We start from the raw sequence: 72089 nt of genomic DNA, 5'->3' as shown, positions 1-72089 counted from the left end.
CATGTGTGTACATGTATATATGTGTATACATATATATATATATATATATATATATATATATATATATATATATATATATATATATATATATACACATACAAACACACACACACACATTATATATATATATATATATATATATATATATATATATATATATATATATATATATATATATATACATATATACATATATATATATATATATATATATATATATATATATATATATATATATATATATACACACACAATCAGAAATGTCATTTTTCCCAACTTGGTGAGACGAATGACCCAAGGCAGTCACTAGTTAAGGCAGCTCCTTCCTTCCTTCCTTCCCTCACATCCTCTGCTTCATTACACGAATTTCCTGCTAATTAAGCCGCGTCATGAATGGTTGATTCCTCATAATGTTGGTCTCAGCATCGTCATTTCTCTGCAGTGAGGATTAATGAGGAATTCCTCGCTGTTGTGAGGATGGAGGAATCAAGGTGGAAGAAGAGTAAGGTGATTTCGTGAGAGAACGAGTTTTACGTTTTCCCGCCCAGTGACGTCACTTAGAACCCAGCTGAGTAAGTGGCAGGAGGTTCATTGACTCATACTGTTTTGGAGGGAATTCGCCGATCTTTTAACATTTCAATCAGTTGATAAGAGACAACAAAGATGGTGGTATGTGTTGTGTTTGGTTGCAATAATCATGATCGCCATCTCTAAGAAGAGGGCATTTCGTTTTACAGATTTCCAAAGGATCCATCTCTGCAAAACTTGGGTTAATCTGTGCAAAAGGAAAGATGATTTCAACGTGAAGAATGCAAGAATATGCTCCGTTCATTTTGTCCCTGGTGATTTTGGAGGAAGCCTTAGACATATTCTTTTAGACTATCTTCATAAAAATGCACACAAATTGAAAGATACTGCTGTGCCTACTCAACACATGTATACTAAGGATATAACTCCAGGTAAATATTGTTTATTTGCTATATCAATAGAAGAGTATTTTAGTTGGATTAGCCTATTTTGGAATTGGAATTATGTAAGAGAGAGAGAGAGAGAGAGAGAGAGAGAGAGAGAGAGAGAGAGAGAGAGAGAGAGTCCCAGTTCAATATTTCTCAAATGAAAATGGTTTGGTTTATTATCAGCTGACTTTGAATACAAGAATTTTGTTTAATCTATTTATAAGACATGTTTATAAAGCTTACAATTCAGATCTTTGTATGCCTTCTTTTTGTATAATTATTTTATTTTGTAAGCCTATATCTATGCAACACTTTTGCTTGATGATTGATATAATTTTCATGAAATTGATTTTGCTTAAGCCTATTGTCAACTCTCTCATATTGTTTGTTGCCTCTTTGTTGCTATTAGGCCCATTGCTATAAACTAAAATACCTAGGCTTACAGCATATAGGCGCATAGATCTAGTCTAAATCTTTTTATGGGACAAGGAAAATTTGTGACATGATTCTCTCTCTCTCTCTCTCTCTCTCTCTCTCTCTCTCTCTCTGTGTATTTTGTCAATTCGTGAGTTAATAGCACATTACTTAAGCTAGATTCCTCCTCCTGAAGAACTCGCTTAAAAGGCCTCCTGAACTTGGCTGCTAAAAGAAGGCTTTTTTTTATGTAGGCAATTATAGGAGTCCTTTTAGGGGAGCCCTTCAGGCAGATATATCTAGCTAAAGTGAATTAACTATAGTAAGTAGGCCTAATATTATGGCCAAAACCCTTCATGATTTTCAGGAGGCATATATAAAGTTATATATCGATATAGGCCTAGGTCTTTATTAGGTTAAGTAAAACTCACTATAGAATTCTCTCTCTCTCTCTCTCTCTCTCTCTCTCTCTCTCTCTCTCTCTCTCTCTCTCTATTCTTACTTCAAGTAATATATTATTTTATCCTGGTCGTATTTCATTTACAATAGGCTATATGTTAGGATCTTTGGTGGTTCTATGGGCGGTACAGTAGTTACCTGTTTGTTTATTTGGCTAATCCTCTCCCCTCCCCTCTTATTTTCACAGGATTGTTGACGTCTGTGGTGGCGTGGCGCCAACTTTTAGTCAGGTTCGGGCAGCAGTAGCGAACGGGTTGTTCTCTTGGGGATGAGAACTTTTGAGTACCAGCAGCAGTTTGACTTGAGGACGTTTTTGGGCAGCCGGTGTTTGGGCCCAGGCTGGAGCAGCACACCGACGAAGATGGTTGTTTGTTGGCCGCAGGTGGAGACCCTGTCGGCGGTTTTGGCTCGGGTGCAGTGGCCCCGTGTCCTTGGTATTTGGCGAGACGGCAGCAGGACGTCGTGATAATACGGCCTGTTGTCGTTAGTTGGTGGACTTCGCTGGAGATGGCTTTTTTTTTTATCGACTGCTGCTGGTACTTCTTTTTTTGGATATAAAGTAATATTGCTTTATTTTTGTGTTTCGTGGCCCGGACCTGGCTCATTTTGTTATGGCTTTCTTTTTGTTTAAGATTTTTATTAAGTTTAATATTAATAAATCTATTTTTATAACAATTTCCTGTATTTTTGTTATTCCTCCTTCTTTGTGTGTGCAAGCTGTCGATTAGCCAGAGCAGCCCCAATAGTTTTTCCATCTATAAAGATCCTGCGTTTTTTTTTTTTACGGGCCGAGCCACTCGGTTCATAACATTGGCGACCGTGACAGGATTGGCTCTGCTCTGGTTGTCGGAGTTTTCACCACATTGGAGGAGGAGGTTGGTTATTTTGGAAAAAAAAATTGTAATTTTTTTTTTTTCTGTCGGGGGAAGGTGTTAGATCTTTGGTGGTTCTATGGGCGGCACGGTAGTTACCTGTTTGTTTGTTTGGCTAATCCTCTCCCTCCCTCTTATTTTCACAGGATTGTTGACGTCTGTGGTGGCGTGGCGCCAACTTTTAGTCAGGTTCGGGCAGCAGTAGCGAACGGGTTGTTCTCTTGGGGATGAGAACTTTTGAGTACCAGCAGCAGTTTGACTTTGAGGACGTTTCTTGGGCAGCCGGTGTTTGGGCCCAGGCTGGAGCAGCACACCGACGAAGATGGTTGTTTGTTGGCCGCAGGTGGAGACCCTGTCGGCGGTTTTGGCTCGGGTGCAGTGGCCCCGTGTCCTTGGTATTTGGCGAGACGGCAGCAGGACGTCGTGATAATACGGCCTGTTGTCGTTAGTTGGTGGACTTCGCTGGAGATGGCTTTTTTTTGTATCGACTGCTGCTGGTACTTCTTTTTTTGGATATAAAGTAATATTGCTTTATTTTTGTGTTTCGTGGCCCGGACCTGGCTCATTTTGTTATGGCTTTCTTTTTTGTTTAAGATTTTTATTAAGTTTAATATTAATAAATCTATTTTTATAACAATTTCCGGTATTTTTGTTATTCCTCCTTCTTTGTGTGTGCGAGCTGTCGATTAGCCAGAGCAGCCCCAATAGTTTTTCCATCTATAAAGATCCTGCGTTTTTTTTTTTTTTACGGGCCGAGCCACTCGGTTCATAACACTATATGACAATATATTTTCTTCTGTAAAGGGAGATATCATTTTATCAGATTATAACTACTTAATAATGAACTAATTGAACTATAAAACAATGCAATAGTAGCCTATGGCTAGAAATGCATTGCAGTAATATTTGACCGTGAGTAGTTCTGGGCTCCGTTTGAGGTCGAGCTGCGCTTGATTCCACCTGTTCTTCTGGTTCTGCCTCTATTGCCCCTTGCCAGTAGACTACTCTGTCTTTTACAAGACACTGGTTTTTAATCTCGTAGGCTGAGAATACACATAGGGTGTTCACACAGAATACACATGTATGAATACACGTATACAAGATATACTCGTACACACGATTGCTTCGAAGCGAAACTGGCCGTATCTCATGATCGACACTTCCTGTCCAGAGCTACAAAAATCTTTTGTCAGCCTGGGGCAGCTGGGCACACATTAGATACAAAACGGCAGCACTTATTTGCTATTTTCCTATCTCTCTTTCTTAGGTTACGAATAAAATAAGCATAGGCAGAGTTAATAATGGCGGAATAAGCACACAGTAATAAATACATAACCGTTAACTCGCCGACTGGGTGACAGTTCTTCACGATAACAAAATGGATGCTTTTAGACCCAAAAGCACCTGAACAAACACAGAGAAGGGAGCTCTTTTCTCTCTCTCGGCAGACAGGATGTAGAGCCCTGATAAGCTTTTCAAAATACAATTTCAAAAGATTAAACAAAAGGGGAAAAATATCCCACAGAATCATAAGTTTACATAACACACAGCATATCTGTAAGAAAAGACATTTTAAAATCGTGTCTTCACAACAAATGACGAATCTTGTAAGCAAAAAATAAAAAAATTTCACAGAGACATTACAAACAATTACAAAATGGTTATAAAAATTATATCACCTTATGATAATATATATATATATATATATATATATATATATATATATATATATATATATATATATATATATATATATATATATATATATATATATATATATATATATATATATATATATATATATATATATATATATATTATTAAGAATAGCAAGAAGTCGCTAGAAAATTGCTCCTTTCTTTTTGCTTCTTGTCTGCCGATCGATATTTCTCATGGTCAGAATACAAGGGATTAAAACCAGTTGTAGATAATTTCTGATTTTCGAGGCAAAAGTGAATCTGTCTGGCTGTCCTTTACAGGCAAAACCCTTCTGCTGGCATCAGCTGAACATGACTCAACTCCCTATGTGCTGGACGTGTCCCCTGCCCCATAGGAGGAGATAAAAGCGACAAACAGACCAAGGCTCGCTCTCAGACACGCACTGGACAACATGGTGTAAGGACGACACCACAATCACCACCATGCCCTGGCCCAACGATGCCCTTAGCTCCTAACCATGTGGCCTTTAAAAGTATACTTTCCCTTTGTGCACTCCACCCGCCAGCCACGTGTTCCCTTTGATGCTGGCCTGGCCGAAGACCCACTCCATTTGCTTGGCGTTTCGTGAAGTTCCCATTGTCTTGCCCTTTACGCTGAAGCCCCCACGTGGAAGATCGCACTCGCACTAGGAAATCGCAAGTCATCCACGGACTGCCTTCTGCGCTGGAACCAAATCTGCCTTACGATAAAGTGCTCTGTAAAGACATCCATTCAGTCACGCTTTTCCTCATAACATTTACTTACTTTGAGTGCCAGTAATCACCGAATCTCTTGTCAAATGTCCGTGCTCCTCGAGTGTCGGCAGTGCTAAGCCATTATTAATTCATTGAAGCCCCTTGGCACCCTCAGTGCAGCTTCGAAATCATTATTCTTTTGTCTGTTTTCATTACTGGCGTATAATGTGCATATCTCTCATTTCAGAGGGACCCTATATCGTGGAATCTTCTTGGACTGTGTCTGGAATCCCCCCAGTTTCATTCATCTCGTAGGAATTCCCTTCAGGATCAATAACCTACTTGCATTCCCCTTTCCCGTACTAATGGTATTTATGTAAATACACTCCTGTAAGTTTGCCCACGTGTTTACGTAATATTTTCCTTCATTAGTAAGAGCCTTACGCTCATATGAAATTCCCCCTTTTTCATCTTGTTTTATGTTTTCCTGGACCACGAAGTCGGAATCACAAGGCTAAATTATCTGAAATTGTTGCTACCTGTCTCACAGAGAATATTTCAAACTAGATTGCCAGGAAAAACATAAATATTATATATATATATATATATATATATATATATATATACATATATATATACATATTTATATATATATATATATATATATATATATATAATATAATTATATATATAACATATATATATATATATATATATATATATATATTATATATATATAATATATATACATATACTGTATTTGTATGCATATATAATATGTGTATGAATATACATATATATACATATATGCATACAGATATATATAGATATATATACATACAGATATATATATATATATATATATATATATATATATATATATATATATATATATACACGAGAGTATATATATATATATATATATAATATATATATATATATATATATATATATATATATATATATATATATATATATATATATATATATATATAGATACAGATATACACACACACACATATATATATATATACATATATATCATATAGATATATATATAGATATATATATATATATATGTATATATATATGATAATAATATATATATATATACATATATATATATATATATATATATATATATATATATATATATATATATATATATATATAGTGTAAGGCTTAGTGCTTGTTTTGTTCCCTTGTTGAGAGTGCACTCCTTTTCCCGGTGGTGCTTATTTTTGTGTATGGTTGTGGGCTCTTTTGTCCTGCATACCCAGTTTTTTTTTGCCCCAGACATGGATTTTTGGTATATGTGACTTACAAGCCTTGTTTGACCTCTTTAGGATTTATAATGACCCTTAATTGTATGGTTTACTTATCCTGTATGTGTTAGGTTGTTCCGTCTCTTTGACTTTCTTGTCCTAAAACTTACTCCTCTATGAGAGTCCAAGCGTACTTTTAGTAGCCTTTTTGTACACCCCACGTAGGTTCCCCCTTCAACTAAATGTAGGGCTATTATATTTGTACACAACGTTGGATGTAAACATTGGACTAAGTTTGTCTTTGCATTTGAACAGAGAACCAATGGTGACCGTATTCTTAGGAATAAGTTTCAAGTGCAGGGCTGGTAGTTCCTTGAAATTGTAGAGAAGGAAAACTCGCGTACATTTTTGTTTGGGAACAGTGCTTGTGTGTGATGTCTCTGAAATGACTTAAGAGTGGCAAGTTCAGTGAAGTAAATCTCTGGCAGTACATAAGAATGAACGAGGAAAGTGTAAAATTAAAGTAATTGCGTCAGAGAGGTGTTTGTATGCGTGCGTCTGATGCAGTAGAAAACCCTGGAGATGTGAGGATGACACGCGCAAAAACTGGCTCAACCAGTCACTGGTGCTCACGAATCTCGCTCTCTCTCTCTCTCTCCGATCCCCTGCTGATGCGGGACCTCGTCTGCATTCCTTTGATCCAACACTCTGACTGAAGCGCAGCTGAGACCGAGTTCCGCTCACAAACCAGCGTTCGGTCATGAACCGGATGAGGAGGAAGGATAGGTGCGTTTTCTAAATCTGGTGCTTTTTCGTGACCTGAGCAATTATGTACAAGATCGTTAACAGCCCACTGTTGTGCGTAAATATACTCAGAACATAGTATCCAGAAATGCGAAAAATAATTTTGTATTTTCTGAGGATTGAATAGAAATGAAGAGATCACAAGTTATCTGTAAGTTTTCTGAATAAGGAACATTTAAATTTGTTTGATTGCCTAATGATCAAAACACTTTCGAAAGGGACACAGTAGCTTTATTTTGTTTCTATAGTGTACATTTTATGAGAGGGACCTGGGAATTGATAACAATATTACCCTTTAAGTAAAAATTTTCTATTGCAATTACCGGGACGTCGCGTCGTCCCGATATTGTGCCAAACCAATTGAAATTACCATGTTGGAGAAACCCGCTTTATATATATGTGTATATATATATACATATATATATATATATATATGTGTATATATGTATATGTGATATATGCATATGTATATATATGGATATATATGTGTGTATATATGCATATATGTGTGTGTGTGTATAACACATATATGTATAATATATGTATGTATATATACCACTCAGTCCACGTCGGAAGGCAGTGAAAACCATGACTTTGAACAAGTACTTTCGTGATTTTATTCTGTTATGTATGTATGTATATATATATATATATATATATATATATATATATATATATATATATATATATATATATATATATATATATATATATTGTAACATGAGAAACCATTTTGTAGGCAAACCCAGCTCCCCAGCTGATTATAAATTGAAAATTTTTCACACTGATAACTAACTGAGGAAGAGGGCGTGGCTCAGCCCTACTAACCTCTCCATATTCCCCTTTTTTGGTACATCTTTTAACCTTTCCTAGAACTGGTGGCTGTAAATGCTAACTTTCAGGCCAAAAGGTGAATGGAGACAGCCTGCCGAAATCCGCCGGGAAAGCTGAGTCCCCAGAAACTGGTGAACAAGACTCCCAGAGTCACCATAATTTGGAAGAGCTTGACGAAAAACGGAGTCGTAATTCAGCTGCAATCTTGGTACCCTCTGAGAACAGCAAATCTTTATCACAGGCTTAAATGTGTGCCAAGAGCAGAGCTCTCTCCCAGATTTACGGCGCCAGAACCAAAGCAAAAGGCCTATCCCCTTGCAAGAGCCTTCTTGAGCCGACCCATGTGGCCCCTTATGGCCATTCACAGTACCTTCAAGTGTAACCCATTGAACTTATCCGTCCATTATATTTATGTTTTTCCTGGCAATCTAGTTTGAAATATTCTCTGTGAGACAGGTAGCAACAATTTCAGATAATTTAGCCTTGTGATTCCGACTTCGTGGGTCCAGGAAAACATAAAACAAGATGAAAAGGGGGAATTTCATATGAGCGTAAGGCTCTTTACTAATGAAGGAAAATATTAAATGAAACACGTGGGCAAACTTACAGGAGTGTATTTACATAAATACCATTAGTACGGGAAAGGGGAATGCTAAGTAGGTTATTGATCCTGAAGGGAATTCCTACGAGATGAATGAAACTGGGGATTCCAGACACAGTCCAAGAAGATTCCACGATATAGGGTCCCTCTGAAATGAGAGATATGCACATTATACGCCAGTAATGAAAACAGACAAAGAATAATGATTTCGAAGCTGCACTGCGGGTGCCAAGGGGCTTCAATGAATTAATAATGGCTTAGCACTGCCGACACTCGAGGAGCACGGACATTTGACAAGAGATTCGGTGATTACTGGCACTCAAAGTAAGTAAATGTTATGAGGAAAAGCGTGACTGAATGGATGTCTTTACAGAGCACTTTATCGTAAAAGGCAGATTTGGTTCCAGCGCAGAAGGCAGTCCGTGGATGACGCGATTTCCTAGTGCGATCGCGATCTTCCACGTGGAGGCTTCAGCGTAAAGGGCAAGACAATGGGAACTTCACGAAACGCCAAGCAAATGGAGTGGGTCTTGGCCAGGCCAGCATCAAAAGGAACACGTGGCTGGCGGGTGGAGTGCACAAAGGGAAAGTTACTTTTAAAGGCACATGGTTAGGAGCTAAGGGCATTGTTGGGCCAGGGCATGGTGGTGATTGTGGTGTCGTCCTTACACCATGTTGTCCAGTGCGTGTCTGAGAGCGAGCCTTGGTCTGTTTGTCGCTTTTATCTCCTCCTATGGGGCAGGGACACGTCCAGCACATAGGAGTTGAGTCATGTTCAGCTGATGCCAGCAGAAGGGTTTTGCCTGTAAAGGACAGCCAGACAGATTCACTTTTGCCTCTGAAAATCAGAAATTATCTACAACTGGTTTTAATCCCTTGTATTCTGACCATGAGAAATATCGATCGGCAGACAAGAAGCAAAAGAAAAGGGAGCAATTTTCTAGCGACTTATTTGCTATTCTTAATAATATATATATATATATATATATATATATATATATATATATATATATATATATATATATTATCATAAGGTGATATAATTTTTATAACCATTTTGTAATTGTTTGTAATGTCTCTGTGAAAATTTTTGATTTTTGCTTACAAGATTCGTCATTTGTTGTGAAGACACGATTTTAAAATGTCTTTTCTTACAGATATGCTGTGTGTTATGTAAACTTATGATTCTGTGATATTTTTCCTTTTGTTTAATCTTTTGAAATTGTATTTTGAAAAGCTTATCAGGGCTCTACATCCTGTCTGCCGAGAGAGAGAAAGAGCTCCTTCTCTGTGTTTGTTCAGGTGCTTTTGGGTCTAAAAGCATCCATTTTGTTATCGTGAAGAACTGTCACCCAGTCATCGAGTTAACGGTTATGTATTTATTACTGTGTGCTTATTCCGCCATTATTAACTCTGCCTATGCTTATTTTATTCGTAACCTAAGAAAAGAGATAGGAAAATAGCAAAATAAGTGCTGTCGTTTTGTATCTAATGTGTGCCCAGCTGCCCCAGGCTGACAAAAAGATTTTTGTAGCTCTGGACAGGAAGTGTCGATCATGAGATAAGCCAGTTTCGCTTCGAAGCAATCGTGTGTACGAGTATATCTTGTATACGTGTATTCATACATGTGTATTCTGTGTGAACACCTATGTGTATTCTCAGCCTACGAGATTAAAAACCAGTGTCTTGTAAAGACAGAGTAGTCTACTGGCAAGGGGCAATAGAGGCAGAACCAGAAGAACAGGTGGAATCAAGCGCAGCTCGACCTCAAACTGAGCCCAGAACTACTCACGGTCAATATTACTGCAATGCATTTCTAGCCATAGGCTACGATTATTGCATTGTTTTATAGTTCAATTAGTTCATTATTAAGTAGTTATAATCTGATAAAATGATATCTCCTTTACAGAAGAAAATATATTGTCATATAGTGTTATGAACCGAAAGTGGCTCGGCCCGTAAGAAAAAAAACGCAGGATCTTTATAGATGGAAAAACTATTGGGGCTGCTCTGGCTAATCGACAGCTCGCACACACACAAAGAAGGAGGAATAACAAAATACCGGAAATTGTTATAAAAATAGATTTATTAATATTAAACTTAATAAAAATCCTAAACAAAAAGAAAGCCATAACAAAATGAGCCAGGTCCGGGCCACGAAACACAAAAATAAAGCAATATTACTTTATATCCAAAAAAGAAGTACCAGCAGCAGTCGATACAAAAAAAGCCATCTCCAGCGAAGTCCACCAACTAACGACAACAGGCCAGATTATCACGACGTCCTGCCGCCGTCTCGCCAAATACCAAGGACACGGGCCACTGCACCTGAGCCAAAACCGCCGACAGGGTCTCCACCTGCGGCCAACAAACAACCATCTTCGCCGGTGCGCTGCTCCAGCCTGGGCCCAAACACCGGCTGCCCAAGAAACGTCCTCAAAGTCAAACTGCTGCTGGTACTCAAAAGTTCTCATCCCCAAGAGAACAACCTGTTCGCTATCTGCTGCCCGAACCTGACTAAAGTTGGCGCCACGCCACCACAGACGTCAACAATCCTGTGAAAATAAGAGGGGAGGGGAGGATTAGCCAAACAAACAAACAGGTAACTACCGCATCGCCCATAGAACCACCAAAGATCCTAACACCTTCCCTGACAGAAAAAAAAAAAAATTTTTTTTTTTTTTTTCCAAAATAACCAATTTACTGTTGGTTCCTTGACAAATGACCTCAAAACAGCTGGCATTATTCCGGAAATGACATCATGGGCTTCAGTACTTCGACTCTTGCATTCTATGGGATTCAAGTATAAAACTTCCCAACGTAAGATGTGTGTAAGGAAGGAATCTCTGGAAATTGTATGCCGCCGGATAACTGCTCTCCGTGATCTACGACGCCAGCGGGAGGAGCGGAGAGTGGTCGTTTACGTAGATGAAACCTGGTTTACGACAAGGATGGCCCACAACAGGGAATGGGCAGACACTACGCAGGATGTCACCAGCCCCACTTACAGTCGTCAGGTTCCTCATGGAGAAGGTGAGCGTTTTGTGGTGGTGGCAGCTGGCATGAATGAGGGCTTTATAGATGGTTCATACCTGTGCTACCTGGCCAAGACCAATCAGGGAGACTACCGTGGCGAGATGAATGCAAAGTTGTTCAAACAGTGGCTAACGACACAACTTCTGCCATCCCTTCCCGAGCCATCTGTACTATAGCACACTGATCGAGGAGGAGAGTCGATGTCCCACATCAGCAACCAAAAAGGAAGATCTCGTCAGGTAATTATATATATATATATATATATATATATATATATATATATATATATATATATATATATATATACATATATATATATATATATATATATATATATATATATATATATATATATATATATATATATATATATATATATATATATATATATAAATATATATATATATATATATATATATATATATATATATATATATATATATATATATATATATATATATATATATATATATATATATATATATATATATATATATATATATATATATATATATATATATATATATATATATATATATATATATATATATATATATATATATATATATATATATATATAAATATATATATATATATATATATATATATATATATATATATATATATATATATATAAATATATATATATATATATATATATATATATATATATAAATATATATATATATATATAAATATATATATATATATATATATATATCACACATTACCACAGGTGAAAAATAAGAAACGGGGTGTAGGTCTGACCGGTTTTCGACTTTATTTCCAAGCCATTGACGAAGGACTGATACAGAGTGTGAGAAGTCACAAATATATATACTACAAGAACAGTACTAACGAACATACACAACCGTTAGAGGCTCCATATACCCACTCAGGCCGGTGTCGAGGTAGGAGTGGCCTTTAGAACTCATTTGGCTAAAAATCACAATAGACTCTCAGGGGACATTGCTGATAAACAGACCATACCCCACCTCAAATCCACACCTGACAGGTGTCATGGAGGCGGAGTTTGGAAACTCATTAACCTTACTACCCTCGTACTGTGTTTACAAATATGATAATCCTATTTTCATATATCTCTACTGCCTACCTTAAAGTTTAAACAATTTACAAATTTTTCTTTTGATATTAAAGGATCAAGTTTATACATCCTTGACTGATATTCATATTATGGTTGTAACTTTCTTTTATGAAGCTAGATTCAATGATGTTCCTTTCCAGTGCATTATTAGAATATACAATCCCTTTTGCCCCTTCCCAGTTGATAGCATGATTGTTCTCACTAACATGTACAAATATACCACTGTTCCTTGTGCATATCTCACACATTTCTTATGTTGTTCAATTCTTTTTTCCAGTGCTTTCCCGGTTTGGCCAATATAAAAGTTGTCACAAGACTTACACGGAATTTTATATACACACCCTTTAATATTGTCTGGGAGTTCTTGATAAGTACATTTTCATTGTTGTATTGTTCTTAAATGCGACATTAACACCAAAATTCTTAAGTAGATGAGGATATCTTTCATACTATTATTATAAAAGGCAGAACAAGCAAATTTTTGTGTTGTAAGGTTCTTTCTGGTTTTGATACAAAGTCTTTTTGCCGCTTCATATGCACTGTTTAATACACTATCAGGATATTTCAATTTTTGCCTGCATTCCTAATCTTATCTATTTCATCATCAATATATTCAGGCTACATACCCGTAATGCTCTTAAAAACATAGATGAAAACACTGACTTTAACCTTATTGCTTTGTCCAGAATAGAAATGCACATAGGAAGAAATGTTAGTGGGTTTTCTATACACACTATATTTAAACCCACTACTATTTCTTCGTATGAGGACATCCAGAAACGGTAAGCACCCATCATTTCCATTTCCATCGTGAATTTAATTGATGGTACTAATTGATTTAACTTAGCAAAAAAGTTTTTACATCTTGGTTCCTTGGCCATACATTACGTGGGATTATGTTGTTTAATATCTTCTTTTCAAAAAATTCCATATATAAGTTACTTAACACTGGGGATAGAGGGTTTCCATTGCCATACCAAAATTTTGTGAGTAAAATTTACCATTAAATTCAAATTTACAATCTTTTTACATAATTTAATCAGTTCAATTAAAGTACTTTTAGAAAATGGGATATCCAGCTGTGTGTTCTCTAACAATTCAGATAAAAACGCCATCAGATCATCTATTGGCACCTTTGTGAATAGTGATACAACATCAAAACTTACAAGCCTGGATTCACTATTAATCTCTACACTATTTAGTTTATTTATCAGGTCCACATTATTCTTGATATTTGCATTTGAGATGGTACCTACTAATGGGTTGAGAATATCTACTAAGTACTTCGCTAGCTTGTATGATGCGGAACCAACTGAACTGATAATTGGCCTGGCAGGAAAGTTTGCTTTGTGAGTTTTTATTGTACCATACATGTGTTAGAGAACACACAGCTGGATATCCCATTTTCTAAAAGTACTTTAATTGAACTGATTAAATTATGTGTAAAAGATTGTAAATTTGAATTTAATGGTAAATTTTACTCACAAAATTTTGGTATGGCAATGGGAAACCCTCTATCCCCAGTGTTAAGTAACTTATATATGGAATTTTTTGAAAAGAAGATATTAAACAACATAATCCCACGTAATGTAACATGGTTTAGGTATGTTGACGACATAATTTGTGTATGGCCAGGGAACCAAGATGTAAAAACTTTTTGCTAAGTTAAATCAATTAGTACCATCAATTAAATTCACGATGGAAATGGAAAATGATGGGTGCTTACTGTTTCTGGATGTCCTCATACGAAGAAATAGTAGTGGGTTTAAATATAGTGTGTATAGAAAACCCACTAACATTTCTTCCTATGTGCATTCTATTCTGGACAAAGCAATAAGGTTAAAAAAGTCAGTGTTTTCATCTATGTTTTTAAGAGCATTACGGGTATGTAGCCCTGAATATATTGATGATGAAATAGATAAGATTAGGAATGCAGGCAAAAATTGAAATATCCTGATAGTGTATTAAACAGTGCATATGAAGCGGCAAAAAGACTTTGTATCAAAACCAGAAAGAACCTTACAACACAAAAAAATTTGCTTGTTCTGCCTTATAATAATAGTATGAAAGATATCCCTCATCTACTTAAGAATTTTGGTGTTAATGTCGCATTTAAGAACAATACAACAATGAAAAAAATGTACTTATCAAGAACTCCCCAGACAATATTAAAGGTGTGTATATAAAATTCCGTGTAAGTCTTGTGACAACTTTTATATTGGCCAAACCGGGAAAGCACTGAAAAAAAAGAATTGAACAACATAAGAAATGTGTGAGATATGCACAAGGAACAGTGGTATATTTGTACATGTTAGTGAGAACAATCATGCTATCAACTGGGAAGGGGCAAAAAGGATTGTATATTCTAATAATGCACTGGAAAGGAACATCATTGAATCTAGCTTCATAAAAGAAAGTTACAACCATAATATGAATATCAGTCAAGGGATGTATAAACTTGATCCTTTAATATCAAAAAGAAATTTGTAAATTGTTTAAACTTTAAGGTAGGCAGTAGAGATATATGAAAATAGGATTATCATATTTGTAAACACAGTACGAGGGTAGTAAGGTTAATGAGTTTCCAAACTCGCCTCCATGACACCTGTCAGGTGTGGATTTGAGGTGGGGTATGGTCTGTTTATCAGCAATGTCCCCCCTGAGAGTCTATTGTGATTTTTAGCCAAATGAGTTCTAAAGGCCACTCCTACCTCGACACCGGCCTGAGTGGGTATATGGAGCCTCTAACGGTTTGTGTATGTTCGTTAGTACTGTTCTTGTAGTATATATATTTGTGACTTCTCACACTCTGTATCAGTCCTTCGTCAATGGCTTGAAATAAAGTCGAAACCGGTCAGGACCTACACCCCGTTTCTTATTTTTCACCTGTGGTAATGTGTGATAAATGAATCACGTACAAAAGTGATAATAATCATATATATATATATATATATATATATATATATATATATATATATATATATATATATATATATATATATATATATATATAAATATATATATATATATATGTATATATATATATATATATATATATATATATATATATATATATATATATATATATATATATATATATATATATTTTATAAATTTTTCGAAGAGTCAATTAACCTATTTTAATGGGAACTTTATCAATTGCACTTTATTGCTTGTGCTACATGTAACAATTTATGATCTATCATTAAGGTATTAATGTTCTATCATGTTCTCTCATCAGGTGGCTAGAACAGCGCAGGATATCGTTCCGACCTTCTACCACACGCTCGGAGCTGCTGCTTATTTTGCCATAAAAAAAGAATCGGCCGGAGCGAAGGTATGAGACTGACATCACCATCCGTGAATGGGGCCATGAGGTTGTGCGTTTGCACCCGCTCACCCCGAGCTCAATGCAATTGAACAGGTGTGGGGGGTCATGAATAGACAAGTACGTTCCTCCCTCCGTCGATTTACTTGATCCGACCTGCAGGACAGGTTGGAGGAAGCCAGGCTTTCTGTTACCCCGGAAGTGTGGGCAGGAGCAGTTCGACAATCCCGTCATTTCGAGGAGGAGTATTGGGAGTCGGACAATATCCCAGAGACAGTAGAACCAGTCATCATTAGCCTGGCCAGTGACGATGAGGACAGGGGAAGATAATCTTTTCCTCGAGTGATGATGACTGCATTTGGTAAATAAATCATGAATAGTTTTAGGAGTTTTATTTGTACATCTAATGGGAATTTATAGAAGTAAAGTGAACTTAATTCATTTATCCTTTAAAATAATTACAACATGTAGCAAAACAAATAGTAAAGATGATAATGCAATGAAGGAATGATACCATACTTTATCTTTAGCTTCAACATCGGCAATAACATACCCAGCTGCCATAATTTGTTAGCTTAATGAAATAACCTATCATCTAATGCTAAACCTAATTTCTGAGGAGGCCATGGTTTATTGCACAGTGAAAAAACATGACAACTTTATGAATGGCGGAACGATACACAGATGTGGGTGGGGTATCTGTGCTAGCGTAGTAATACTACTGTAGCAGTAGTGCCGCAACAGTAGTAATAGCAGTAATATACATGAATTAAACGTTCAGGCCAACTGCTGGGATCCTTGAGGATCATTTAGCACTTCTTACAACTACTCGAGAAATTAGTTTTTATTGCCAGAAGTTAAATTTTCTAATCCAACAACGTCCATGATAGCCTTCAGTGTTATCCTGAATTATAACGAGGCCAAAGTGGGTGGAGCCTCATGAAGTCATCATTCTGACGATAATTATTGGTGAAGGTTTAAAGCCAAAATACGGTACCGGCTATTTTTTTTTTTTTTTCAGTAAATAGGTAGATAGCCAATAAATAAAAATTGCTTGACATTGGATACAGCAGTTGTCAAATCAATATGTTTTTGAAAGTGACCAACTATTCCCTACATCTTGTCAATCTGATTGTGACCTACAAAGTAGACTGTAATTTCTTATTAAACTTATTTTGGGAGTTAGACTAATAATCGAAGTGTTTTTGTATTTATTAACATATCTTGTTGGTTTGTTCATTATGACAATTATCAGTGGAGAGGTTTCAGAGTCCATAAAGGTGTACTGCTTTGCTTGTATTTAAATTTTATGTCATTGTTGCCAGAGGTCTAGCCTTCGTTACGTATAGCCAATCATCCACCGAGAAAGAGGGAGGAAATGCTGTCATAAGTTACGTAACGAGTGCGTTCGAAACCTTTTCTCTGAGTATTTTGGCCCGTCTTCAAAAAAAGTCACTTTTACATTATAAGTACCAAATTTATTCAACCTACGTAATGCAGAATACAGTCAAAATTTGTGTAGACATAATGTGTATTCTGAATAAGCGTTATATTTATGAAATGCATGGATAGAAAGTTATTGCGAAAAAACCGTGTTACAGAGGCCCTGAATCTCATAGTAGGTTCCAGCTGCCTGTAACAGCCCCTGGCCCAATCAGAAACGTCCGAGATCCTCCTTTTCGGACAGTGAGGAGGAACCGACCATCTTATTGGCTAAGTAACAGAGGATTCTTTAGAGCTTGCGTTACGTTATTGTAAGAACGCTTGAACGATGAAAATGTGTAAAAAAATAAATAAATGCACTGGAGCTTTCACATACAAAGTGAATTAGTGGCTCAGTTCAGATGGGCAGAAGGATGTCCTATTTCCCGTTACCTTCTCTTACTTCTTCCTAATGAGACCCTCCTTGTTCTTTGGATGCTTGAATTTCAAGTCAGTGGCCCCTTTGTGGGCTTTCTGTTCCGTATGGATAGGTTCCATCTTTTGAATAATAATAATAACATCTCACCCATATGCAGGAAGTGCAGTATGAAAGACGAAACCATAAACCACACAGCAAGTGAAAGTCCAGCGCTTGCACAGAACCAGTACAAAAAGAGGCACGATTGAGTAGCAAAAGCCCCCCACTGGAGCCTGTGCAAGAAGCACCACCTAGCTTGCAGTGATAAGTGGTACGAACACCAACCTGAGGGAGTGACAGAAAACGATCAGGCAAAGATCCTCTGGGACTATGGTATCAGAACAGACACGGTGATACGTGCCAAAAGACCAGACGTGACGTTGATTGACAAAATCAAGAAGAAAGTATCACTCATTGATGTCGCAATACCATGGGACACCAGAGTAGATGAGAAAGAAAGAGAATAAATGGATAAGTATCAAGACCTGAAAATAGAAATAATAAGGATATGGAATATGCCAGCGGAAATTGTACCCATAATCATAGGAACACTAGGCACGATCCCAAGATCCCTGAGAAGGAATCTGGAAAAACTAGAAGCCGAAGTAGCTCCAGGACTCATGCAGAAGAGTGTGCTACTAGAAACAGCTCACATAGTGAGAAAAGTGATGGACTCCTAAGGAGGCAGGATGCAACCCGGAACCCCCACATTATAAATACCACACAGTCGAATAGGATGACTGTGATAGAAAAAAATACCAATAATAATAAAATAATAATAATAATAATCTTTAGAAGCTTGAATTTCAAGTCAATGGCCCCTTTGGTGGGCTTCCTGTTCCATACGGATAGGTTCCATCTTCTGAATAATAATAATAATAATAATAATAATAATAATAATAATAATAATAATAATAATAATAATAATAATAATAATAATAATCTTTGGAAGCTTGAATTTCAAGTCAATGGCCCCGTTTGTGGGCTTGTTCCTTGTGAACAGGGTTCATCTTTTGCATAATAATAATAATAATAATAATAATAATAATAATAATAATAATAATAATAATAATAATAATAATAATAATAATAATAATAATAATAATGCACCTTAAGCAAGGAACCAGTTCTTGTAACAGGAGAGGCCACCATACAGAGGCAACGGATTACCTCAACGTGTTATTCCCATGTACCCACAACTATTTTAAACACTATCTTACTAGGTCACACACACGATGAAATATACCAAAAAAAAAAAAAAAAAAAAAATTTTCAACTCCCTTGACCTGGGTTACCTGCTCTATCTGAACGGCCATAGGAACCACCACCCTTATTTTTAGAAAATCAAACTGAGATGGTCCATTTTCCACTCCTAGAGGGGAAGTCAGTTTGATATACACGCCATCAAAAGTCAAATCACATCAAATACAGTCTTAACGAGCAATAGATGCGCACTGAACTGCCTCTTAGGAAATAATACAGGTCAAACCACGAGAGTTTTCCTGCTGTCAATGACTGAACTCAATTCTGCATTAAAATCTCCTGACAAACGCTGGTCAAGAGTTCAGTGTCACTGAAACTTAATTTCAAATGACATTTCTCAGCCAATAGCATCTTTCAATTAACAAAGTTACACAGTGCGCACGCGCGCTATAATCCAGCTGCTTTTTCCATGATTATGTCTCTCTCTCTCTCTCTCTCTCTCTCTCTCTCTCTCTCTCTCTCTCAACAAACGCTGCTTCTCCTGAGAGTAATGTGCTGTTGAAATGAAAACACTTGGTATTTGAACTGAATAATCAATTACTATGTAAGTTATGCATAATGAGTATACCCAGAGAGGCAGTGTTAGCATTAAGGAACCCCATTCAAAGTAGATAAATCAGACTGCTCAAGGGGTAAGACCCAGAGCTCAGCACAAGGCCACCTAAATTGCCCAAAACAGAAGCCTTTCCGTCTCGGAACCCACCTTGTATCTTTAGGCTTAAGCCTGAATAAGACCAAAAGAGAGAAGCCATGAAAATGACCTCCAGTTCAGGATAACTTTTCTCTCAAGTGAAAAGCCTACAATAGGCCTACCATAGGTTACAGTGAACAAAACATGTAGCATGTACTGAAGAGGCCAGGCTACCATAGATGCTCTGATGGAGGGCACAGAGCCGAGGATGTCAGGCAGCCACTTCAGGAGACTTCTGAAGGAAAGAAGCTCCTGAAGAGGGCATGCGTTGGGCATCGTAAAGACACCTGACTTTATTGTGGCTGCAAAGAACAGAGCAACGTGAAGGGGTCTGATGTCAGTGACACAGGGACTCAAGAATTATGTCTTCATGGCCTGATAATACGCTGCTGGGATTATTCTGGGGCACATGTTTGTCTCTTTTCTTGTGTCGGCGATGCAGAGACATCCAAGTGAATTTGCCGAAATGAGAGAGAGAGAGAGAGAGAGAGAGAGAGAGAGAGAGAGAGAGAGAGAGAGAGAGAGAGAGAGAGAGAGGCCTCTTCTAACATCTCATGCCAGCGTATACGAGTATGTACAGGATTTTCGGTCTACAAAAACCTGGAGTTTTAGTCAGACCTTTGACACTGCACTCAACCAACTGTCAGCACAAAGACTGACACTGAAACATTGTTATTGAAAAATTTGCCGCAAAATCGTATATGTAGAATATTGTCCCAATCACTGATTGTACATCAGACTGCTACAAGGACAGTTTTAGATGTAAAAACGCCAAGTTTCGCTGAAACGTGCAAATAGCGATATGGTCATGATGCTGTTCAGAAGTCGAAAGAGGACACCATATCTACAAACTTATAAAAACAATTTTTAAAGCAAATATAAAGTGAAATAAGATCGGTAGCAGGCACTGGGCCATTGTAAATATTGTAATACCTTGAGTGGAAGGAATATTCATTCTTGAATTGGTTGTTGTTAACAGCAACCCGAAGGTGAAACCACGACTGGTTTCCAAGAGCAGCAGAAGAAGACTTCTAAAGCAGGAACGAACACTAGGCCTACAGCCCAAATCAGTTCCAGGGTTTGCACATGCACTGAAGTTGGGGAAATCTACACGGGTTCAATCTACACAGATAATATGTACATCAGTAGTGGAGCCACATGCTGCAGTTACGTGAATTAAAGGAGCCAAATTCCTTCAATATGTGCCACAGCCAGGTTTCCACATGCACGAGCCACCAACCAGGAGGCACGAATTGGCATTTATTCTTACATAAAAAACAGATTTAGAAAATGTTTTTAATTTGTTTTTAAAGATGTATAAAAACCCCAATTCATGCCTCCTAGGGACTCCACTACTGATTAGGTTAACCCACTGTTAAGAAATGCGTCAAAAACTATTTCATTGGAGACTAATCCTATGAACTGACAATGGTTTAGGACAAAAGGGTTTTCAACACTCACACACAATGAGACTTCAATCGAGCACTTACTTCTTTGTTCCAAGTGTCAAAGTGTCCTCAGTGGTTATGTTGAAATGGCGTTCTTATTGCAATTCCTCACGAACCTGCAAAGGAGAAAAAATAGATATAGAAAGAGCAACAGATGAAATCGGAAACGTTCATTAAAAAAAAAGGTCCACAAACAGCGAAGTTATTTATCAAATTACAGCTGAAGCCTCAAATGTTGAGCAGATTCTAGTGTGACACATGATTAAATTAGAATAAGTAATCCCCTCCCACTCATTTGTTCAATAAGTTTATAAATTCCTCTTATTCAAGGGAAAATCAATGTGAATAAAAACTCCAGGTAATCTTATTTTAGGACAAACTAACTGGGCCTTTGTAAAATTTTCTGTAAAACCTCTGGACCCAGTGGATGGAACTACAAAAAGTGAACAGGGGCACTCCTGTCCCGAGGTGAGATGCCCCATATTAATCACAAGTTTTTTTACAGAACACTCATCATCAAGATATTTGTTGACAAAGGCAATATTTCCAAGAGGTTGGCCAGTGCAACTGGCTGACTGCTCTGTTGCCCGTTTCAGGAAACAGAGACGATCCATCCTGAATTTGTCTTACAGAAGGGTAGGTAGGCAGTGTAGCATCTCCTCCACGAAACGCTTCTGAAAGCCAGCGTGTCCAGATTCAGCAGCGTTTATTCCAACTATTTCACGTAATGAAATGAAACTGCTGACAATACTTCGTTCTCAAATAACACACGTACGGTGATGATTAAACTTGCACCCAACCATTCTTTAACAATCTCCTGAGGCGTTTCCTTAGATGAACCACCAGTGCAGTGAGAAAAGCACGGTTTGAACGAAGATAGTTTCCCTCACTTCTGACCTCATCTCCCAAACTATGGCTGACTGGGAAACAGACGAACGGAAGACCACACAGACAAGGTGGGTGCCCGAGAGAGAGAGAGAGAGAGAGAGAGAGAGAGAGAGAGAGAGAGAGAGAGAGCTATTTTCCCTCACACTCACCACTTCCCCTGCCTATCAGTGACACACTCCATCCATCTACAGGAGCCTCATGATTCATGACACACGTGTATGATAGAGCTTTACAGGCAAAACTAGAATCATGCATGCAACAGTGTGCTTCATCTAGGCCTCTGTGAAAGCATTTCTCTGAAGAGTAATAATAAAAACTAGCGCCATTATATTCACAACTAAAAGGAATTAACTTATACAACAGATCAGTAAACCTAACAACAAAAGCTACGAAGCAGATCAGTCATTCTCTGTCTTTTGAAGCACATCGACATATTCAAATATCCTACATCACAGAAAATCTTTTAGTTGAGCCCACCACCTATGGAATAACTCCATCCTCATAGCGAAAGAAAATCTAGTGAAAATGAACCATTTTTCTTCTGTCCTCTACCCCCAAGTAACATTCCATCCTCGACCCCCACCCCTACCTCTCTCTTCAGATTAACTTGTAATACAAAATCATTAAGTTCGCCTAAAGCATTAATTTTCTTATATGCCGTCAACCTGAGCAATGTATAACCATGTATACTGACCTAATCCATGCCGAGGAGAATACGCAAATCCAAGTGACATTCACCGTTGCGTGTCACGAGTAGCCTTTAGAGTCAGTATCACGCCGCAATGCCTCCTTCTCAGATAGATACCCATTGTTCATGTGACTTTCAATCTCGCTATTTGAACACTTGACGCCAATTCTGCCAATACGAAATGAAATTCAAAGTTTTTTTTCTTTTAACGTTAGTTTAACCAGAATTCAAAGATAAAAGCCAAATACCTTTGCTAGTCGGAAGCACCGACGACCAGTTGAATAACACCAAATAAGAAGGATTTTTCCGAAAACTTCCAAGGCCTTAATTCGTTCATCAGCATTGACATCAATAACCGTCCACCTGGTCTCGACTTCCGGTTTACCTGTCACATCACTATGCAACTGCGGCGGCGAAGAACTTCGTTGGCAGGTGGACTTCTTACGTTAATGAAAACCAGATTTATTTTTTATAATGTATGGGTGGAATAAAATAAATTGATATTCACACAAGACCGTATACTGTCCCAAGACAGCGTTTGGACTCTTGACAACCGAAAATCGTCCTTTGAAAGTCTCGGAAGCGAGAGAGAGAGAGAGAGAGAGAGAGAGAGAGAGATAACGCAGCCTAAAAAATCCTAGCCTAAGCTCCTTTATCATAACGGAATCCCGAATTTTTCTCAAACGGCAGGTGAAAGACCGACTGGGAAGCTTTCCCTTCAGTTCTGATGAAAGTGCAGTATGAATGCAATAAAGCCTGTCTTTAACATGTGCTTGCTCGCGGCGTGCGTGTGTAAATTTCTCACCACCCATCACCTAACGTCCATGGATCCTACCCAACGAGAAATTGGTGCAAAATGGTATTTCTAAGTAATAGATATGTAAGAGGTGTCAAAGAAACGAGCAGGTAAAAGTTACTGCTACTTTATTACAGATCCAGGCAGTTTATATAGCTGTCCCGACTGACGCCGGACCGCGGAAGACAATGGTATTGACTGTGACCTGAGGTCGAAACAACTAACAATAATATGCAGTGAACGAGGACAATTTACAATACAAAACATACAGAATTTCAATATGGATACAGTCTTGATGCTGTGAATGAAAAAACATACGATACATAATGTGTGACACTTGTACAAATGATTATAAAGTAAAATGGTTAAAAATGCGTGACCTGGCACGTTTTAGGCGTGACTAATTGAGTGTGAAGAAAATGGGAAGTCACCAAAGAAAACATGCTCAGCAGAGACTTAATTAATGGCGCCTCCGAAACACTTCACTAGCGCCGATGTCAATGACTTTACAAATCTCCCCCAAAAGACGTGAGACGCCTCTGACTAATCTTTATATCTGCTGGGACACTGAAGGGTGCCGCGGCTTTATTGAAGACAACAGAGGATCTCGCCGGTTTCTGCACCATGTGGAGGGGGAGGCCCATGGACTGGAGGCTTTCCTGCAGATTCCCATCCGCTCCATCTCCGGGGGAATGCTTTTTCGCCTCCTGAAGGCGCTGAGGGGGAAGCCTCGGAACTTCGCATGTCGGGGCCCTTTAGTTGCTATATGGTGGTGTATGCCGTGCTTGGCTGGGGTCCCGGGGACTTGGCATTGGCTCGGGCTTGAATACCTCAGGGAACTCCAACAGCAGGTGTGCATATTGGTGGGGGCGACAGCGCTAATGGTGGGTCTGGGTCCGCTGTTAACGGGAGAGACCGGCAGGAGTTGGTATCGAAAGAGGCGCTTACGCCTCACGTCGACTAGCAGGCCGAAGTGCGCCAGGAAATCGGCCCCGAGGAGTGGGGTTTCCCTATGTCCGACGATGAAGTCCCAGGAGTAACTCTGGCCATGGATGGAGATCGACAGGGGCCTGGTGTCGTAGGAGAGGATGGGGATCCGTTGGCGGCCGTCAGGAAGGCGGCCGGGTCTGGTGTCTGGTTGCGGTCCTCTCTGGATGCTGGGAAGATCGATTTAAAGGCCCTGTGTCGACCAGCATCATCCTGCTGGAGACGGTGTCGCGGACGTAAAAACCTACTGTTTCTGAGTCCCTGGGTTTCAGTTGCCATGGCGGTTTGTCCTGCTGGCCGCCGCCACCCCCGTTTTTGAACGGGCGAACGAGCAGGGCGGCAGGCAGTTTCAGGCGCCTTTCCGAACCACTTTGGTAGCGACAGAAGCCGGGGACCTCCATCTGCTGTGGTTGGGTGGGCGTCTGTTGGCGACGGCGTTGACGGGCTGCTCACGTCCTCTTCCGGCTGGACGGAGCTGACCGACTGTGTGGCCGGTTTTAGCCGCTGTGAAGCCTTGACGGAGTCTGTAAGATGTTGCCCGTCTCTATGAGGTCCTCGATGGGCATGGTGTAGGGGGTGAGCAATTTGGTTGCGGACCTTCGGGAGGAGTTGGCGAAGGTAGATTTCCCGTGGCTGCTTATCTCCTGTCGCTTCTTTGTGCCATCAAAATCTGGCAGTGACAGGAGATCCATGACCATGCTCCATGCGTCTCTTGAGTTGAGGTCGTGGCGTGGGTTAATGGCAAGGTCGAAAGCACGGGCGGCCTGCTCGGCGATGGGCAGGAGCAAGCTTCGAGGAGGAACTTTTCCGTGGCGCTGTACGTGAGGGTGTGTTTCAGGTACTCGCAAGATGAGTTTTCTGTATCGTCCTCCGAAGGACGTTGAGCACTGTGTCGGCCTGCAAGATTTCGTCCGTCAGGTCCGCCACCCTGAAGTGGCTCTCCACCCTGCGCAGCCACATCGTTGGGTTCCCCTGTATAAAGGCTGTAGTTTGACGGTGAGGGCGGCCCGCGGTGTGTTGCCCAGCCATCGTGTGTTCGGGCGCTGGTGTGGGTGTGGAGGTGCGGAGGGCCTCGATGCGGGGAGGGCGCGGGTGCGATGGGAGGTAGGTAAACCTCCAAGTCCGCGAGGTCCGCGTTAACTGCATGAAGGAGGGGATACCCGCGTCCATGCTCGTTCCTTGATCTCTTACTGGAAAATTCTCGATCAGAACGCACTTTCGTGCACCGCGGTGGTTCCGCTAGTGACGCTGGTGGGTACGCCGACGAGTCAGCAGCTCAAACGCTGGTTACAGCGCCCGTGTTTAGGCTGCTAAGAGCGTTTTGGAGGACTCCTGGAGCCAAGACTAAGTCGCCGTGTCGGTCCTTTAATGGCCCGGGATACTCGGGGTCACCACTGTAAGAGGTGTCAAAGAAACGAGCAGGTAAAAAGTTACTGCTACTTTATTACAGATCCAGGCAGTTTATATAGCGCCGACTGGCGCCGGACCGCGGAAGACAATGGTATTGACTGTGACCTGAGGTCGAAACAATTAACAATAATATGCAGTGAACGAGGACAATTTACAATACAAAACATACAGAATTTCAATATGGATTAGTCTTGATGCCTGTGAATGAAGAAACATACGATACATAATGTGTGACACTTGTACAAATACGTATAAAGTAAAATGGTTAAAAATGCGTGACCTGGCACGTTTTTAGGCGTGACTAATTGAGTGTGAAGAAAATGGGAAGTCACCAAAGAAAACATGCTCAGCGGAGACTTAATTAATGGCGCCTCGAAACACTTCGGCTGGCGCCGATGTGGTGACTTTACAGATACCACGGCAGGTATTTAGAGAGAAATGGCAGTTTCTTACAGTATTTTGTTTTTATTTACAATTTAACGTTATTTTCGGGGTCGGCTGTAATAACTGTAATTAAGCCCTGCAGTCCATCCAACAAGGATTTCCATACATGATCTTAACAAGACAGAGCACGGCTACGTCTGTTTGAACGGTTCATGTCCCGTCCGCAAGTGCAATACCTTGGAAACTGGTTTTTCTACACTTTTAGGGCTTCTGACACTGGCAGTGCATTTGTTTGTTGTCGGCAAGTGGAATGTCCCTTTCGCTTTGTTCAATACTGGTGTCGGGGGGGGGGGTACCCATACGTCAACAAGTTACTGCACTTGCCGGACGGGATATGAACCATTCGAAACAGACGATATACTCCTCTGCTCTGTCTTGTGAAGATCGCGTATGGAAACCCCTTGTTGGATGGACTTCAGGGGTTAATTACAGGTTAATTACAGCCGACCCCCAAAAATAACGTTAAATTGTAAATAAGCAACAAAATATTATAAGCAACAGCCACTTCTCGCTAAACACCCGCCGTGTATCTATTACTTGAAATACCACCTTTTCGGAAAATACTCGTGGAGATTGTGAAGTCCCCAAGGTTGAATCCAGCCCTAAATGCGCACACCCGGACGGGAAGCCGAATGCACTTTTGCCAAAGGACAAAAATTGAACCCATGATGCCCAAAGGACATATAGCCGAATGGACACTAAGCGGACATACATAAACCGAACGAAAAAAAAAAAACTGAGTTCTTGATAAACTACCAACTCACCATTTAGTTATTATGAGATGATTCTCATACTAAACATTTTGAAACATATGCGAAAAACATTTTACCAATGGAATTCATTTAGCACAGCGCGTGGCAACAAAAAGCTCCTTCCTAATGGATACAATTATGTTGTTGATAAAAAAAGTTAAAGACACCCACATAGTGTAGTGTAGTGTAGGTGTGAGAAAGGAAAACAGTGAGTGCAAGAATCAGAACTATAAATGTTAGCGAACAAGGCAGTGCTTCAAATCATTCACATCCTCCGGTTGGTGCTCAAAATACTGTTTTAATAGCTTTGGGAACTTATGACAACTATAGTCAAACCAAACCTATTTATAGAAAAGTTCAGATGACAAACATCTTTTGAGCATTTAATCACACACACACACACACACGTGCTTGAGAGCCAACTATATTTACATCCGCTAATCTCACCTTCACCATAAAGGAGCCCAGCTTATAAGATTTGTCCATTCTTTGAGATTAACGAAGGGTTTATTGTTTTTAACTTACAGATACAGATTTCAATACTTGACCTGAGAATCGAGATTATGTATGCCACGTTTCTCAAATATGATATTGAAAAACTGTTTAGAATATTGATCATTAACAACTGAGCTTCGTGAGGGTTTTGTTGGGACGAATGTCATTTACGTGCGTTGCCAAACTTCCATTCTGAGGAAAATTTTATGGAATATAGGTCGTTCTTATATAGCAAAACTGAAGGGAATTACTCTGAAACATTTACTAAACACTGTTTTTATGTATACAGTTGTTAATGATCAATATTTTAAACAGCTTTTCAATATCATATTTGAGAAACGTGGCATACATGTGCCACATCTATAATCTCGATTCTCAGGTCAAGTATTGAAATCTGTATCTGTCAGTTAAGAAACAAGAAACCCTTCGTTAATCTCCTAAGAATGGACAAATCTTATAAGCTGCCGTCCTTTATGGTGAAGGTGAGGATTAGCGGATGTAAATATAGTTGGCTCTCAAACACGTTTGTGTGTGTGTGTGATTAAATGCTTAAAAGATGTTTGTTGTCTGAACTTTTCTATAAATAGAGAAATTTTATATGAAATTGTTTTTCCATCTTTGATGTTATTTTTTCGTATGTAGGTTGTTTCAGACAACAGTCAACTGAATATGGAAAAAAAGTTTTTCCGGTGATAAGATGAAAAATCTAAATACCGTGGGTGGTTAGATTGAAATTGGTAATGCGTTTGCCAAACATAAATCTATTACAATTTTTAATGAGGTATATAAGGGGAGCAGTTTAGTAACTGAAATTAATAAATTTGCTCCATAGATGATTGAATGTTGATTGTTGTACACAGATCCCGATGAATATTGTGTTAAACTAGTCAATAACATTAACCTTTTAAAGTGAAGAAACGTGGCTTTGTTATGAACTTCCTGACCTCGTGTCTCGGGCCAGGCACGGATATATTATGAGCTGCAGTTGTCACTCGTTATAGGACAAAACAGCCTTTTGTAGTCGTCATGGATGGTCAGAGTTCCTCACTGGTAGTCATTCAAGGGACAGGCAAGGAAAATTATTCATAATGAGTTAAGATACTTCACAATGGAGAAACAGAACAGGGGACCCATTACTCATGTTGCAAATGCAACTCTTCGTACAGCTGAGGCAACAAAGTCTGTAAAGCTACAGTTGAACGAATATGTAAAGAATTTAATGAGAGTCGCAAGAATTATTTGCGACCCAGTTTTCGAGATAAAGAAGAGGAAAGATCAAAACCTGTGACTGGTTTGGATGACTTTGACAAATGTTTGCTTCGTCGGATAATTCTCAAATTTTATGAGAGGAAAGAAATTCCAACCATTAGCAAAGTGTTGTTTGAAATGAGGGAAAGAACAGGATTCAAAGGTGGTAGAGAATCTTTAAGAAAAATTGTGAAAGAAATTGGTTTCCAGTACGCAAAACTCGGTGGATAGGGAATTTTTGATGATGGAACGATATGACGTGTAGTGCTTGCGAACAAGATTCCTAGAAAAAATGCAAAAAGTCAGAGAGAACGGACGAAATGTAATTTATCTGGATGAGACTTGGGTTAATCAAAATGACACGGTAGGAAAATGCTGGAAAGAATAAACCGAAAATGTACTGGAATTAAAGTGCCGTTGGAAAAGGTGGTTGACTTATAATTCTGCATGCAGGCTCTGCAGAAGGCTTTCATTCCAAACGCTGAGCTTAAATTCACTGCAAAAATTATGGTGATTATCACTTCAAAGGATTCACGAAGTGTTTGAAGAATGGCGTTGCCAGTTGCTCCTGAACATACCACCAACTTCAATCATTGTGATGGATAATGCTCCTTATTTTCAAGGAAAGTAGATCTTGCCAACGATGTCAAGCAAAAGGCAGTAATTACAGAATGGCTCATCTCTAAAGGTGCGAAACCAACAGAGAAAATGTTGAAAAGTCAACTTCTAGAGATGGTAAAGGAAGGAGTACTCCGTTAAAATGAAAGACATTTATGTCGTAGATAAAATTGCAGCAGAAAATGGAATGAAATTATTCGGGTTCCTCCTCCCTACCACTGCCAATACAACCCGATAAAACTAAAATAATTTGGGCCAAGTGAAAAGTTTCATAGCGTAACGAAACAATTGTAAGATGGTGCAAATCTATCGGAACTTACTAAAGAAGCTCTGGATACTGTGACGCCTGGAAATTGGCAGAAGGCTTGCAAGACATACCAGTGATTGCGAGTGGAAGATGCACCAAAAGATATTTTGATAGATATATAAATATATTGACTCATTCATTATAAGTCTTGGCTCTTCTGATGAGGAGTCCTCTTAAAGCAATTCTCTCTCTCTCTCTCTATATATATATATATTATATATATATATACATACTATAAACACTTTAAATTTACTATATACACACATATGCATTTGTATTATTATGTGCATGCATATATATATATATATATATATATATATATATATATATATATATATATATATATATATATATATATATATATACATATACACACACACACACACACATATATATATATATATATATATATATATATATATATATATATATATATATATTATATATATACTGTATATACATATATTTGTTTTTTCCTTCACGCTGTTCTGTATTGTTCTCTTTGTAAACCATTGTGGATGCATATGATCACGAGCTTAATTAACGTATCATTATCATTATTATTTATTAGATATACTGTATTTATTACTGAATGTTTCTAAAACTGAAGAAATTATTAATGGATGAAATTTGTTTATCATATCCGTGATTTCCCTTTAGTTTTGTCACTTTTGTAGATTGTTAATAAATAAGTTAATTGAAGAATAAAAGGATTTTTCATAACTCTGAAGTTTTAATGCCAATATACACTATATGATAAATATCAGAATAAATGAAAAATAAACTTATACCAGCGAACCCTTCTAAGACAATTGGAGTGAGTCTTCCCCCCTCACCAGACTCTGAAAGGAGGAGGATAATCTGTACAGGACATAAAAAGGTTTTGACTTTAGGGTAATGATTCCTTTGGGGGATTAGTAAGAAATACAGAGCTTTGACTTTGACCGCCTCCACAAAGAACTTGAAAATATGGCACCGTGCGTTTTCGTTTTTAGACACGCCCAAACCCTCACCACAGATTGGTACTACTATAGGGACTCAGGGCCGGATCCACAGCTGTGGGTCCACCGGGCGCGCATTTACAATCTGTATACACAGTCGTGAGCATACCCGCCAGCAGCCAATCAGATACCAGATCACATAGCCAATCAGATTCGAGCAATGACGTCATCGACCGTATATTTCAATTACCTATATTTTATCCTATATTAGACAACTGTGTGAGCAGCAATAACCCATATGAGAAATATTGTTCAAATATTAACCCTCTTATGTATTTGTGTCCATAAAGGAGACTAAAATTGTGCGCATTAAGTTAAATTAAGATATGGAGCGAACAGTGACGTCATCGACGAAGAAGAATGTAAACAACAGATTTCTAAACGCCTGCTAGAAAGAAAATTCCATTTCATAAAAATACGCCGTAACGCGTAATGGCGGAAAGTAGCCCATTATTCTGGTCCACAAAGCTTACACAAAAAAACCATCAACCGAGTTTTTATATTGCAAGCACTATTTATAACCAAATTACATTATAACCCAAGTTTTTATATTGCAAGCACTATTTATAACCAAATTACATTATAATAATCTTGTCTACTGGCACTGACTTAATCGCCATTATGTATTTGTCATAAAACTATCATAAGACATACCTTCACTACCATTGTCTATAATAGCTTCATTTTATCGTTGCCAGCTTGCCTTTTTCTTCTTAACTAAAATTTTAGTAATTTTCAATACCACTGGGTTCAATCTGATCTATTTCATCCTTATTGGCACCTTATTTTGCTAGCATATCAGCTAACTAATATTTTAAAGGAATACCACAATGTGAGCACGAAAACAAATTTGCCATTATGATTAATACAAATATTTTTTAAATCTTTCAATCTATTAGACTCAATACTGTGGGTTCACCATGGGAAAAACATTCTATCCATGAACTGGCATCGAAGGTAGTCGGCTACTTTTGTTACTCTACTGTATATGCTGTAGATACTGACCTGAGGTCAGTGTTCTATGCAGACATACAGTATTTGACTTACGCAGCCGTTAATTGTATAAATGTACATGAATTAAATACTCAACTATATTATCATACGCTTTAAAGGAATCAACAAATGAATGACAGGAGTTAACTTAATATATTTATTTCTCCACATTACTTTTTTTATTCTCTATAATCAGTATATACAGTATAACCATAATGGACTAACATAACCTAAGCTAACCGCAATAACTCAACATTTTAATATAAAATTACTGTAATATGATAAATAATGACTAATTACTGTTCATAAACATTGCATTTAATTCTTTTAATAATACAATGCAGCAAATTATTATTTATGATATATTCTGTTCTAACAAATCCGAAATATTCTGAAATAACATTTCAAAACTAGACATAAGCAGCCAAAACTTTCAAATAAAAATGACAGGATTTAGCATGAGAAGCAATACAAAATGAAAATCAAATAGGACAGCTAACTTGAAGTTTTCAGTAAGTTTTTAAAGACTGAGGATAATGTAACTGCCTAATTAATGGGAATTTTAGAACAATAATGAATTTACAGCGCATTTTAAGGGTATTTTGAACTAGTAGTCAGCAAACAATTCTCTGAAAATGTTACAGCAGGCAGTGATGACAAAAAAAGGGACCAATGATACAGTGCAGTACTGTATATGGTAAAATACCTGTACCACAAAATAAACCACACTTCTTAACAAAAATTATATAAATTTGTTACACGCACAACATAGGGTATGAACTACATGAAGCACAGATAATTTTATAGATATGTATGACTACACATTTGACTTCTGTTATCATTAGAAATAAAATTTATGTCAGTAAATTTGTTACAAAATATAGGACATTTACTGCATGAGGTACTAACAGAAAATCTTTTTAAACATGAATGACTCATAAGAAATCAAATAATTGAAAGTTAGAATTATCCCACACTTCAAATTATAAAATTCCAAAAGGCATTTGTAGTTTACTTGTAAATATATAAAGCACAGAGAATGATATAAGCAACATTCATGAAAGTTTTTTCAGTGTCACGCAAGTATGGCTTATGCATAGTGCTGGAGTTTAGAAATTAAGCATAAAAGATAAGTTAATTACAATATTTTGATCATTGCAACACTACCAGTAACACTTTAAATATGGCTGTGTAAAGGCAAGAAAGACATTTCCTAACTGAATGTTGTTAACTACTGTATTTGACCTCTTCGTGATACAAGAACCACAACAATGAAATACAACCAAAATTCATGGTTCTAATATACTGTACCAGAAAAAATAAAATAAATTTTAAAAGACGAAACTTTAAGAAACTGTAGTACTGTAGTATATAATTAAATCATTAGGGCAGTTTATCAGACGCAGCCAGCAAAAAGTACAATCTGTTGTGCCTTATGCACAATGCCCAACACTGCCTACAGAGTAAACTTATTTTGCATCATTTGCAATATAACTGATAAATGTAGGCACAGCCTTGCAACCCTCAAAAAGTGAATACAAGTAACCACACGGTTATACTTTGTTATTGGTAGTAAACCCATTATCCTGTTCACAAAGCTTATATCTCCCAAAATTTTATACTGCCAGCAATATTTATTAACAAATTTCAACATTATAATATATTGTGCTCCTATAAATTAAATCTAATGGTCACTACCATGACTCTTGGCATTCATTACATTTTGGGAAATGTTAAGGGAAAGATTACGCTGTCTTTTCAGTGTTTTGTGAATCAGGTTCCCTTTCCTCTTTCTGCCTTTTGTGATAGGCGCAGCTCCTCTTGGCATTCCTTGCTGGCGCCTAGCAATTGATGTTGGTTGGCAAGGTATTTTCCCCCTTCCTACGCATGGCAAAGCCGCCCCAGTGCATTGGAAAAGACTGTGTAGCTGATCTGAGGTACGAACATTACGAAACCTGTTAGTTAGCTTCTCTATATCTCCAACGGTCAGCTCATCCCCATACAGAGCAGCACTATGTTTTATTGTTTCTGTAAGAATGTCTAATTTTTCCATGATTTGTTTTGATCGCCTCTTGGGATTACTCGTCTTGCAGTCGTCATCATCACTATCGGTGCTTTTTTCAAACTTGTTTTTATTATTGCAGTGAACTGTGGAAGGCATCTGTGTGTCATCACTGTTTGTATTATTGTGCTGAAATGTAGTAGAAGGCATCTGCGTGCCATCGCTGTCTTCATTATGCCTATATGCAGTGGCTTGGGTATTTTTGTCACATTCTTTTACACAATCACTCTGAAACTGTTCTGAATTGTCATGTAATGTAGCAAAAAATTCCAGCGAAGGCACATTTTCATTTCCAAGTGCAATTCTCGCAAGCCACTGTCTTTTTTCAGGAGTACTGCTGAATATTTGAGGTAAAGCCAAGAGGAATTTTTCCGAGCATGCCACTTGATGCTTGCACACCTTTCCAGTGTTTCCCATAGTACAGTCACAAATGCCTAATCTAAGGTCTACTGTATAAGTAACAGTATCCTCAGATTGACTCTTTACAAACATTTTGTATTCATCATCGTTGCACCTAATTATATCTTGTGAAATGGAATTATACGCTGGTACCCGTGATTTTTTTCGGCCCAAAGCTACATCAAGGAGACGCTGCTTCATATATAGGTCAAACACCTCATTCATAAACATTAACAACTGGCTTGTGTTGAAAGCTTTGCACCTGAAAGTAAAAATATTTAACAATAATTAAGTGATCTAATGAAGCAAAGCATACATTTTATGAAATTTTCAACTAAAAATATGTATACTGTAAAGGCCATCTCATTTGTTTTAACAAAAATTTGCACTGGCGTTTTATTGTTTGATATGCTTTGTATACAGCTGTATTTATTGTCCCTTCTACACTGTAATCCGCCCTTAGCTGAAGTCTCTTATACCTACTAACCTGTTCAAGATAATGTCTTTAATGATGCACATGGTGGCCTCCGCATAATTGTTGGTCTGATTGCCTCGCAGCAGCCGTCCTGCCCTGTACAATATGCACCATTCTTCTTTGCGCTGGATCAGATTAGTCACATATCTGAAAACATCGTGAAATATACAAAAACGGCCTATGGGTATGAGGATAAAGGTTGGTGAAGGCAGTGGTATAACTTGCAATACCTGACTGATCCTGCGTCAAAAGGAATGATTTTTTATGGGAATAGATAAGAGTGTAGCCAACACATATCGTCATCCTCCAGATTGTGTAAGGCAAGGTTTCATATACTGTACAGTAAGTACTGAATTTTACGTATTTTAACAGTAATAAAACAATAATTAAACATCAAATGGTATCAATAAAATATTAAAATACAGTAATAAAATAATAAAACACAGTAATAATATAATAAAGCGGTGTTAACTCTAAGTAAGCAGCTATAGATGTTGCTAAGTAGAACCCAAGACCGTGGGGAAATAAAGAAATAAATCCAAGCATATGCTGAGTTGCTAAACCCAACGCCAACATGCCAATCAAAATCTATGAAAACTACAGACGTTTATGTCTAAGTTTTCCATCGCCAAAAACCATTGAGCTAGCTGTGAAAATAAATATTTAAACAAATTAAAATGATAGCAAAATAAATTTTCACCAAAGCTGCATGCATTTCACGCATAGAGGGAAAGAGCATTTGTACATTCACTTCAGACTAAACAGGTACTGTACCAGTAATCAATTACCCATCTGGTGAGCACTTCATAATGATGAATCTGAGAATAAAAATTATGAAATATAAATTACCTTAAGAGATTATATCGACAAAAGACTGTAGGCAATATTTTTTTTTTTACAAAACTTTACTATGGTGAGGTGAATATTATAACAAACAGTTAACATTTAACAATTAATTTTGTTTTATTAACCATTCCTCACAAAGTTTTCATAGTTTTTTGCCTCTTGGGTCTAAAGAACTGCATGCCAGTCCTCATTAAATTTCTGTTCAGTCTTGGCGTACAGTAAGTTCTTGACTACTTGCATGAGGAGTTGACGATGATCCTTCTTAACACCATGGGAACTATCACACAGCCATCTCCAAACCTGTTGTAGAATGTGAAATATGCACAGGTATCTTTCTGAATTGGGCCATACTTTTCTTAGTGCATTTCGTTCTGCATCACTATTATCTGTTATGAAGCATAGTGGATGCCCTTGCTGGTAAAAAGGCACTGTCCCCAACATCTGCTTCAGCATATCAAATCCTGCAAGATAAAAGGTATCATTAATCTTTTATATTGAAATGAGGTTAATTACAGATATTTTAGTATCGCTTGTAAATAAGGAAAATACCAAATGCGGTAACTGAAGTTAAAATATTATGTACTTTTAGAGTGTAGAAAAAAAATTATCAATAAAATAATAATGGATAATTTTTTCTTTTCCAAAAAAAGTTTCTAACTACTAATATGGAACTCATAATTAGCTGAAACAGAAGTTGCTACAGTACCTGCTGTATAGCTTGCTTCATCCTGCGAGGATGTAAAGATCACGCCAAGGGGTAGAGCTCCTGCAGGACCAGCACAGAGAAGAGGGTAACTGCTGTGTTCAGCTGATCAAAGTGACTTGTTGTGTCAACAAAAATAACTTCACCTGCCTCCTGAATTCTCTATGAACAGTTGACATGAAATCAGTAATGAGTACAAGAGTGAATCGCTCACCAGTGTGCTCATACTTTATCTTTGAAAGTGGGTTAGCATCGGCATATTTTTTTATTGCTGAGAACATATCTCCACCCCTAGTGTTCCATAATTGTTTTTAGCCATTTCTCTCTCATATAGTACACAGATCTGGACTTTGGATTTACAGCAGCATTTGCAAGATCTGAGAGGTTAAAGTTAAGTTTCTCCTGGTGAAACCTTATAGCCTGTGGCACAGTCATACCTGAAAAATAAATAAATAATAATAATACAGTAACAATAATATGCAGGCAAGGATATGGGTACAACACAAGAAACAAGATGACAATAAATGCTGTAGGCCTATTTACTTATTTAAACGGTTCTTAAATACAACAGTAAATTATTTATTGTTCTTAAAGTCTTACCCAAATCAAAGTATTTGAAGAAGGTGTCAGTTGTGGCTGTTGGAATCCTGAGTTCCTGTAGAGCACTTGCTGCTTCAGCGGGGTGGTTGTGGGTACCTTCAATTGTGATGATACATGGATGTGTCCTCACATCCTTATCAATTCTGATGGTATTTTTGGTGATTAATTTAATCTTGATATCCATCTTCACGCTGCACCTAGAAGTCATTGCAATGTTATATAGCATAAATGCATACAAGTCATGTAAATTAATATAACTACCAAACCACGCAAATTCGCGTGAAACTGAATGCATTTTTTTACAGTCTGTATACACAGTCGTCTGTGTACACAGTCGTGAACACCTTTTATCACTGACAACCTTGCAGCTTGGAACATGGATGACATTCCAGTTTTAAAATTGGTAGTAACAATATTTGTTTTGCAATGAAAACCTTAAAACCGCACCTAACCTTCCCAGAAGTATAGCACAGTGGCCTAACCTAACAAAAATTTCCTTAATGCAAGCAAGTCGGTCCAACTTAGGCAAAATTAGTCGAACCACCCACTATGGAAGTTAAACCATCAATGGTGCATACAGAGTCGCGAGCATACCCGCCAGTAGCCAATCACGCACTAGATCGCATAGCCAATCAGCGCGTAGACAAAGATCAGCTTCAAGACAAAGAGTGGAAACAGTGTAAATGCGAAAAAGATAACATTCCAGTTTTAAAATTGGTAGTAACAATATTTGTTTTGCAATGAAAACCTTAAAACCGCACCTAACCTTCCTAGAAGTATAGCACAGTGGCCTAACCTAACAAAATTTCCTTAATGCAAGCAAGTCGGCCCATCTTAGGCAAAATTAGTCGAACCACCCACTATGAAAGTTAAACCCAATGGTGGCCACACCTATTTCCTAAAAAGTTTGATGTCAACCAGCTTACTATGTATACAAAAGGAAGCATCTGATTTGTTGTAATTTGTGACGTCGCTTATTGCGTTTCCGAGCAAAAGCACCAATTTTGCAATAAAAATCCACATTACTACTCACACAAAAAGAATAAAAGGTGATTCTATATAATACACACACATTGTTTTACCAATTTTATAACTGGAATGTTTTCTTCATATTTGCACTATTTTAGACCACTTCTTATGTTGACGAAACCCCATTTGAGGAGTTTCTTCAAGGCAAATAGAGGAGGGCTTTTATTTGTACAGTTGGAACTACTTTGTGTGAATTTTAATGGCAAGAAGGCTCATTAACTCATTTGTGCATTACCACCTTGCGAGCAGGTATTACGTAAACAAATGAAGTCATTGGATTGTGGGCCTAATATTGCAAAGAACAAATTCACAGTGGCGTTAATATAAACAATTACCCTCTTATGTTCTCTCCCTAGCTGCTACTACGGCATGAAGCGAAATGACTTAGTCAAGGCATATGAAATAGCAATGGTTGCATCACAATTGGCCCTGTGTTTGGCAGCATAGCTATAGGCTATTAAACTTAACTTAAAAGCTTCAATTGGCTTAACTTACCCAGTATAAGTTTTTTTAACTCCTTTATGCCGATTGTCACCATGCAGGCAGATGAACTTTTCGTGAAAGCGGTATCTTACACCATGATATAATCTTGCAGCATTGTAAGTTGTACTATTGCGTGCAGTAAAAACCTCTTTCCATCTCAGCGCTTCATCATCATCAAATGCATTAGTTCTCAATTGTACAATATTCTTTTCATTTCGTATTACTATGTTAGAGAAACCTTCTTCAGTAAAATTTAGATTGGAGGACATTTTGAAGCAACGTGAAACGGCACCGATTGTAAATATGTACGCAGCGTGGCGGCGCCCAAAGAATATCAACAACGCGGTGGAATGAGGATTCTTCTTCTGCGGACTTTTAAGAAGACGATGACGTCACTCTTTGCGTGCATATTTTTTTATTTATTATTTGGGGCTTTTTAATGCATACAAATACACCAGTGGGCTAATTTTGAACAATATTTCTCAGATGGGTTATTGCTGCTCACACACAGTTGTCTAATATAGGATAAAATATAGGTAATTGAAATATACGGTCGATGACGTCATTGCTGGAATTTTCTAGCAGGCGTTTAGAAATCTGTTGTTTACACTCTTCTTCGTCGATGACGTCACTCTTTTCTCCATATCTTAATTTAACTTAATGCGCACAATTTTAGTCTCCTTTATGGACACAAATACATAAGAGGGTTAATATTTGAACAATATTTCTCATATGGGTTATTGCTGCTCACACACAGTTGTCTAATATAGGATAAAATATAGGTAATTGAAATATACAGTCGATGACGTCATTGCTCGAATCTGATTGGCTATGTGATCTGGCATCTGATTGGCTGCTGGCGGGTATGCTCACGACTGTGTATACAGATTGTAAATACGCCACCGGGGCAAATCATTTGTGGGGGCCCTATAACCAGCTGATTTATTTATTTTATTTTATTTTCTTCTTATTATTATTTTTTTAGTGAAGTGGAGGGGCGAGTACAGTGAGCATTTTCCACCTGGGCAATTCTGGGTTATACTGAGGACTATTATTGGCAAAAATGAAGAACTCTTAGTATTCAGATTAAGTAGGTAGTCTCCACATATAGGAAGTACCGTAGCTAAGAAAACACCAAGGAAGCTTCTACATTATTATCATTTAACTAATTTACAGGAACAGAGCAGGTTTACGTACTTTCTGACAGGCAAAGTTGTAATTATTGTCTGAAAATCTATTTCCCGAAGAATATCACTTTCAATACTCATTATAGCCAACCATGAAAGACGACTCTGGCTCATTGACGTTATCAGTCGATTTTTATTATTTTCATCTTGAAAATGACCTTTCACCACTACAAATGGACACCATTAATACTAAATAGATTCTCAACAAGATTTCAACACTACGAAAAGTTGCCTGTAAGCCATTGTCAAGGAAAATTTAGTAGAAGTGGAGTTCTTTGGAATTTTTTCATTGTCTTTTCTGTCGAGTTTTACCAATTCACCAAATGAACGAGTTCATCTTTGAGACTGGGCTCTAGGTCATCTTTGTGAAAACTCACAAGACTACTGCGGCTGAATTGATCTCATCAGCATCCATATCTTCTAGGCGATTGAGGAATCCAAAGCGCTCACATACAACATCATAAGTAGCTATTCTGTCACTCCAGAGACTGGACAATTTGGTCAATAAGTGGAAGGAAACTTTTGCACGAAAAAGCTTTACCTTGGGACTCATCTGGGCATCCTGTGCTTTACCATAATCAAGTGGATTAAGACGCACGTTCCTCACACAATGGCGAACTTCAGTACACTCTTCTGTTCCAGACAGTCTGATTCCAGCTGCTTCATATTCCTCATATTTTTTCTCTCTTTGTTTCAATAAATGTTTTCAAAGACTTGAGTGCTTTCACTGCAGTACTGAGAACCATTTTAGGATCTTGTAGAATATAGTTTGTTGCACTGAATCTTTCTAGGATGTCATTCCAAACTGTAGCATAAATGGCTATTTCTAATTTACCCATTTTTCATATAAATGACATGCTTCATTCCGAGCCACAGCCTTGTTTTCCTCATCAGTCATTATGTCATAAAGAGCCTCTCTCATCTCTCTGCAACCATGCACTATAGCCTTTGTTGCATCTGCTCTGCAAGACCAACGAGTTTCATTTAGTCGCTTGGTAACATACAACTGCTTGCCAGCTCTTGTTCATTTTCTTTGAGCGTAGCATAGCGTGCCGTGGATGCTGTGAAAAACAAATAAATTTGTAGAACAAAGTCAAAGTAGTGAATAGCTGCAGAGCATGTGTTAACTGCTGCCTTTCCCACTAAATGAAGGGAATGTCCAAAGCATGGCACAAACTCTGATAATGGCTTCTTGCCTTTGATGAGGGCTTGCATTCCTTTATAGTTCCCGCTCATATTAGCAGCATTATCATAGGACTGCCCTCTGCAATCTTTGAGATCAATATCGTGGTCCTCTAAAAACTGAAACAGGGCTTTGGCCATATCAGAACCATTGTGACCTCGACTGTCCATGAATGTCAGGAACCTTTCTTTTGGCAATGTGTCTTCCCTATAGCGTATGACTAAAGTCAGTTGGTCAATGTGACCCTCATCTGGGGTTGAGTCAAGAGAAATAGAATAATATTTTGGCTTCTTGATTCTTGATATTATTTCTTGCAGTATATGTTCGCCCCATTATTCCAATTACTTCTTCTTCACAAATTGTAGAGGAGAGATAATTTGTGTGACCTCGTCCTTTATTTGTATGCAGTTTGATGTGAGTTGCAAGAAATGGATCATACTCTGATAGGAGTTCAGTATACCAAGAAAATTCCCATTTGATGGCGAACCAGTCAGTTCATCTGTGCCTCTGAATGCTAGTCCTCGCTCAGCGATAAATTCACTTACAATACGTGTAAGAAGTTTACATCAGCATTCTTGCAATTGAGCTACTTGCTTTGATAATTCTTGATCTATTCTGCCATGTTCTTTCCCTAGTTTGGCTACAGTAATGATGGATTATAGATGGCACTTTGATTTCTCGTGATCAGCTATCCTGTCATTTCCGTGCTTCCAGTCACAAAATCCATCAGTGGCTAATTTGCCCTTTTCAGATCCTGAATTAAGAAGCTTACAGGGAAAACAATAAACTTTGCCAGTTGTTGGAGAGAAACAGAGCCATGAACGATTAATTATTTCATTATTCAGTGTTTTCCTCTGAAACAAACTTCGTGAACATTCACGTGTGTAATGAATTCCACTCTTCCCTTTCACCTGATCTTGGAACATTGAAGTTTTATCCAGTAACTGTTCATCACAATGTTGTAATTCACTTGATCCCTTCTTTGCCCAAAAGGTTATAATTTCTTCAGTAGATGACTCAGGCAATAAACCAATATCATTCTGAAAACCTTGATTTTCGTACTGATCTTTTCCATAGCAACATCTTCCTCATGTTCCTGCACGTCCTTATGTTCATGTTCACCCTGGAAATTTGTGTCGACTTCATACACTGGTGTAGCGCTACTTGAAGATATGTCCAGAGGCTCTGCCTTTTCTGAAGATGCTGTTTCAGTTTCTATACTTAATTTGCTTGTTGATGCCTCTTCTGACGGCTCTGAAGCATTTTCAACAGGCTGTTTTATGGCAGCAAGGTCGAAGTAGGTGCTTAATAGGGCTACTTTTGACATTGCTTCAAGATATTTTTATCACGTGCTTGAGACACTTTGCGTTTTCTTTGCACCACTTTCGTATATACGAAGAGTTTTATGTCGGGCACTCATCTTTTTCCAGAGGTCTTGACAGTCCGACAGACTCTTCCAGGCAATGCTCGTCAATTTTCTATAATTTACAGCCTCCTACAGGGGTCAGGAGCAGACCACCTGGCTAGGAAAAAATTAAGGAGTGTAAAGATCACAAAAGGTGGTTTGGGGTTGAAGCCCCCACTGATATAAGGGGGCATGGAGGATGAAGCCCCATCTAGAAACTAACCAATTCAGTGACAAGTTAGGAGGTTTGGTCAGTGTTCATGGTTAGGCTAGTGCACATAAAAATTGCTAAAGGGGTGTGGGGCGAAACTAGCCAATTCAGTGACAAAGTTAGGTTAGTTAATTTTTGGCTCACATCTCTTACATTTCATGTTTTTTTGCCCTTTCAGCGAGGGAGGGGAAAAAATTATATTCGCTTACTGTTGAATAAAGGACTGAATCTAGGAATTAGCGTCTTACCACCTACTACGTCATAAAGTCATACCTCCCCAATCAATGGCCCCCCACCTCCTTTTGCAATAATGTTGGTCAAATCCCCAACTACCTATTCATATAGTACTGGTAGTAGTAGTAGTAGTAGTACATCATATAATGAAGTTATAGCAACTTTTGGAACAGCTGAAGTTAAAGATATTGTGGACTGCTTATTATTGTGATCAGGTATCATTTCTATTTGCCTCCAGCAATAACTACTTTTAAAGTCTACTTGTTAATGATAAGATAAAACGAATTTCCGACACCTATAAATGCATATCAACAGGAAATCAATGGAAAAACAAGGGGAAAATTGGAAATATTAATCGAAATAGAGTAGGCTATGCTAAAGAATTCCAGTAGGCCTATTAGCCTACCATAATGTCACTGCAACCCCCCAAAAGACAGCCAAAGTAAGTTAATTAAACAAGTGAACTTCTATATAACTTACTTTGAAACACCGGAGTAAGCGTGGACACCAAACAGGACAAAGAACGTTATTGTTATTTGAAACAATTCCACAAAATACAATTCAACTTCACGCCTTTGTAATCACTGGATGCACGGCACCAAATGTCGGACTCGACTGACAACAAGAAATAACAATAAACAAAAGCACTACGCATAGCGTAAGCTGACAGTGTATTTCTTTACGAATTTTCAACTTTCATTAAAGAGACTACTTCTTACTCTCCTTCTGTTTTCTTAATTAGAATAGCAGTTACTCCTTTCAACTTATGTCATTTTAAACTTCTAAACAACTGTCAGTACAATAGTTCTATTAGCCTAACTAGTGGTCTAATAGAAGAATAGATAACATGAACAAAGTGATATATCTTTACCAATACGTTTCTTTTTTTATTTAAAGGAAAGAAAATACAATATAAAGTGAGGACAGAAATTAAAAGAGGGATTAAAAATGAAAAAATAACAGAAAACATAAGGTCACTAAGGTGGTAAAAGAAAATGAAAACCCAAAAAGTGAAAAAATGCATAATGGGTTATGAAATCACCTCTTTCTGTGGGGCCCCTTTTTGTGGGGCCCTGGGGCTATAGCCCCTATTGCCTCCCTTTAATCCGGCCCTGCTGTATGACGACGCTGCAAGCAATGGTTACTCAAATGGAAAATGATCCAGATTTCCTGTATGAACTGTGTAGGTAGCCTAATAAATTGTTTGTTCCCATATGGGTATATAATAAAGAGGTAATGTGAAACAAAGCCATGAGGTAGGAGTGGGTATTATTCATATTCAGGGCAGGGTCATGAATTACTTGGGGGTGATCCAGGGAGGGGGGTGGGCTTCGCCCACCCAGACATGGCGTCAAGGCTAGGTTAGGTAAAGGTAAGTCTGGTTAGGTTATATCCCCTCTGAAATGTCTACTACAAAAATGCTAAATCGGCCTAAAGGAGTCGTCTTCCTACTCTGCATCTGCTCCTGGGAGGTTTAAACCTCATCAGGATAAAAAATTGAAACGAAATTTAATTTGCAATCTCAGTAAATTTGTTTAAACATAAGGGTATTTTGTTTTTTCTGTTATCTTTATTTAAACGTAATTTGTTACTCAATCCACCTATCCTGTCTAAAGTACCTCTACACAGAGAACAGCAATATGAAATTTGGCCCAAAGGCCAAGCACTGGGACCTATGAAGCCATTCAGTGCTGAAAGGAAAAATGAGAGTAAAGGTGGTTTGAGAGGTTTAACAGGGGGAAAGCCTCGCAGTTGCAGTATGAAACGATTGTTTTAGAGGGTGGAAAGTCAGAAGAAAGAGAATATGAACGGAGGTACAGTAAAAGGAATGAAAGGGGTTGCAGTCAGGGTCCAAAGGGATTCTGCAAAGAACCTAAGTAATGCCTACAGTGCACCTTGTGAGATGCGCTGATGATGCTATCCCCTGAGGGACCTATACACAGAACACTTATTTTCAAAACCTTTCCCTTTCAAAAATTGTGCCCAAAACTGAAATGAAGAATACCATTAGAGAACCTTCACAGAAATGCAACATTGCTTGGCCAATCATGACTACCCTGTGCCCATTAACCTACCCAAAGTGGTCTGACTGGTCAGCATTTATGCAACTTCTGTTTAGTCTTTAAACAATATTGCACTTGTTTACTTGCCCATTACAATAAATTGGGACATGGTAAAATGACGAAGAGATCACCGTACGCAGTACATAGCGAAATCTTTGACTAAGAGGTAGGCTATCCTAAAACTTACCTGGCCAGTCTAGGCTACTCTGAAACGGCTGCACCAATGGCTGTTAAACCAACAAGTTATATGCTTTACTTCTGAATGTTCGAGCAACTTTGGCCTAACCTTCCCATCTGTAATAAAGCTAATAAAATATACAACTCTGTTTACCAATTATCCGGAGAAAGTTCACCGGCAAACCAGACAATGTAAAGCTACCCACCAAGGATGAGGAACACTGTCACGAAACGTCATGATCAGCGTTGCCAAAACTCGGCATAATTATGAAACCAGCATAGGAAATCGGCATACCTATAGAAAACGGTTTTCAGTGTTGAATCATGGGTAACTAAAGAAAATAAAACAAGTTACGAGCTGCACCCTTTTCTTATGAATCTAATCAAATACAATGATAAAAATAAATCTTAGAAATTATTGGATTTATTTTTATCATCGTTCACTCATATATCAATCATATAAAATACTTTTTTTTCTTTTACTGATATTCTACATGTTTATATATAAATGAATATATTATACAATCACAAAGCAATATTCTGTTCTATATAAATTTCAACTATTTACATATAAAGTATGCGAATTAACATATGTTCAAGATATATTACATAATCGAATTAATAGAGAAATAATCTCAGTGCCCATAAACCTAGACATACAGTATTAGGTAATATCCAATAATGGAAAAAATAATCTTTAGTTTCCATAGTCCTAGACATATTAGGTTATATCCAATAATAGAAGAATAATCTTTAGTGTCCATAATCCTAGACATACTGGGTTCTATCCAATAATAGAAAAATAATCTTTAGTGTCCATAAACCTGGACATATTAGGTTATATCCAATAATAGAAGAATAATCTTTAGTGTCCATAATCTAGACATATTAGGTTATATCCAATAATAGAAGAATAATCTTTAGTGTCCATAATCCTAGACATATTAGGTTATATCCAATAATAGAAAAATAATCTTTAGTGTCCATAATCCTAGACATATTAGGTTATATCCAATAATAGAAGAATAATCTTTAGTGTCCATAATCCTAGACATACTGGGTTCTATCCAATAATAGAAAAATAATCTTTAGTGTCCATAAACCTGGACATATTAGGTTATATCCAATAATAGAAGAATAATCTTTAGTGTCCATAATCCTAGACATATTAGGTTATATCCAATAATAGAAGAATAATCTTTAGTGTCCATAATCCTAGACATACTGGGTTCTATCAATAATAGAAAAATAATCTTTAGTGTCCATAATCCTAGACATATTAGGTTATATCCAATAATAGAAGAATAATCTTTAGTGTCCATAATCCCTAGACATACTGGGTTCTATCCAATAATAGAAAAATAATCTTTAGTGTCCATAAACCTGGACATATTAGGTTATATCCAATAATAGAAGAATAATCTTTAGTGTCCATAATCCTAGACATATTAGGTTATATCCAATAATAGAAGAATAATCTTTAGTGTCCATAATCCTAGACATATTAGGTTATATCCAATAATAGAAAAATAATCTTTAGTGTCCATAATCCTAGACATATTGGGTTCTGTCCAATAATAGAAAAATAATCTTCAGTGTCCATAATCCTAGAGATATTAGGTTATATCCAATAATAGAAAAATAACTTTTAGTGTCCATAAACCTGGACATATTAGGCTATATTCAACATAACTGACTAGACAGATTATATTCAACATAATTATTTACAATTGTATAAGCACTCGTTGGTATACAAGAAGAATATATATACATATAAATTTATATGGTGCACACACTAGTTCTATAAATTCTCCTCCTCGCCGTCATCGAATATTTTCTCTCGACTTCTGCACATGCTGACCTCAGTCAGAGGTTACGAAGCATCCTTTGGTCTTCACAGTCTCTGAGACTGAAGCTAAAGCTCTTGGGGTGGATGTCGAAATTTGGTTTCTCATTTTTGTTTTGATCGAATTTACCTTGGAAAATATTCTTTCTGCATCACCGTTTGACGTTGGTAATGATAAAATGCTCCAAGCAAAGGAAAGCAAAACCTTGAATTCCGGTTGTCCATTGTCGTCTCTCAATTTGGACAGATAAACAAATAGATCCTCGACATTTGTTGAAGCCTTCGAATGTTCAGGAAAGTCAATGTTGGGGAGATGTCGCCAATCTTCATCCAATTGCTGTAGATCCCCTGAATATATTCGTGGTACTTCTGCAGCTAAATTTGACAATGATGGCATAATTTGAAGCACATCATTTCTGGTGCAAACCTCTACACTTAAATTACTGCATAATTGAAGCAATTTTGAACCTAGAGGTAACCTTTCTTTCATTTGAACACACGCTGTAATCATAAATTGTCGACATCTTTTTGTGACATCGGCGATCAGTGTGCTCTGTTTGAAGCAATTTCTGGCTCTTGCAATATACCGAGAACTTGAGTGCCCATGTATACTTCATTTGAGGCATCAAGTAACGTCATCACTTGGATTGATCTGACATATTTGTGAATCAGTTGCTTTGCTAGACGAGTAATACATTCTCAGGAGGATATCAGAGTATATAAGATTTTATATGTGAGATGTGTAATGTAGGTTCCCTCCTTTGGAACAAAGTATTAAATTTATTAAAGTAAGAAAGAACAAAATCAAGAAATTGAAAATAAATACGGAAAGATGAATGATCTTGCAACATGTCAAAAATCATTTTAGATGTAATGAATCTATCTTCCAAACGCTTGCCAGAAAATGATAAGGTTAATGGTCGCCATTGCTCAAGTACTCGAGATAGAGCTGTTGCATGGAGGGACAGCCATCGCGTCTGTGAGGCAGCCGATTTTTTCTCGGCAGGAAAGCAGAGTTCTCGACGGCTTGTCGGCAGGAAGAATGCATTCACAACCCGTAGAGTTTTGTCTCGGCATAAATCCTAAAAATTCGGCATTTTGGCAACGCTGCAATACACACGATGTGCTATTCACCCCTTCTTAAGCAAACCTTGCAATGCACTCCATATCCTTCATATATATATAAACATTCTTTCTCACTCTACTCATATGAATAAACTGACTACACACGTACTGGGCCATGTTAACCTTTAATAAATCACTGTAAATAGTTTGCAAATACTTGAACATGGTTATATAATGAAACATTTCTGCTAAAGACTTCTTAATTTGTTTTCATTTATATCATCACTCTCTCTCCCTCCGCGCTGTAAGATTTAAATGGCGTGAATGAGTGATTTATACGCACACACACACACATACATACATACATATATATATATATATATATATATATATATATATATATATATATATATATATATATATATATATATATATAATATACTGTAGAAATCATCAACACACAATCACGTGTGGAACAGAAATAAATTTCTGACTCACGTCGGGATCGAACCAGGTCTCTCAGGTGGAAAGCAAGGGCGTTACCACTGGGCCATACAAGTCTAAAAAGAAGTTGGAACCTGAGAGCAACTGCCCAAGGAATTACCTGGGCAAGCTAACTGCTTGCATACCAGCGAGTTTTCCCCAACTTCCCTGACTCAGCAATGACCCAATAGACAACATTTCATTCGAATTATCCTTCTGAGTGAATAAGATAGAAATCATCAACACACAATCACGTGTGGAACAGAAATAAATTTCTGACTCACGTCAGGATCGAACCCAGGTCTCTCAGGTGGAAAGCAAGGGCGTTACCCACTGGGCCATACAAGTCTAAAAGAAGTTGGAACCTGAGAGCAACTGCACCCAAAGGAATTACTTGGGCAAGCTAACTGCTTGCATACCAGCGAGTTTTCCCAACTTCCCGACTCAGCAATGATCCAATAGACAACATTTCATTCGAATTATCCCTTCTGAGTGAATAAGATAGAAATCATCAACACACAATCACGTGTGGAACAGAAATAAATTTCTGACTCACGTCGGATCGAACCCAGGTCTCTCAGGTGGAAAGCAAGGGCGTTACCCACTGGGCCATACAAAGTCTAAGAAGTTGGAACCTGAGAGCAACTGCACCCAGGAATTACCTGGGCAAGTTAACTGCTTGCATACCAGCGAGATTTTCCCCAACTTCGATTCAGCAATGACCCAATAGACAACATTTCATTCGAATTATCCCTTCTGAGTGAATAAGATAGAAATCATCAACACACAATCACGTGTGGAACAGAAATAAATTTCTGACTCCACGTCGGGATCGAACCCAGGTCTCTCAGGTGGAAAGCAAGGGCGTTACCCACTGGGCCATACAAGTCTAAAAGAAGTTGGAACCTGAGAGCAACTGCACCCAAGGAATTACCTGGGCAAGCTAACTGCTTGCATACCAGCGAGTTTTCCCCAACTTCCCGATTCAGCAATGACCCAATAGACAACATTTCATTCGAATTATCCTTCTGGTGAATAAGATAGAAATCATCAACACACAATCACGTGTGGAACAGAAATAAATTTCTGACTCACATCGGGATCGAACCCAGGTCTCTCAGGTGGAAAGCAAGTTGCTCTCAGGTTCCAAGTGTTTAATAAACCCGTGCTAATCCCAGGCCTGGGATTAGCTTCGTCTTTGCCGGGTCTTGCAACTTGCCACAGAGGTTTGGTGCGAGTGGTAATGTATTTTGTGGAGGCCCCAGAGTCAAAGTAAGAGAAATTACACATAAATTATTGATCTCCGAATATTTCTTTCTATGCAAATCATTCACCAAAATACAGTTCTCTAAAGGTCTCACCCAGATTTTGATTTAATCTCAGAATGAAACAAAAACAAAACAAAAAACTTTACTAACAGACAAATTGACTTTCGCTACAAATTCTCAGCAAAATAAAAAAAACAGTCGCCTTTCTTTCTCGGCTACTCTACCTCCGTGTGAACTTTTACTCATCTGGTATTCATCGTTGATGCTGGTCACCATGCCACGTACTGACCAGACCCAATGTTCCTTGTGCTTTCCTCTCCTAATAACCAACATAACATTGAATATGTATCACCCTGTATTCATTATGGTTAATGGTCACCATGCCACAGACTGACCAACACCAATGTTCCTAAGGTGACTCCTTTATTAACTAACATAACACTAAATATATAACTGTATAATATAATCCAAAAAATTCCAACACTTTTTAACTCAAAAATGAAACCATAAGATCATCCAGAAGTCCCCAAAGACACCACATAAGAGGAAGATTCTTTCTCTAGTCCGTTATGAGCTCATCTAAATTGGGTCTCTCTGGTTCTCTCTCTCTCTCTCTCTCTCTCTCTCTCTCTCTCTCTCTCTCTCTCTCTCTGAATCTGATCTCTCAATATATATATATATATATATATATATATATATATATATATATATATATATATATATATATATATATATATATATATATATATATATATATATATTTCTTTTTTTTTTTTTTTCAACACCTGCAATATCAGCTCAAGTATAGAGTATGCTATTGTTCAGCGCTGAAAGGAAACAGATAGAGAGAGGCTTCAAAGGCATATCAGGAGGAAAACATTTTGCGTTGCACGATGAAACATATGTTAGTAAAGGGTTAATGAAAGTAAGATGGGAGGAAGAGAATATAAACGGAGGTACAGCAAAAGGAATGAAAGGGGTTGCTGCTAGGGGAAGAAGGGGCCCTGCAAAGAACCTTATTTAATGCCCACAGTGGAAGTAGGACGTGATATCGTCAACTGGGAACTTGTGGGCACCAGACGAGTAGTTGAAAGATCCGGGCCTACCAGGATGAGAACTTTGAGACGGGAGGGTGGAGAGAAGTTGAAGATTGGCGAAAGTGAAAGCACAGGAAAGACACAGAGGCCCCTTTGACTTCAAATAGCTTTTGTTAACTTTCAAAGGAATCAATATTTTAACTTCGAATTACAGTCATAACCGATAACTTCAATCAAGAGTTACATAAAGAAAATTAAGATAATAATGTTCTTTTAAAGATGAAAAATAGTCTATACAATATGCAGCCTTTCCTTAAAGTTATCGAACATAGCAGTTGAATAATAATAATAATAATAATAATAATAATAATAATAATAATAATAATAATAATAATGTCAAATCACAGATAACTGAAAGGTTTCATGTGCTGGCTATTTCTGACTGCCGAGAGAGAGAGAGAGAGAGAGAGAGAGAGAGAGAGAGAGAGAGAGAGAGAGAGAGAGAGAGAGAGAGAGAGAGAGAGAGAGAGAGAGTTTTAAACAAGTCCCAAAGTGTCAGGAGGAGGCCATAAATTAGGAATTATGATTTCGGTCTGATTTACTCTTCAAACACTTAATCTAAAAAGAAAGTATTTTTACACAAGCATGAAAAGGGAATCTAAAAAGAAAGTATTTTTACACAAGCATGAAAAGGGGTAAGTGTTTCCTCCAAGTGTTTTCTTTACGTATCTGCACTTGATTCTTAACATACAGCAGGTAATTAAAAGTGCCATATCTATTATTTAATGTCGCTGTATCTATACAAAAGGTCCATGAAATATAATATACAGGTAGGTTCACCCCCCAACTGTAACAGGATAAAAGACATTGTTGTCTTAACCATGAATGTGATCCCATTAAGTTCTCAAATAAAAATTTAATAAATAAACATTATTTAAGTAGATAACGTGAGATCTGCATTATTATTGTTGTTATTGTTGTTATTGTTGTTATTGTTGTTATTATTATTGTTATTATTATTATTATTATTGTTATTATTATTATTATTATTATTATTGTTGTTATTGTTGTTATTGTTGTTGTGCCGAAGATGAACTTTCATACAGAACAAGCCCATAGGGGATACTGACTTCAAATTCAAGCTTCCAAAGAATATCAAGATGTTAATTTGGAAGAAGGAACAGAAGATAACAGGAAATACACAAAGAAGAAATAAGTTATCATAAAAGAAGAAAAGATAAATAAATAAACGGATAAAAATACATATAAATTACTAAAATAGAGTTAAATTATTTTGGGGAACTTTTGAAGTTCCATTTACACGACATCCTCAGGAAGACTGTTCCACAATCCAACTCCTTTCTTTCTCTCGCTCTCTCTCCAACAGAGCCTTCAAACTAGCGTCAGCTGTCTGTCTCCCTTCCCCTCAGAATAGGTGAGGAAGAGGGGAGAGAAAGATTTTCTTGGCAGCGAAACTTTCATCTTTCTCTCCCCCTCCTTCCCAACTTCGTCATTTTCTCTCTCTCTCATTCGTTGGATTTCAAAATCCGAAGGAACTATAAGTAAAGTCTTAAAAAGTCTAAATGATGTTCAAGTCCTAAAAAGTCTAGATAATGTTCGATTCTTAAAAAATCTAAATGATGTACAAATCTTAATAAATCTCAATGATGTTCAAGACTTACGAAATCTAAATGATCTTCATATCTTAAACAGTCTCAATGATCTTCAAGTCATAAAAAGTCTAAATGATCTTCAAGTCTTGAAAACTCCAATGATGCTCAAGTCTTGAATAGTCTAAATGATGCTCAAGTCTTGAATAGTCTAAATGATCTTCAAGTCTTAAAAAGTCTTATTTCTATTAAAGTCTTACAAAGTCTGAATGATCTTCAAGTCTTAAAACATCTAAATGATGTTCAAGTTTGAAACAGTCTAAATATCAAATCTTCAAGTCGAAATGATGTTCAAGTCTTAAAAGTCTAAATGATGTTCAAATCTTGCAAAATCTAAATGATGTTCAGGTTATAAAAAGCCTATACAATGTTCAAGTCTTAAAAATCTGAACGATGCTTAAGTCCTAAAAATTATAAATGATGTTCAAGTCTTAAAAAGCATAAATGGTTCTCAAGCCTTGAAAAGGTTTTATTATATTAAAGTCTTAAAAAGTCTAAATGATGTTCAAGTCATAAAAAGTCTAAATGATGTTCAAGTCTTAAAAAGCCTAAATGATTCTCAAGTCCTAAAAAGCCTAAATGATTCTCAAGTCTTTAAAAGTGTTAATCATATTAGAGTCTTAAAAACTCAAAATGATGTTCAAGTCTTAAAAAGTCTAAATGATTCTCAAGTCTTAAAAATTCTTAATTATAATAGTGTCTGAAAATATCTAAATGATGGTCAAGTCTTAAAAAGCCTATATGATGTTCAAGTCTTAAAAAGTTCAAATGATCAAGTTTCAAAATGTGTGAATGATGTTCAAGTTTCAAAAAGTCTGAATGATGATCAAGTCATAAACAAAAGTCTAAATGATATTAAAATCTTGAAAGGTCTGAATGATGCTCAACTATAAAATTCTACACAATGTTCAAGTGTTATAAAGTCTAAAATATGTTCAAGACTTGAAAAGTCTAAATTACATTCAAGCCTTACAAAGTCTAAATGATTTTCAAGTCTTGCAAAGCCTAAATGATGCTCAAGTCTTAAAAAGTCTGAGTAATATTCAAGTGTTAAAAAATCCGAATAATATTCAAGCGTTAAAAATCTAAAACATGTTCAAGTCTCAGAAAACCTAAATCATGTTCAGTTCTTAATAAGTCTAGATGATGTTCAAGTCAAGGAAAGTCTAAATGGTGTTCAAGTCTTAGATTATAATGTAATCTACTCGACAGGGGGCTGGAATTACTTATAAAATCTGTATATATATCTGATGAACAAATCCTAATAAACATCAAAATTACCTATTAAGAGACCACATTGAAATGAAGGGACGCTACAAACGTTTACCTATTAGTTAAGCCTACAGTGCACCACGTGAGGTGCACTGACGTCACAACCACCCAACGAGGTTGCAAGTAGGCTATCTATGCTTAACTAAACTGTCCGAACTTAAAAAAGAAAACACATTCAGTCAAATCTAAGGCTGGTCTAAAGCCTATCAAGCAGCAGCAAGAGAGCCTCATCCTTACAGACAATTAGCAGCCATTACTAATGAGACTGAGATTACAGTAAACCTTCACACTAATAGACTGTTCAGACGTCGCCTCCACATCTCCTATTTTAATCTAACGCAGTAATGGACACTGATGCCAGTTAGATCCACGGTAAACATGAATGAGTTCTGTAATGGACACTGCTGCCAGTTAGATCCACGGTAAACATGAATGAGTTCTTTGTAAACATTCGCGTGAGGGAAAAATAGTGTTTACATTATGTCATTCAATTTACATTATAATCATTTACTTGAAACAAGCACTGTGTGCATTTACAATGCGGTAACTACAATTTACAGATGAAGGTCAAATTCTTATGACAGTTCAATTTACTGTACATTCATTTGATTATTCACTTAAAAGAAGTACAGTGGGTATTACAATACTGGGAACTGTAATTTACAGATGTTTGTAATATATCATTATTATTAATGATGATTGAGCATTTGAGAGAAAAGTAAATAACGTAAAAAATGTGAAAATTTAGAGATTTCTTATGTTAAAGACTGCTTCAGGAGCAAGAGTCCGTGCTGGAATTAAAATCAGTTTTATTATTATGTAAAATGCTGTTGTGACGCATATTGTTAATATTTTACATATTGCTGAACCATTTAATTATTGCCTTGTTTAGTTAACTGTGTAACTACCATATGAATACGGAATCACTTGTTATATTCTGCGTGGTTTGTCTCCTTCGGATCTTTTCCCTGGCTTTAAGGGAGTCTCACTCTGGTCTCTTGCTGGGAGGAGGGTCGAAGGAGCTGTCTATTTATTTTTGAGTATTTTCCGTATATTTTTCATAATATTTTGAATGAGGTTTATTTTCTTTATTTATGGGTGTGATTTATAGCATTGTTCTGCTAAAGGAGGAATGTTTATTTTTACTTACCTTTTGTGTTAATACAATAATTATTTCGTTAATAACTTTTAATTTATCCTTTCTTAGTATTGTTACAAGCTTACAAAACCCATCCGTGTCTTATTCTTAAATGTTCAGTGAGAAACCTAATTAAGTATGTAACATAATTTGGGGGCCTGTCCGGGATCCATTCTTCCTTTTAATGAGCAATTTGTCAGTGTTGTTTGTTCTCATTCAGAATATTGTACATTGTGAGCCATCTGAATACCTGTTATTTTCGATATTGTATTTTATGAAGTGTTGCGCGCCTGCTTTTGAAATAGTGCCGGTTTATGTTATAGTGCAGTGCCTGTTGACTCGTTTATTCCCAGTATTGTTCGCTTGTTTCTCCTCTCCCCACCGAGACTCGCCCTTGAGCAAAACTCGTAAGCTCTTTAATCTGTTATAAACTTTAATTATCACAGCTGAGAATTCGTGTAGTTATTCCTATTGACTCAAAGCCCGTTTTTATTGTATTGCATGTGGGGTACAGTATAAACCTTTTTTTCTTTGCCCGACACACGAAATGCTTAAGCTGTCAATTTTAGTCGCTTAGAGTAATAACTGTTTGGACCAGGCAAGGTTATTCCTTCTCCACTCTATTTGACTAGAATCAGGAGATTTCCCCGTACACTTAGCCTTTTAAAACCGTATTGTTATTTTTTTTTATTTCATTTGAAAAATATTGTGAACATTTATGAAGTGAACTTTTATGAAGTGAACAAAGTGCTTATAGACGTAATTGTGAGTTACCTTGCGTTCATTTGTGAAACAGGAATTCAGATAGTTTACGTAAGGAAGTTTTCATTGTTTCAATTTCACAATGGCTAGTTTTGATGTGGATAAATTTGCTGGTAATCCTTCTGTTGAACTCTCCACAATTCAATATGCAAAGAAGAAGGACCTTTTGAGTTAGGTTTACGTTTGCAACTACCAGTTAGAAGTAACATGAAAAAGTCTGAAATTCGAAATTTAATTCTTGAACATTACGTAAAGGCTAAAGAGGTAGGAGCTGAAGCTAGACTCTGGATAGTTGAAGACAAGGACACTTTGACTAACGAACAAAGACTCGAGTTTGAGCGAATTGCGGTAGAGCGCGAGAAGGAAGAGAGAAACTTAAAAAGAATAAAACTAGAGTTTGACACTGAAAAAGAGAGGATTAGATTGAAGCAGAAAGAGAGGATTAGATTAGAAGCAGAAAGAGAGAAAGATTAGAGACTTGTATTTCAGGCTGATTTCAGGCTGAATTAGCTGTATTAGTAGAAAGGAGACTATTGAATTGCAATTGAAAGCAGAAAGGGAAAAATCTGAACTTTCCCGACTCGATAATCGGCAAGAAATTGATTTGCTAGAATCTCAAAAGAAGTTTGACTTGTCCAAGAATTTGAATTAGTACCAGACTTCACTGATTATGACCCTGAAGACTATTTTAAGGCTTTTGAAGAAACTGCTTCTCATTTGAATTGGCCGAAAGAACAATGGATTTGGCTACTTAGGCCTAAACTTTCCGGTAAAGCGGCTCAAGTTTGTCGACATATCAAAGAGACAAATGATTATGAAGTTATAAAAAAGGCTGTCATGGATGCTTTTTCAATTTCTGTGGAAGGTTATCGGCAAGTTTTTCGCGATAAAGTTAAAACTAGTACTCAGACATACCTAGAGTTTGCTTCAGAAAAATTAAGAGATTTTAGGAATTGGTTAAAAGCTTCAGCTATAACTACCTTTGAACAGTTAGAAAATCTACTAGTGTTTGAGAATTTGTTAGAAAACTTCCTTCACATATAATGTTGTACCTTTGTGACAGACAAGAAAATGACTTGTTGAAGGCAGCTTCTTTAGCAGACACCTACTCCCTTGTACATAAAACTAGCAAGAGATTAGATCATATTGTAAAACAAGTTCCAGGTAATACTCTGGGTGTTAGCACTGAGGAATCTAGGAGTCACTGCTTTGCAAATATTGTAAGAAACCAGGTCATTCTATTAAACACTGTAAAGCACCAAATTGTAAGGTTTCGGAGTTAAATAGGAATTTTAAGGATAGGAGTTTTAAAAGTAATCCACTGCATAAGGATAAACCGTCTTTGCATGTGGTAACACATGAAGCTGTGGATTTGTTTGAAGGTTTCGAAATAGATGGTATTGGATCTTTAACATCTGATGGTGCTGAGCATAAGATAAAGATGTTACGTGACACAGGGGCATCACAAAGTTTGATTTTAAGGAAAGCAATCCCAGATATCAATAAGGCTTTAAATGGTGACTTTGTACTCTTGAGAGATTTAACTCAAACTTCTCGTGCCCCCCTTGCAGACATTTTTATTGATTGTCCTTTGAAAAAAGGTAGAGTGTCGGTAGGTGTGGTAGATAACGATTTTCCTGTGGAAGGAGTATCCTTCTTGTTGGGCAATGATCTGGCTGGTAATTTAGTTGTTCCAAATTTGGTGGTAACTGAACATCCTAGTGAGGGAAATGATTTTAGTAATGATGTAACTTGTGTAATTACTCGATCACAGAAATCAAAAGACCTAGAATGCTCTGAAGTAGTAGGAAATGCAGTGGAAAATATTATGAGCAAATCTGAGCTTATCAAAGCTCAAGAACAGGATGATACCCTAGGTAATTTTCAGTGTCAAGCAGTCTCTAAAAGTGAAATTGATAAATCACCTAGTTTTTATTATGAATCTGGTGTCCTCATGAGATTTTATCGCCCTGCTAAGTTATCTAAAGCTTGACACTTGGGGTGAAAAGCACCAGATCGTTCTACCATCCTCTGTAAGAAAACTTGTTTTGGAGGTTGCTCATGATGGGAATGGTGGACACTTGGGGATTCACAAGACTTATCACAAGATTCTTAACCATTTCTATTGGCCTAACATGAAAAAGGATATAGCAGACTTTATCCGTACTTGCCACATTTGTCAGATTTCAGGAAAGCCTAACCAAAGTATACCCAAATATCCTCTTCAACCTATTATAGTTCCTGATGATCCTTTTCATAGGGTAGTTATAGATTGTGTAGGACCTCTGCTAAAAACTAAAAAGGGTCACCAATATTTGCTCACCATTATGTGTCCTACTACACGTTATCCCATAGCAATTCCCTTGCGTAATATTTACTTAAAGTTTTCACCACCTATGGAATCCCCAGGGAGTAACAGTGTGACCGTGGTTCTAACTTTACAAGTGACTTATTCAGTAAAGTCCTGAAGGAACTGGAAATTAAACAAATATTATCCTCAGCCTACCACCCAGAGTCCCAAGGTGTCTTAGAACGCTGGCATCAGACTTTTAAAAGTATGTTAAAAAAATACTGTCTCGAGAATAATGCACAGTGGGATGAAAGGGTGGATTTTCTATTATTTGCCATAAGAGAAGCTCCACAAGAGTCTCTCGGATTTTCCCCTTTTGAAATGTTATTTGGAAGGTCAGTTAGAGGCCCTCTTAATGTAATTAGAGATGAGTGGTTGAGTGCGCCCTCTTCCAGTCCAGTTCAGTCTGTTAAACAATATATATCAAAGCTCCAGAAAATTCTTTGTAATGTTAGGAAATTAGCTAAAGAAAATCTCGAAGCTCGACAGTTTGAAATGAAAATTAATTTTGATAGATCTAGTAAAGTTATAAAATTACTCCCAGGCGATTTGGTTTTGGCTTGTTGTATTGGTATCCTTACGATGGAAGGATTCGAATTGTATTGGTATCCTTACAATGGAAGGATTCGAATTGTATTGGTATCATTACAATGGAAGGATTCGAATTGTATTGGTATCCTTACAATGGAAGGATTCGAATTGTATTGGTATCCTTACAATAGAAGGATTCGAATTGTATTGGTATCCTTACAATGGAAGGATTCGAATTGTATTGGTATCCTTACAATAGAAGGATTCGAATTGTATTTGTATCCTTACAATAGAAGGATTCGAATTGTATTGGTATCATTACGATGGAAGGATTCGAATTGTATTGGTATCATTACGATGGAAGGATTCGAATTGTATTGGTATCATTACAATGGAAGGATTCGAATTGTATTGGTATCCTTACAATGGAAAGATTCGAATTGTATTGGTATCCTTACAATAGAAGGATTCGAATTGTATTGGTATCCTTACAATAGAAGGATTCGAATTGTATTGGTATCATTACGATGGAAGGATTCGAATTGTATTGGTATCCTTTTGATGGAAGGGTTCGAATTGTATTGGTATCCTTTTGATGGAAGGATTCGAATTGTATTGGTATCCTTACGATGGAAGGATTCGAATTGTATTGGTATCCTTACGATGGAAGGATTCGAATTGTATTGGTATCCTTACGATGGAAGGATTCGAATTGTATTGGTATCCTTACAATGGAAGGATTCGGATTGTATTGGTATCCTTACAATGGAAGGATTCGAATTGTATTGGTATCCTTACGATGGAAGGATTCGAACTGTATTCGCATCTTTACGATGGAAGGATTCGAACTGTATTGGTATCCTTACAATGGAAGGATTCGAATTGTATTGGTATCCTTGCAATGGAAGGATTCGAATTGTATTGGTATCCTTGCAATGGAAGGATTCGAATTGTATTGGTATCCTTACGATGGAAGGATTCGAATTGTATTGGTATCCTTACGATGGAAGGATTCGAATTGTATTGGTATCCTTACGATGGAAGGATTCGAATTGTATTGGTATCCTTGCAATGGAAGGATTCGAATTGTATTGGTATCCTTACGATGGAAGGATTCGAATTGTATTGGTATCCTTACAATGGAAGGATTCGAATTGTATTGGTATCCTTACAATGGAAGGATTCGGATTGTATTGGTATCATTACAATGGAAGGATTCGAATTGTATTGGTATCCTTACGATGGAAGGATTCGAATTGTATTGGTATCCTTACGATGGAAGGATTCGGATTGTATTGGTATCCTTACGATGGAAGGATTCGGATTGTATTGGTATCCTTACGATGGAAGGATTCGAATTGTATTGGTATCCTTACGATGGAAGGATTCGAATTGTTTTGGTATCCTTACGATGGAAGGATTCGAATTGTATTAGTATCATTACGATGGAAGGATTCGAAGGATTACGATGGAAGGATTCGAATTGTACTGGTATCATTATGATGGAAGGATTCGAATTGTATTCGCATCTTTACGATGGAAGGATTCGAATTGTATTCGCATCTTTACGATGGAAGGGTTCGAATTGTATTGGTATCCTTACGATGGAAGGATTCGAATTGTATTGGTATCCTTACGATGGAAGGATTCGAATTGTATTGGTATCCTTACGATGGAAGGATTCGAATTGTATTGGTATCCTTACGATGGAAGGATTCGAATTGTATTGGTATCCTTACGATATTCGAATTGTTACGATGGAAGGATTCGAAATTGTATTGGTATCCTTACGATGGAAGGATTCGAATTGTATTGGTATCCTTACGATGGAAGGATTCGAATTGTATTGGTATCCATTACGATGGAAGGATTCGAATTGTATTGGTATCCTTACGATGGAAGGATTCGAATTGTATTGGCGTCCTTACGATGGAAGGATTCGAATTGTATTGGTATCCTTACGATGGAAGGATTCGAATTGTATTCGCATCTTACGATGGAAGGATTCGAATTGTATTGGTATCCTTACGATGGAAGGATTCGAATTGTATTGGCATCCTTACGATGGAAGGATTCGAATTGTATTGGCATCCTTACGATGGAAGGATTCGAATTGTATTGGTATCCTTACGATGGAAGGATTCGAATTGTATTGGTATCATTACGATGGAAGGATTCGAATTGTATTCGCATCTTTACGATGGAAGGATTCGAATTGTATTGGTATCCTTACGATGGAAGGATTCGAATTGTATTTGCATCTTTACGATGGATGGATTCGAATTGTATTGGTATCCTTACAATAGAAGGATTCGAATTGTATTGGTATCCTTACGATGGAAGGATTCGAATTGTATTGGTATCCTTACGATGGAAGGATTCGTATTGGTATCCTTACGATGGAAGGATTCGAATTGTATTGGTATCCCTTACGATGGAAGGATTCGAATTGTATTAGTATCCTTACGATGGAAGGATTCGAATTGTATTGTATCCTTCGATGGAAGGATTCGAATTGTATTGGTATCCTTACGATGGAAGGATTCGAATTGTATTGGTATCCTTACGATGGAAGGATTCGAATTGTATTGGTATCCTTACAATGGAAGGATTCGAATTGTATTGGTATCCTTACGATGGAAGGATTCGAATTGTATTGGTATCCTTACGATGGAAGGATTCGAATTGTATTGGCATCCTTACCATGGAAGGATTCGAATTGTATTGGTATCCTTACGATGGAAGGATTCGAATTGCATTAGTATCCTTACCATGGAAGGATTCGAATTTCTGACAATATCCTTTATAGGATGACAGCGATCATCCTAAAAAGGATACTGTCAACAATTCGAATCCTTCTATCGTATCGTAAGAATACCAATCAGATATTGATTAGTGTCTCCCTTTTAAGTAATTTTTAGTGAATATAATAAAAGTAAAGCTTTTGAAAAAAATAAAACACCCATTATGTGGGTTGGTTGGTTCAATGGGCGAGAAATGAAGAGGTATAAAAGAAATACAACGAGACTATGTAACGTTAATTTGACATACTAAAAATAGATTAATTCAACATAAATCAACACCTTAACTACATATCAACAGATATCAGACGTTTATTGATTGCATGTATCAAATGTCACATAGTCTTGCTGTATGTACAGCAAAGATGGCTATCAAGTGATTATTCTAAGGCTGTTGAGAATCGCGTCAAAGAAGTCGAGATATATACTGTATATTTCAGAGAATGGGGGAGGGATGCCTGGCCTGTACAGTCAGCTGAATATTCTCAGAACCTCAATCGCCTCCTACAGCGGTGTTGCACAACGGATGCTACACAGGTATTAAGAAAAAATCAAGCATTTTCGTTTTATATAGATTTCGTACTGTATAATGTATAGAATACTAACGTATATTACTGTGTGGTCTCCCACGTACTTTTTCTTTTAATAAAAGAAGTCTTTAACCTCATAAGTTATCATAATTATTTATGTTATTGAGGTACAGTTTTAAACAAGGTGTAAAGGGTTGGTGTGCATACTAATACTCATGTCACTGTAATTACATACGTATTCACATTACAATCATTATTTCCATGTGTGAAATCTGCCGTAATCATGAAAGGTTTTGCAACACGATGACTTGCAGTTCTCAGAGAAAGCCACCAAATTTAAAGAGACTTCTCATTCACAACCATTATTTATCTTATACATGTTCCGATTTATAACACTGGGCTATCATTTCCTCGTAATAAGTCCACAATAAAAATCAATATCATGCAATATAATTATGTAACGAGATTTAATATCTGGTGGCCTCAATAGATTTTGTACTTTCATACATACCCAAAGCCTTGATGACACGTTTTTACAGTGACGAGGTAAAGATACGTGGATATTCATTGGGCTTTCGTTCGTGTTACAAAGATCGTAGACACTGGCTGGTATGTCTCGGCTACTCTCAAGGCTTCCTTGAAGGCAATTGGTCGCCTGTTCACGAGATGAACGGTCTTGCAAACAATAAACTCAAAATCTCTATATGGCAAGATATTTTTACCAATAGAGCCAAAAAGGAGTCTCTTGGTTAACTTTACACAAATTTCAACCATTGATCCTAGTTTACTATGACCTTTAAAGAAATGATCAAAGGATAAGGGTTGAACATTATTTTCATCAAAATATTTACGAGTTTCATGATCTTTAAAAAAATCTAAAATAATATTTGCACCTGCAGTCAACTGCGTTCCTAAATCGGAAATACAAAAACTAGGATACCAAACTCGAAGCAATGCAACTGAAACGCTCTTAAGAATTCTACGACAGACAGGTTTGAACAAATTTTCAAATTTATGGCTCTTGACCACATACAGGTAATGCAAAGAATCCACACTTTAGAATTTTGACCATATAATTTTACAGTGAACGGTCCCATGAAGTCTACATAAATATTATTAAATGGTATATTAGAAGGGTTTAATCTACACAATCTGTATGGACTTTGGTTAAGCTTAACAGTCCGTTCATTAAAACGACGACACGTCGTACAAGTTTTTAGTATCCTTTTTGACAATGGAGAAAAAGTGTGGGATCCAAAAGTTTTCCTTAGCTCAGTCAACAATGAATAACACCCAGCATGGGCCAATTTCCTGTGCATGTCCAGGATGATGAGTGGGGGTAAGAACACTTTTCTTTGCCAGAAGTAAAGGAAAACTGTACCGCTTAAAGCGCTCAACACTCCTGAGACGCTCACATTTACTTCGGACTCTCAACAACCCATCCCTGTCCATGAAAACATTAAGCTGTTTGACAATATTTGGGATGTCCTTAACATTCCTTGAATTAGAGTGGAAATACTTAAAACCTCAGGGAATTCAGATTGCTGATCTTTTTAATATTATTTGTCTAGTAGCTTCTGAAAAAAGTTCGCATCATCTTTATCCTCAAAGTGAGAAAACCTGTCAGGATACTTAGATTTTACTTTTAGCTTTTCAGCTTGTTTACAAAGATTAAAATCTTGCTGTAAACCTTCACCAAACGATTGAAGCTGGAGAACCTACCTAACAGCATTAAATTCTTCAGACAGCCAACCAGTGAGTAACTTGAAAGCAAGCCATGAGTTTCAGAGCTAGGGCTTATGTTATCAACATCTGCAAGAGGATTTGGTATAATCACCGAAAAAATATCATCCCTACTAAGCTCGGGAGTGATACAATTAGATAAAAAGGGTGGACCACTGTAATAATTACTCTTCACGAGCTGTTTATGGGACATACTTCGGGTTATGCAGTCTGCTGGATTTTTGTTCCAGAAACAAATGGAAATTTTATGGGATGAGTTTCACATAACTTTGTAATATGTTTGATCCTATTCATTACGAAGACTGACCTTTTCTGCATCTTGTCTAATTTCGTGGAATAGAATTTAACCATGCTAAAGATACAAGACTATCTGAAAATATTTCAATTTCAGTAATGTGGATTGGTTTAATGCACGAAGGGCCAGCAAGATCTGCATACAAATCTAAAATACACTCTGTGGCTAAAGCAATGCCTTGGATCTCCAAGGAAGGGATGTTTTTGCATTCCAGCTGTTTATTGACAATTCTATTCTTTCCTGAAAAAAAACTTATTTCCTTGGTCTCTAAGCCTTTGATATAAATGACAGCACCATACATTGATTTACTGCTATCAGAAAATCCTATCAGCTTGTAAAAGCTCTGTCTTTTCCCAACAAACCTCTTAATCTCGACAACAAGAGAGGCATTAGCTTGTTTAGCAATTAATCTCCATTCACGTAAAACATAGGAGAAAGAGTGATCCCATGTTAACTCCTTTTGGCATTGCAATCTGTGCAAGAACAACCTACTTCTATTTAGTAAAGGAGCATTATAGTTATGAACGTCATATTGTGATGCAATGCTTCTTAAAATTAACCTTTTAGTATTAGCCTGTGGGTCGAGGTTAATAGGGTTTGTCGATAGGGTATCTTTTGAACGATCCCATCGCATGCCAAGCAATTTTACCTTAATAGGGGTTTCTCCTTCAAGATCAGAGTCAATGAGAGATTGTAAATTACTGTCATTTGACATGAATTGCTGAAGACCAAATTTGTAAGGTTCAAAAATAGAGTTCAGCTGATTGTAAGCCCATATTAAATTTGCAGAGTCCTCTGCTGTAAAAGCACAATTGTCCACATAACAAAGTTGATAAATTAAATGTTTCAAGTATCTAATACCTGATGAATCATCCTCAGAGTCGAGAACCAAAATTTTGAAAAGACCTAACAATAAAATTGTGGGTGAACAACGTAGCCCGAAAGGTAAACGAACAATCTTGTAAGCTATAATAGAAAAATCCCTCTTCTGAACATTTCGAAACCATAGGAATAAAAGTTTTTTTGATCAATTTCTTCCAAACTAATATTATTGAAAGCCTTTTTAATATCAAAGGTGCAAATGAAGGGGTCAAATCTTAAATGCAACAAAGCAGAAGAAATTTTATGGTTAAGTGTAGGACCGGGATAAATTGCTTGGTTATGACTAACTGTCATGGGCTTTGTCGGGTCCTTTTCACAAAGATTGAGAGAAAACTATTCTACATTTTGTAGTCTCTCTATCTGGTTTGAATATTGGCATATGTGGCAAGAAGCTATGCTCAGGATGAGTCTCTAGAAAGTCATCAAGGTCATTAATTTTTTCAATGATACCAGCAGCAGCTTGTTCTTGGAAAGTGTCATTCATTAATTTTAAATTTTCTTCATTCTTTAAAAGTTTGTTCAAATTAGCCCTTAGAATCAGTGTTGCTAACTTACGATTTTCTACCCAGCAAATGACTAACTTTAGGATTCCAAAGAAGAGGCATTTTGAGTCTTCCTTTTTCGTCACGCACTGTATTGTCTAGAGCAAATTTTACTAAATCATTATTTATCTCAGAAGTCTCATCATCATAGATCTGATTATCATGATTTGTGTAATATGAACATTGACACTCTAAAATGTCATTTGTAGCTCTTTGCAACTCTGCATCAACAAGATCACCCTTATCATTGAAGACTGAAAAATTAGTACAACAATCTATAACTTCAATGCAATTATCTGTGGATGTCAGACAAGAGGTATTTTTGACAGGAAAGTAATTCCCAGGGTCCATTATTGAATATGAATTTGAATTAACTGGCAAATCCTCCAAGTCATGCAATAGCTGATTAATATCTCCCTTCAATATGATTCCCAAAGGAGTCTGAGAATATAAAGACATTTTCCTTTCACCAAAGAGTACTTCTGAATCTGGTATACAATACGAAGATTTACACCCTAAAATGAACTCTTTATCACTGATTTCATCCTGGCAATTCTTTAAAGATTCGTCTGCTAATTTATATCCCTGCATGAGAAAACTATCAACAACTTTCCTCAAATTTGGAAGTTTTAACACAATATTAATTGAAGGAATACACAAAGCCTTAATAGTTTTCAACTCATCACCAAACTTCACATTAAATTCTACTAATTTACTCTTATATGTCTTGGGTACATTAATACCGTTTACAGTGATAGAAAAGTTATCCTTAATGACTTTCAGATCAAGCTGGGATGCCAAACTTTCAGTTATAAAGTTTGACTGGCAACCACCATCTTTCAATCCTCTCACTCTTTTGCCACCGATTTTACATGTAAATGTAGGTAATATCGATTCACCATCGGTATCCCCCTGCAAAGCTTCTGTCAGAGTTATCAAATTGCTACTAGCAATGTTCAATTTGGAATTATCTTTTGATTTATCCAAACCAGAATTTACCTCGGATTTATCAGCTGTGCTTTCTTTCTTACGTGGATTCCCAACACAAAGGTAAGACATATGCCACCCTTTACAGTTACTACACGGGAGTTGAATTTAAATTTACAATTATCTGAAGTATGATTAAGGTTCCCACATTTAATGCAGCCGGACAAACTAACTAACTTATCAATTTTTCTCTTGTGGAGTCTTAATTACTGGACACCGGTAAACTGGGTGTGAAATATCCCTGTCTACAACTATGCAAAGGAACAAGGTTTTGATGACCTAGTTTTGTCTTTAGAATAATCTACTTTCACAGCAAGGATAGTTGTACATTCTCGAGAACTGGCCGAATTCAATACAGGCGAATCAGATTTTTTCTTACGTTCTTCAAAATGTTTTAGAAAATACCGCTCGCTCGCTTCAAAAAAGTTATCAGTAATTTCCATTAAAGTTGGTTTCGAATGATTAGTTATTTGAATCAAAATATTTCGAAAAGACTCATTCAGGCCTGACCAGAAAAATATTGAAGGAAAAAATCAACATCAATTTTCAATTTCTTAATACTTTCAGTGATATACTTAATCTTAGAGATGTATTCAAACGGATCATCTTCATAAGTTAACTTCATTTCTGATAACTGCTTAATAATATTGAACTTTGTTTTCCTGGGGAAGCCAAAGCATTCGTCAGTAATTCTTTAGCATGAGTGTATCCTTGCTTATCAGCTTCAAGGAATTAATCAAGATTGAAGCTCTCCCACTACTTTGCTGTTTTTAACAACAAATTTATCGTAATCTGGGTACGAGAACTTGTTAATAGTTTCCTCGAACTGAAGAAAGAATTTATTTAAGTCTTCACCATCACGACTGGTAAATGTGGGAAGAAGGGCTGTTGGGCGTTTAAGGAGACTACGAGCCGAATCAAGCGAGGACTGATTAAGAGAAGGTACGTCTTCTAACAAAGCTATACACTCACGAATTTTAGTCAAATAATCATGACTCAATTCAATATCCTCTGCAAGTACAAATTCATCCTCATTCCCACCCCACTTAAGTGCTTGAATTTTAGAATCATAATCACCTAGTTGAGCTAACAAGTCCACCAATACTGCTATTTTCGCATATCGAACAACTTGTGATAAAGCGGGAAAACTATCCCTCTTATTGTAATTTTCAGTGAGCCTTACGGATATATTTCCGGGAGTTAACTAACAGTTTAAGATCAGACATGGTTAATGATAGCAATGTCAAAAATTTCAAAAATTTCCAAATATATGAGAATAAAAATTTTCCACAAGTAAATATCAAACACGACAAAAATATAAAATGCAAATATCAAGCTACAGCAACTACCAAAACCAAGGCCAACCAACAACAAGCAGTTTCGCATTCAGTCCCCCTAGGGGTTCCATGAACAGAAATCCTAGGGAGGAGAATGAATAGACCAACTAAAATCCAAACTTATTTATTAGAAATGACTGAATAGGTGAACAGTAACTGCTTGTTGGTTGTCTGGACTGGATTCTATCAAGTAGAAGAAGACCGATGACACCAGGTCTCCCAATCCTCCCCAATTCCGTCCCACTCACTAAAACACGAGAAATATGAGAATTAAAAATTTGAAGTACCGAAAGCACAACGAAGTAATATACTAGTCTCGTCGTAATAATTGAAATTCCGTACAAGTGAATATAGCAAGAACTCGTCTTACAAAATTAAGAGAAACCTTTATAGCAATGAAATCCGCTAAATATGAATATGAAATATAAAGTGTGGCAGCAGGCCTATACTATATTACTTCAAAGATAAGTTTACGAAAGCTGGATCACATACTATAAATCAACAAACCTATACGGGAACAAGGTGAAATGAACAAAATGAAAAGAACTGCTTTCGTTTTAAGGATTACGATGAATTAGCGAGCTTTATTATTTAAAAGGGCCGAATGCTAGGAACAGATTATTTAAGGAATCTTGGGAAAAATCTTAGTCACGAAATCACGGTGTTTAATGAAAGTGACATACCTCAAGAAATTTCCATCCTTAAAACTGCTAGTACAAGACATCAGTTGATGGTATGCGACGTCTGTCGTTGGTGTCGATGGCTTGAGGCTACTGTAGCTGATGAGGGTTAATTAGTGCTCCATTGCGAGTGAAAGTTCCACAGGATATTGAGTTTCCAGAGTCCTTCGGACTATGAAGGAGCTGTGAGCTGCGCTGCAAACTATGATGGAGCTGAGAGCTGAACTGCAACCTATGATGGAGCTGTGAGCTGAACTGCCAACTTTCGGCCCTTCTTGCCGCGAAGAAAAACAAAAACAGCCGGTTTCTACCTGAGTGGAGTAATTTCAGGCAGTCAAAGTTCTCCAACATGGATTCGGGAAGGAGGTGGATTTCTATACAAGTTTACATTCACAAAAGCAATTATTTTAACATTTGTCACAAAAATGTTAGAGAAAAAGTAAGTTAAAGTTAAATATTAAAAATGTTAAAAGTCTAAACTAACTGAAAATTTATATTTTCTTCACAAAGATCGTAGACACTGGCTGGTATGTCTCGGCTACTCTGTTAATATCTGAATATGTAAGGACAGGTGTAGTGATGGAGTTTTAGCAAGCAAAACAAGAGACTCTAAAAAGGGGTCAGTGTCAATACGATGAACAGGAACAGATGAAGAAACGTATATAACAGTAGCTGAGAGTTAAGATCTGTTATGCTGTTATATGGTATGTTAAAATGAATATCCGTTACTTATCTGTACACCAACTGTTTAGCCATGTTTTCTGAGTTAGTTATAATAAATAGCTATAGGTGTGTCACGATGATTAGAAAGAGCCTCTACCCTTTTATCCCATCCATCCAGAGCAATATATTAGTAAGGAGAAATGAAATAAGGGTGTCTGTCATTTGTCGTGACCCCCATCAGCGGTGGGCAAGTCGGTACAAAAATGTACACAAGTCGTCATGGAGAGGAGTTCATAATGCTTTCTTGAAGTCCATTTGCGCATGTTTGGATACAAAGAAAGTGGTTACATTGATTTATCATCCCGAGTCAAACGAGCTTTAGGAGAGAGTCAGTGGGAAAATTCTGATGTTCTTAAGGTTACTGCAGGCGGAATGGACCCGAACTGGGCCTTGGTATTCCCTGCAGTTATGAACACGATCAATTCAGCTTAGCAGAGATCTTTCAAAATGTCCCCATACGAAGCTTTGCCTATATATTGTTTCCAGCGGTCACCTTGTGATGTGTTGCACTCAACTGATTCCATAACCGATGCAAATCTAGGTTAGCATAACCTAGGCTATCTCAGATCAGCTTAATCTAGGATATTATATGTTAACATAGTTTATGATAACCTATGCTAACATAATCGTTGATACTGGAATTCATGCTGCATGTAATGTTAGCTTTGGCCAGCTAGCTTAGGTTAGCATAAGTCTTGCATGACCAACAGTTATGCTAACCATTCATTAGCAACATGTAGGCAGACACTTGCAACGGCTACCATAACCTAGAGAAACACAGGTTAGCCTATGTTGGGATAACACCAGTTAGCATATCTTAGGCAAGCCTAGGTTACCACAGGCTATGCTGAATTACATACGCAAAGTTATGGCATATTTTTCTTAAGTAATTGAAAAGATGTTATTTCCAGCTAATAAAACCAAGGAAATTATTCTGATAAACTGAGGAATAGCAACATCATAACATCAATTATATCATATGTTTATATAGAACCTAATGTATATATATATGTTAACACCTCATTGAGATACTATCTTCCGTATCTTCTATATTATAAGTGACTAAATATATATATATATATATATATATAGTTATATATATACGAGTAGTATATATAGGGCTTTATATATATATATATATATATATTTATATATATTGAATATATATATATATATATATATATTATATATATATATATATATATATATATATATATATATATATATATATATATATATATATATATATATTATATATATATAATATATATATATATATATAATATATATATAGTATGTATGTATGATTGTTATGCTGTATACTTGTGTTTTTAGCCAACAAAGGCACGGAAAAAGAAGGATTAGAGGAGGTATTAATTGCTTCTCTTAGCTAGTATGGCTGTAAACTTTAGTAAGACATTGATTGGCAAATGATTTGCATTGGAATATGAAATAAGCCTTTTTTAAGTTACTCATGACGGATGGAGAAGACTTCATTTGTAAGTAGGCAAGTATTTTCTTTATTATTATTATTATTATTAAATAATATATAAAAATGACGAAAGAAGGTTTTATTTATTTGTCAGAAATGAAAATAGCTTTTGACAGCTCGAGTTCTGATTGTTCATTAAATACTATTAAATTATTTTAAATATCTAAGCTGGGAAAAATAATATAATAAATTAAGCGAGAAACGGAAGGCATTCTAGAGAGAGAGAGAGATTGAGAGAGAGAGATCCCCTTGAGAGAGAGAGAGAGAGAGAGAGAGAGAGAGAGAGCTGAGCTGGCGAGTCTCAAATTAAAGGCTTGTTCACGTATATCTTATGTCTATGTGTGTACGTAAGTCCCATGCACGTGCGTGTACGTGCGCGTGCATACTGTGTGTGTCTGATTGTAATATTTTGTCCTCACTTTAAAAATGAATGACATACATGATGCATAATAGGCCTAATCTTGTTTTGCATCATCATTTCGTCCATAATTAAAATTGTTATTTCTCTTATTCATTAACATTGTTCCCTCTCTCTCTCTTCTCTCTCTCTCTCAGTAGCAGACTATTAATAGTATATTAAAAGAATATATAATGAGCATGCAAAGCCTAGACCGATAACATCTTCTAATGTATCCTCCACCTTCTACCGCATCCCTACTCTTTCCATCACCCATCTTCTATTGCATCCCCCATCTTCTACCCCACCCACCCTCTTCCCATCACCCATCTTCTAATCACCTTCCCCACCTTCTATTGCATCCCCCATCTTCTACCTCACTCACCATCTTCCCATCACTCATCTTCCATCCTACATCTTCCAATCACCCTTCCCATCTTCTATTTCATCCACCATAATATACCCCTACCCACCTTCTTCCAACCACCTTTCCCATCTTCAATTGCATCCCCCATCTTCTATACCACCCACCATCTTCCAGATCTTCTTTTGCATCCCCCATCTTCTACTTCACTTACCATCTTCCAATCATCTTCCCATCTTCTATTGCATCCCCAATCTTCTATTGCAACCCCCATCTTTTACCTTTTACCTCACTCACCATCTTCCCATCACCCAGCTTCCAACCACCTTCCCCATCTTCAATTGCATCTCCCATCATCTATTGCATCCCCCATCTTCTATCCCATCCACCATCTTCCAATTACCTTCCCCATCTTTTTCTGCATCCTCCATCTTCTACTGCATTCCAATCTTCTACCTCATTCAACATCTTCCTATCCCCCATCTTCCAGTCACCTTCCCATCTTCTATTGCATCCTCATCTTTTACCTCAATCACCATCTTCCCATCACCCATCTTCCCAACCACCTTCCCCATCTTCTGTTGCATCCCCATCTTCTACCCTGCCCACCATCTTCCCTATCAGCCATCTTTCAATCACCCTTATCATCTATTGTATCCCCATCTTCTACCACCATCCACCATCTTCTCATCACCCATCTTCCATCCCCAACTTCCGTTCCCTTCCCCATCTTCTGTTTGCATCCCCTATCATGGAAATGGTTTGCCAAACGCAATAAAACTCTGCTTTAGTGTTCTATTCTGATATACTGATTTGCAAAAGGTTTCATGGAGTTCATTTT

General features: G+C 37.1%; 2 protein-coding genes across 2 annotated transcripts; both read right to left on the bottom strand.

Annotated features, from left to right (window-relative positions):
* Positions 1 to 33392: 33392 nt before the first annotated feature.
* Positions 33393 to 35257, bottom strand: LOC136838027 (uncharacterized). Its single transcript, XM_067102888.1, has 2 exons — positions 34945 to 35257; positions 33393 to 34719 (listed from the first exon to the last, which is right to left on the bottom strand). The coding sequence occupies exons 1-2, from the start codon at positions 34974 to 34976 to the stop codon at positions 33681 to 33683; spliced, it is 1071 nt and encodes a 356-aa protein (XP_066958989.1). The 5' UTR covers positions 34977 to 35257; the 3' UTR covers positions 33393 to 33680.
* A 1515-nt stretch (positions 35258 to 36772) lies between these two features.
* On the bottom strand, positions 36773 to 39079 carry LOC136837999 (uncharacterized). The gene is made up of 3 exons (XM_067102862.1): positions 38606 to 39079; positions 37082 to 37278; positions 36773 to 36918 (listed from the first exon to the last, which is right to left on the bottom strand). The coding sequence occupies exons 1-3, from the start codon at positions 38860 to 38862 to the stop codon at positions 36773 to 36775; spliced, it is 600 nt and encodes a 199-aa protein (XP_066958963.1). The 5' UTR covers positions 38863 to 39079.
* Positions 39080 to 72089: the final 33010 nt, after the last annotated feature.

This window comes from Macrobrachium rosenbergii, unplaced genomic scaffold (genome assembly GCF_040412425.1).
Source record: "Macrobrachium rosenbergii isolate ZJJX-2024 unplaced genomic scaffold, ASM4041242v1 13908, whole genome shotgun sequence".
In the NCBI taxonomy this organism is placed as follows: domain Eukaryota; kingdom Metazoa; phylum Arthropoda; class Malacostraca; order Decapoda; family Palaemonidae; genus Macrobrachium; species Macrobrachium rosenbergii.
Note: the sequence above shows the minus strand (reverse complement) of the source record. Positions and strands in the feature narration are given on the sequence as shown.

Coding starts and splice junctions, on each gene's coding strand:
- LOC136838027 (XM_067102888.1), bottom strand. CDS start 34,976: ATGTGCATCATTAAAGACATTATCTTGAACAG. Junction 34,720..34,944: donor AAAGACATTATCTTGAACAG/GTTAGTAGGTAT, acceptor TTTTACTTTCAG/GTGCAAAGCTTTCAACACAA.
- LOC136837999 (XM_067102862.1), bottom strand. CDS start 38,862: ATGTCCTCCAATCTAAATTTTACTGAAGAAGGTTTCTCTAACATAGTA. Junction 37,279..38,605: donor GTTAAAAAAACTTATACTGG/GTAAGTTAAGCC, acceptor AATGACTTCTAG/GTGCAGCGTGAAGATGGATA. Junction 36,919..37,081: donor CTTCAAATACTTTGATTTGG/GTAAGACTTTAA, acceptor TTTATTTTTCAG/GTATGACTGTGCCACAGGCT.